This window comes from Heloderma suspectum, chromosome 1, assembly GCF_057233095.1.
Source record: "Heloderma suspectum isolate Gila_16-S chromosome 1, 16-S_ref, whole genome shotgun sequence".
NCBI lineage: Eukaryota > Metazoa > Chordata > Lepidosauria > Squamata > Helodermatidae > Heloderma > Heloderma suspectum.
Genome location: NC_139458.1, coordinates 321,477,530 through 321,534,138, shown reverse-complemented (window position 1 = coordinate 321,534,138; position 56,609 = coordinate 321,477,530). Strand labels below are relative to the sequence as shown.

At 42.3% G+C, this 56,609-nt stretch overlaps 2 protein-coding genes across 3 annotated transcripts; both read left to right on the top strand.

Moving 5' to 3' along the window:
• The first annotated feature begins 380 nt into the window (after positions 1–380).
• ZBTB24 (zinc finger and BTB domain containing 24) lies at positions 381–15,609 on the top strand. Of its 2 annotated transcripts, none has more exons than XM_084827277.1 (7): positions 381–475; positions 4,625–5,599; positions 8,258–8,425; positions 9,241–9,324; positions 11,144–11,227; positions 11,990–12,071; positions 12,818–15,609. In XM_084827277.1, the coding sequence occupies exons 2-7, from the start codon at positions 4,630–4,632 to the stop codon at positions 13,623–13,625; spliced, it is 2,196 nt and encodes a 731-aa protein (XP_084683403.1). In that variant the 5' UTR covers positions 381–475; positions 4,625–4,629; the 3' UTR covers positions 13,626–15,609. The 2 variants fall into 2 exon arrangements, with proteins under 2 accessions (XP_084683403.1, XP_084683402.1); XM_084827276.1 differs by lacking the exon at positions 381–475 and adding an exon at positions 3,202–3,359 and having other exon boundaries at positions 12,818–15,602.
• Positions 15,610–18,907: 3,298 nt separating this feature from the next.
• PPIL6 (peptidylprolyl isomerase like 6) lies at positions 18,908–44,639 on the top strand. The gene is made up of 8 exons (XM_084831357.1): positions 18,908–19,009; positions 24,674–24,769; positions 27,309–27,497; positions 39,323–39,385; positions 41,523–41,670; positions 42,375–42,431; positions 43,830–43,965; positions 44,408–44,639. The coding sequence occupies exons 1-8, from the start codon at positions 18,908–18,910 to the stop codon at positions 44,517–44,519; spliced, it is 903 nt and encodes a 300-aa protein (XP_084687483.1). The 3' UTR covers positions 44,520–44,639.
• The last annotated feature ends 11,970 nt before the right edge of the window (positions 44,640–56,609 follow it).

Genomic DNA, 56,609 nt, shown 5'->3' with positions numbered 1-56,609 from the left:
TAAGGCAGCTCCCTGTGATCCTCTGATGATGTCTGCTGAGCAGGTGGCAGCTGCCCTGTGCCATCTCTGAGTGGTCTCCAATGTCAGTCCTACTTAGAGCAGCCCCACTTAAATGAATGGGACTTAAATTAGAGTAGCACTGGCTAAAGCCCTACGTCCGGGGGAGGGTGTGACAGAACAGGGAGCCCACCTACCAGAGGCGGGTGGGGCACATCTCGCAAGGGACGCTGCCGCTGCGGCGACCGGCCGGTCGGGGGTCTGCGCCGGACTCGCTGTCTGACAACAACGTCGAGCGCGCGACGCCGCCTGGACGCGCCAGCTTCTTCCCGCCCGCCACCGCGCTCCGGCTTTCTGACCCACTTCCTCGCCCACCTGACGTCACCTCCGGAGTGAGCAGAGGCTGCGGCCGGCCTGCGCGCTTGCCTCGCTCGGCGCTTCTCACGGGGCTCCGCGTCTGGCGCTCCCCTGTCGCGGGGTGAGCCCCTCTTCCTTGCCTCCCTCCTTGGAATGACAGATAACTGACATCGCGGAGCGCGACCCTTCCTTTCGCCTTTACGCGTCTCGCGACGGCCAAGGGAAGGACAGAAGCTTTGGTTTCTTCTCTCGGCTCTTCCTCTGGTTCTCCTCTTTTCCAGCTACCACCATTTCTGGTTTAGTGGCTGGGTAGCCAGCATTCTTTTCTCCCCCCCCCTTTTTTTTTTTATCTGGCAACACCCCTGTGCTGTTCATGACTGCGTAGGAAGCAGAAATGCAGCAGGTGAAACCGTCTCTAAATGAGATGCAATGAAGGAAAAAGCATCACCTGTTGAATTTCTGCTTCTCATGCAGTACTTAAAGGCACAAGAGCCCTGACAGGGGAGAAAAATGGTAATCCTACTCTGTTTTCCATATCACCTCCCTTCCCTTTCCCTGCTCCTGTTTTTTATATATGCTTTTTATTCTTTATAGCTCTGTATTCTTCTGTTTTTTATTTTTCTCCTTTGATAGCAAATGGTTGGAATCACTTCAGCTGGGTGGGTTTTAAAGACTATCCCCAAAGTATATTCCACTTAGTTATGCTTCCCTCTTACCATTATTTCTCCAGTCCTCTTATTTAAGCTTCTACTAAGAGCAAGCTCCAAAAATAGCTACAGGAAACACCCCATTATTGAGAAGAAAATTAGTTTAAACTATTTCATTATTAATGAGATGATTGCAACAGTTCTTAGTCTTAAGATATGGAATCTAATTCAGAAAAAATGATGATACAGAGCTTCAGGTTAGAGAATGTATACACTTCTCCCAGCTGGAAGGAGTTACAGTATGATCTAGGCTTCTTCATGGAACTGCAATATCAGAGGGCTCTTTTGGGATGCATGCAACTTGATAAATATTTTTGATGTTTAGCGAGTGAATTTTTTTACCCTAAACCTGTAAAAATATTGGAAAAGAAACCCAGCTGACAAATAATAGGGGACTGCTATCACTTGTGGGTTTCTGGCTTGTTGTCGATAAGGACAGAGTACTGGTCTAGATGAACATTTGTTTGATCTAGAAAGGCATTTCTTATAATAATGATTTATCATGTTTCTTATATTATTTATTTCATAGTCCTGTATTGAGAATTAGAAGGCAAAGGTCTAAGCAGAAAAACACTTGGCCAGTCTGAATAATTTCCTAAGGGAATAATCCTATCTGGATAGGCAGCCGCCTCTGAACTCGGAGGCGACCGCCTATCCAAAGCAGGGCAGGAGAAGCACGGAGGGAATTGTCCTGCCCTGCTTTTTCTGCTAGACAGCCGATTGCGGCTGTCTAGCCACAGGAGCACAGAGCAGGGAAGGAGGCTGCTGTACAACCCATTGGATGTGTTGTACAGGCAGCTACCCCAGAACACCCCCAGCCACGCCCCTTTCCAGCCCCTCGGTGCTGTCTTGCGAGCACGAAGGGCAGGGCTGTTCTGCACGGAAGCGGGGGGAGGTCGGTTCCCAGAAAACAGCATATCCTGTGGACATAGGATATGCTCCCTTAGTCTAGCAGCCATAGGATTGTTCCCTTAGTAATTGTTAGATTTTTTTTTAAGATGTGGCTACCCAAGGAAAATCTCTTTGCATTTTTGGAATTTTCCAATATGTCAGAGTTGGCCAAGGAAGAAACAAGCTAATCTGTGTGCCTTAAATATCTTGACCATTGCTTTATTTTTGTTTCATAAGAAGTTGCCATAAATGATCATCCATAAGCTTGCAAATGGGAAACTTACTCTAATTTACTTCTCTTTCCATTTGGAATGTTGGGGAACTTTAAAAAGTATGAAATATTTGTCTTTCTAGAGTGATCACAAAAATTATGTTACTTATAAGAGATTTTAATTTCTGAGCAGTTTTTCCAGAAATGTTTCTTCTGTTTGTGCTGAGGGCTAGCTACTTGCCCGGATCCAGTTACTGCATGGTGCCTAAGCACATGGAAACAGCATTTTGCACACCTATCCCTTGCTGGATGTGGAATATTGTCATCATAACATAAAAAGGGCCATGCTGGATCAGACTAAGGGTCCATCTAGTCCACATTCTGTTCGCACAGTGGCCAACCAGCTGTCAATGGGAGATCCACAAGAAAGACATAACTGCAACAGCACCCTCCCACCCATGTTCCCCAGGAACTTGTGTACATAGGCATCCTATTAGTGCCACATACACGAATCATAGTCCAATTCAGGGCTGTATGTACAGATAACCAACATTTGGACTGCACAGCTGAGAGCAGGGGTCTAGATTTATCTCTGTCTCTCACACACACACAATCACTGTTATTGCCAGTTATCTGACAAGACACGTGTAACTAGATTGGGTCCAGAAAAAGATAGCAGAACCTTTTTTGTGCACCACAACTGATGGTTTCTGTTTTGTTTTGTTTTCCTTTCCCCAAAGCTTTGGTTCAATAGGATGGGGCAGTTTGCAATTCCTTCAGTAATTCTGGAAGCATTTGTATTAATTGTAGAAAAAGTAGATACTTACTGCATGAGTATCTCAAAAAGTATTATTTCATGCACTAACTGCTAGCTAAGTTAAACAAAGTTGCTCCACGCCAGCTAGGAGTTTATGAACTTGGAAGCAGGCTGCTGCATACATGCATGCATCTAGCTGGACATGCAAATGGTTGCGGCACGTGGTGTTCCTTGATCCAGCAGCTGGGATCACATGCATGTAATCTCACTGAGATCATCACTGTGACTGCTGATCATCTTTTGGGGAGGCATGAGAATGGGTAGAATTCAGCACCACCCTAAACATAGCATCAGATCTCTGATATGTCCAGGCTTATGTGCCCTGCTACATGTACATTACTTTTGGAACATGGTCAAGATATTGCATGTTCTCAGTGTGGTAAGTAACATTTAGGCTTGATAAGTCAGCATTTTAAAAAACGTTTGGAGTTTCCTTCCGAAAAGCATTTCTCACTTTTCACAAAAAAAGAATAATTGTCATTCTAGAGAATTCAATTAGCAATATTTTAAAAGCTGCATAAAAGGAAAACATATATATAATATATTTTTTAAAAAATTAACAAGTAATACAAAAACATCTGTCTATAGCTGAAGCGTTGCTATTAGCAGTGAGTTTTGTTGTACCTTTATAGAAATCAGTGGCAGAATCCTCAGTTGATTTGAATAGAGCTAGGTTGTAGCCAATGGGCAGAATCCAACGGGGCGCTTGTGCCCCCACCAATTCTCTTCTGCCCCACTGATTGCATTGCACTCATTTCTGGAAGGAGGCAGGTTGGTGGAGCTTGCATAAGAGAGCTCCTCTGACCTGCCTCCTTCCAGAGTGAGCGTTTGGGGGCTTCCTGGAGGAAGTGCTGAACTTCTCTTGTGTAAGCGGTGGCTCCTGCTAGCACAACGCAGTTGGTGGGACCCACTGCTTGCGACAAGGAATCAGTGGGATGGAAGAGAATCGGCGGGGGACATAAATGCCCATTGGATTCTGCCCATTGGGTTGGATCCAGACCCGCTATTCCGAAAATAGAAGGGCTCCTTCAGTGAATGGAAATAAACCAGACCCAGTGGCGCCGCCTGCTCTGTTAAGTAGATGTTCCAATAGACAAAAGGGAAGGAGGCAATTTAGCTGTTTTCCCCTTTCCCCTGCAGCTCCCAACACCAGCTGGTTCTCCTACCTGCCAGAACAGATTTTTGTGGGCAGGGGAAACTGGTGAATACTGACTCCTCATACTTCTGCCTATGGGAGCATCCAGTCATTGAGTTCTGCTCCAGGCAACTCTGGATCCATCCCAATCTTTGTATTTAGATTCTATCATGACTAATTCAGCTATGCACAATTATTGTTCCAATAGTCCAAATGATGCCCCTACTTAGGACCCATGATTCCAAATCCTATTGGTGGGGATCCAGAGGTCTGTGTGCCTTATTCTACATGCATACTGTGGATATTCTAGGACCTCCTTCCCATTGCAGCCTTATGTGCCCCTCAAAAAAATACTTCTGAAGGTTGGAGGACCCTGCAGAGTAACATTTAATGCTGTGTGGGAGGATGTGCAGACCTCCCCTACACGTGCAGAAAAGCACTTTCCATTCACTCAGGAGCAATTGAAATCCCAGCCAATACATTTCTCCCTCTTTTTCCTCTGTTTCCAGTCACAATGGATGAAGCAGTACTTGATGCTTCCGAGAAGCTTATAGTCATCCACTCAAAGGTTCACAGAGATACTATTCTGGCTAACTTTGAAGAGCAGAGGAGAAAAGATTTTTTGTGTGATATCACTTTAATTGTAGAAGATGTTCACTTTAGAGCACACAAAGCTTTACTTGCCGCCAGCAGTGAATATTTCTCAACGATGTTTGTTGACGAGGGTGAAATAGGCCAGTCGATCTATATGCTGGAAGGAATGGTGGCAGATGCCTTTGGTGCACTGCTGGGATTTATCTACACAGGCTATCTGCAAGCTAGTGAAAAAAGTACAGAGCAAATTTTAGCCACTGCTCATCTTCTTAAAGTGAATGACTTAGTAAAGGCATGCACAGAACAACAGCCGAATTGTAGTTTGAATAACAAGCTTTCTGCCACCCCTAATGGTGAAACCACAATATCTGTCTTGACGAACAAGAAAAGTGAAGATCCACCAAAACGAAAACGTGGAAGGCCAAGAAAAGTGAAGAACAACCCAGAGGAAAAGCTGGGGACATCTTCGACTGAAGATGTGCAATTAAAAGAGAACAACTCGGTTCATAATAAGCAAAATTTTATGAAGGAAGATGCTGTGGTGGGAAACAGAGATTCCGATGAGCTCATTCCTGTAAGTGGAGAAGCAGGAGAAACTGAACATGCTTGTAGTTCAGATGCTGTGGTGAGTATCTCCACTGAAAAAGATGAAAACTATGACCCTAAATGCCAAAGTACACAGCCCAGTCAGAGTCGTTACAGCAAACGTAGGATACGGCGGTCTATCAAGCTAAGAGATTATAAACTTACTGGTGATGAAGAAGACAGTGGTCTGAAAAAGAGGACTAATGGGAGAAGAAAGCGTAACGGTTCTGAGGTTGAGTGTAAAGACTGTGGGAAACTTTTTAAATATAATCATTTTTTAGCTATCCATCGAAGAAGCCATACAGGTAGGTACTGAACAGTAGTTCATTTCATTTAGTTTATTTTCATAGTAAAAAAAGTAAACGCAGCCTGCTTTCTGATTATTAAACTGTGGTTTTGAATGAAATAGTTTAGCTATTTATTGTGTGAAGTGGATAAAATTATTAAGCATTTCATTATTTAAACAATATCCATTAGTTTAAACAGAAATTGCCATTTTAAATTTATAATTGAAAATAAAATTACAGCGCAATCCCATCCATGTCTAGCCAGAAGTAAGTCCCATGGGGTTTAATGGCATGTACTCTCAGGTAAGTGAGATGGTAGCCTTAATTATGTTTACTCTGATGAGAACGTTGATGAGCCCGAGTTTTGCTGAAACAAATATCCCTAGCCACTGTGTATGTTTTTCATAAAAGAGATTTGTTTAGTGTAATTAAATAAGTTTCACAACCATGTCAATACTTTAATTTGGCATACCAAGTCATTACTTAACATTCAGCTGCCATTTCAGATTCTCTCAAAACGCAAACATTTCAATACAGTTTTTGCATAGATGTTTGGGTAGTTCTGAAGTTCCAGGTGATGAACACCGATGATAACAGTTTCTCCAGGATTTTTTTCTCAATATTTTTTCTATGTAATGGCCAACTTCTACAGCTGGGGGTGGGGCAGTCCCACTGTCACCACTGTCTCTGTGCACACTGGGTAAGTCCGGCCTTGTCAGCTGAAAAATACAGTGGGCACCCTTCCAATACAAAAAAGGCCTAATGCTTCTACATCACTTGCAATATAATTAACTGGTATATTTCCCATAGTATTTAGGTATTGCTACTGAATTTATAGACTGATCTATGTAGAATGACTATTGGTAGGGATTCATATCTTTATATCAGTCCTTACAAGAACTTGTATAGCTGTGCACTATAAACCAGGAAGTCCTCAACCATAGATCCAGTTGGTGGCCTTAGACAAGGAACTATTTATTTTATTTATTTATTTTAATTACAAAACAGAATATACACAAAAGAAACAAAGATAAACTGAGACAAATATTACAAACTAAAGATAAGAATGAAAAAACAAATACTTGTAACAACCTCATTCGATAGTTCCATATTGAACATATAAATTTAATCTTAAACCATTCCTTATGCTATTATGAAATTATTCAATATAATTGGATTAATTTTACTATGCTTTTTCAATGAATGACAGAAAGAATAAGGGTGAACACCATCTTGAAATGTATCATTCCAAAAGGTCACAAAGACAGTCAAGTTGAATTCTCTGTGGAGCTAGACCATTCTGTACCAGCTGCATGGGTTGCCAGTGCATTTCTGGGCCCAATTCAAAGTGTCGATGTCAAGGTTCCACTTATGACCTGGACCCCCTGAGCAACCCCTTAAGGATCTCTTGCTTCCTTAAAGAGTCCCCCCTTCCTTCTTGTAAACTTTCCCTTCCCAGTAACATGGGGAGATGTGGGGTGACTGACATTCTAGGCATAGGGTTTAACCTCAGCAGTTTGCTAGCAGATTTAAAGCAAACAAATTACAACGAAAGGTATTTACACAATAGAGCTGAGTGATACAAAAGGCATTAAAAGAAAATAAAATTTGCAGAACACAAGTTCCTTTACCCTAGTTGTCTTTAGACTTTTCTAGGCTGCTTCTTCCTGCTCACTCTTCAGACTCTGCTCTCACTTCAGGCTCTGGCTGTCTTTCCTCTTACTGGCTCTCTCGCCCTCTTTATATACCCTCCTCCCTCAAAACCGAAAGTACTTCTTCACACCTGAAGAAGTGAAACTTTAAGTGGAGAAATTAGACACTTAACCGGAGAAATTTAACTACTACTCTCAAGATTACCCTCTCCCAATAGAAAACTCAAGGCCTCTAAGCGTGACCTTTTTTCCCTCTGTCTCTATAGGCCTCAAACCTTCACCATCAGTTTTTACCATTAAAGCCTTAAATGGTTTGGGTCCAGGTTATCTGAAGCGCATAAAACACCTACACTCATATGAACCTGACTATGTGTTAAAATCATCATCAGAGTCCCTAGTTGCTGATCCACCATTAAATCTGTAAGGTTGGTGGGAAGTAGAGACAGGGCTTTCTCAGTAGTGCCCCCTGCTCTCTGGAACTCCCAAGAGATATATGGCTGGCTCCATCTATTTCTAAGGGGGTTTTAAAAATCTTCTTTTCTCTGGCTTTTACTTGAAAGGTTTTCCTTATATATGCTACTTTTGTTTTTGATTCATTTTTAATTTTATGCACTTGTTATACTGATATAGAACAGTACCTTTTATTTTTTAAGCTGCCTTAGGAAGACTGCAGAGAAATGTATTAAATGAAATAAATGCATTCTATAAACTTATTTTCAAACAACAGTTTTTCCCTAGCTCAAATATAGCGAGGAACTATTTCTCAGCCTGCTCCCCCATTAGCAATCTAGAGATGATAATACTGAGCTACTATACAAGGTGGCTATTAGGTATTATCGAGACTCTATGTGAAGCACTTTACAGCAAATAATAATATCATTGTTGTCTTTGTTTTCGTTATTCTTCCAGCAGTATTAAAAAAAGTTTGGTGTTTCTGTTTTAAATTATGTGGTTTGAAGCATCTTTCTGTCAACTTGAAATGTCTAACTATTTGCCATTCACAGACCTGGTACCTTGTTTTTAGGAGAGCGCCCATTTAAGTGCAGTGAATGTGGTAAAGGCTTTTCCCAGAAACACTCTCTACAAGTTCATGAGCGGATGCATACTGGAGAACGGCCGTACACCTGTACTGTTTGCAACAAGGCTTTAACAACAAAACATTCACTCCTGGAACACATGAGCCTTCATACAGGTACAGTCATAAGCAAATAGCTGTACTAAGAGTGTAAACATAAGATTATAAGAATTGTCTCATTGAATGAAGCCAAGATCCGTTAAGGCCAACATTGTCTCCAACAACAGGAAGCCAGATGCATCTGGGCCCTTACAAGCAGGACTTGAAGGTGATGGCTGTCCCCAATGTTTTCTCCTTAATATCTTGTATCAGGCTAGTAGCCATTCATAGACGTTATCTTCAGTGAATCCTTTTTTAAAGCCATCAAAGCTGGGGCTCATCACCACATCTTGTAGAGTAAATTTCATGTAGAGGGTAAATTCCATGTTAATTACACTTTTAAGACTAAATCCTATGCGCACAATCCTAGGGGTAAGTCTCATTGAACACATCTGAGTAAACGTGCATAGTATTATGCTCTTAAGTTTCCTTGATCAAAACCCACTTTTGCTTCATTATATTTCTAAGTATGACCCAAACTAAACATGCTTTAAGCCAGGAGTGGGAAGACTTTTTTTGTTGGTTTTTTTCCAGAACCTCAGAGTCAAGCAACTGGAATTTGGGCCAAAATAGTGGCTCAGGGCAGACATACACCTAGTAGAACTAAGGAACAGAGTGTCTCTGAGCACATGGCATAGACCAAGAATTTGTTGTCAGTACCAGAACTGTGCTCACAGTCCTGTCATGTAACAGCCCACTCCTGGTTTCCCACCCAAGCTTTCAGTAGACTGCAATTTACCCAGCCCTACTTTAAGTTATACACTGTATAGTATACAGTATTACCTGTTATGATTGTTTTGAAAGGTCTTAGAGAATCCTCTGTTTCCTTTCAGGTCAGAAGGCTTTTACGTGTGATCAGTGTGGAAAATATTTCAGCCAGAAGAGACAACTTAAGAGTCATTACAGAGTTCACACAGGTATACACAATTATATTCTATTGGAATGTTTGAACTTTGGGCACACTCCTAATTATCACTGATTCATCTGTATTTTTTCACTACTTGTTTACTATGCATTCCAGAAAAAGTATTTCAACCAAAACTTCAAAAATAATTTAAAGATGTTTCTTTCCTTAGAATTATTCAAGAAGAGACATATATGAAAAGTGTAACAAGATATCAGAATATTCATATGTTCTGTATTAAAGAGAAATGTTGCAGTCCTTTGAACTCTTACTTTGGCCTGGCTGACACATAACACTAACCCATAAGAACATAAGAAGAGCCATGTTGGATCAGACCAAGGGTTCATCTAGTTCAGCATTCTGTTCACACAGTGGCCAACCAGCTGTTGACCAAGAACCCACAAGCAGGACATGAGCCCAACAGCACCCTTCCACCCATGTTCCCCAGCAACTGGTGTACCATAGGCTCACTGCCTCTGGTACGGGCTGTTGAATTCTGGATTGTTGGGATGTGTGAACACAGCCACATTAACAAAGCATGGATTGTTAATCACGAACAACCTAGAAGGAGAACCCAAGGTTTGTTGTTGGGTTGTGAACTCTGGCTTGTTTAAACCATGAGTTGTCATTATGTGCGAATCCAGAACCATGGGTTGTTCAGGGGTTGTTTTACCAGGCTACAGTGGCAGCAGGCAAAAGCAATCCAAAAAACCAACCTCTCTACATGTCAGTACCACAGTACTGCAAAGGCATTTGTGATACAGGGAGGGAGAGGGCGAAGGGGGAGGGTAACAAACAACCCAGGGATTCAGAAAATAAATCATGGTTTGCGCGATCATCTGCCAGACATACCCTGGGTAGGGCAACAAACGATGGGTTAAATCAACTGTGAGTTAGTCTTATGTAGAAACAGGGCCCTTGAAGATTGAAGTCAGTGAGGCTAGTCCAAAGTTGAGGTAAAAAACCTCAGGCTGGCTTAGCACACAATGTGGAAGCACACAAACAAGCATGAGTGAGAAACACTTCCAGCAAAACATATGTACAATGTACATTTCCCTAGTAAAGAAAGCAGACGCTAAGCCCAAAGTGGGTGCTCATGGATTTCCCTTTGGGAGAGAGAGACCATTCGTGCCTCCAAGCATTCGCCCGCCCCAGCTTGGCATTGAAAGAAGAGCTTGACGTTGTGTTTTCTGTTTTTGAATTTCCACATAATGTACAAAGCTGTTGTCACATCTTTAGCTTTGCATTGGCAAGGCTTTTGTTTTACATCTGGGCTTGAACTAAGGAAAGAAGATGAGAATGACAAAAATTATCCTTCTGAGCCATGGAGGGGTGCATGAACTGTGGTGTTCTGCTGTCCCTTCAATCGGTGGGCATCTTGTGGCCCTCCAGATGTTTTGGCCCACAACTCCCTAGCTAGCATAGCCAATGATGGGAGTTGTAGGCCAAGACATCTGGGGGGGCTCAGCTTGGCCACTCCTACTTGAAACGCTTGCTGTCAGTAGCATTTACAATAACAAATGTTCTGTTGAAAAGATGTTTTATCAACTCAAATTTCTATGAAGGCCAGAAGAAAGATGTCAAATGTGTTGATGAGCTCCAGCTCAGCCCCTGGAAGAACACATTAACCACTGTCCCATATTAGACAAGGAGATCATTGCCTGTTTTATTATAACTGTCTTATGTTGCTTCTGTTCCTTGTAGCATTGATTTAGTTTTAGATGTGTTAAATTTGTGAGTTTATGCTTCTATTGTGAACTGTGAGACAGATATTTTAAATAAAATAAATACATTCAGAAAAGATAACACTTTTTTTAACTTTTTGTAATAAGGCCTTTCACTGCCAGAATGTAACCTGTGTCATCGCAAATTCATGGATGCAGCTCAGTTAAAGAAACATTTAAGAACACATACAGGTAATGGCCCTCTCATTTGTTTGACCAAAGAATTGTCCTTTGAGTGATGCCACAAACTCCCTTCCTGCTGGAAGAGTTTAGAACACACCGTTCTCCACAAGGGGAAAGTTATGCACAAATGAATGCAAAGAACCAGCCATAAGCTGTAGAGAATAAATGAGACTGTAATGGGTTCATATCTTGTTATGGTCTTTATGCTGCTCAATCCATAATATGCGAGACTTTACTGATAAGAAGAACTTGTGTTTTATTTACTGAAAACAGATCATCTGTGATGCTATGTGACTGAAGACCATGAGCAGACTGGCAAAACGAAATATTTATTTCCCATACTGCTAAGTGAACATTAGAAAAGGCCTTGAGGTAGAAGAGCAGGGTGGCTGCTGTTTCTCTTCCTTCTATATATCAGATACCAGGCTTGTTGCATATTACAGACCTGAATAAGGGTCCATTTTCACTACTCTTTAAATCTAAACAGGGTTTTAAAGCAATCCTAAATGTGGTGTCAGTATAATATGCCTACAGTGAGAACAACAATTCTACAACACTGCCATTATTCCTTTTGATGCTGTGTTCTCATAGCTTTTGATGTGTCCTATGATAAGCAATTATGTGTCCATAAAATAAGAGAAAGAGTTGAGCTGGTGGTTAGTAAGTTAATATTCAGATGTCCAACTCTTGCACATTGTAAGTGAAGCTATTTTATTTCTTTTAATTAAGCAGTGATAGTTCGCTATTATCCTAACCAATGACTTTTTGTAGGTGAAAAGCCATTTACATGTGAAATCTGTGGCAAGTCTTTCACAGCAAAGAGCTCTCTTCAGACTCACATCAGAATCCACCGGTATGCCATCCTTTCTTTTCTTCTGTGTGAGTGTTTATGGGAAACTGGTTTATGGGAAACATTTTGAGTCAGCATTGTTACAGACTTTGTCACACTAGCTAAGAATATGGCTGCAGTGTAAATACATAACAAGGGAATGTTGTGTGCTGGCACCTTGTAAAATGAATACCTGTGTTCATACTATATTTAAATGTATGTGCGAACCTATAGGTTTTAGGCCTAAGGTACATGAATTCCATCATATTTTTTAAGTGCTAGTACAAATAGCAGCCAAATTCTCTCAAGACAAACTGAGTTATGGCCTTTCTCACAAACTCTTTCTACCAACACTGACACACTGCTCCATATTATAGTCAGGGAGTTTAATTATACATGTCAAATCTCTTAAATGACTCTGTTCTGTAGGCCTGGCTATGGCCTGCTGCCTGCTTACCCATCAGCTCAGTAAACTAGAGGTAAAACCATAACAAGGAATGGTGGGCAACATTAGTACTGCCATGTGCACTGGAGTGGCACTATTTCATATTGTCATGAATATGAACACTTGGCAAAAACAATTAGTCACCACTGAGTTAGAACTAAGTTGCAAGTTAGTTGCAGCAAAAATGCAATATAAAAAAACACCCACATGGCAACTAGCTCCAATGCAGTTGCGCTTTGTCCACACAATATATGTCTCTTGTGAAATATCTGCGTCTTACAAAGTAGTCACATATCTGATGAATCCAAAATGTCTTCCCTTTCAGAGGAGAAAAGCCATACTCATGTAGCATTTGTGGAAAATCCTTTTCTGATTCCAGTGCCAAGAGAAGACACTGTATCTTACACACTGGCAAAAAGCCTTTCTCTTGTTCTGAGTGCAATGTGCAGTTTGCACGCTTAGACAACTTGAAATCTCATTTAAAAATTCACATAAAAGAAAAACAGCTACAGGAAGCAAATACTGTTCCCAACAGCAGCAGTACGGAGGAAGTCAGGAACATTCTTCAGCTGCAGCAGTATCAACCTTCTGCCTCTGGAGCCCAAGAGATCCAGCTCCTGGTTACCGATTCGGTGCACAATATAAACTTTGTACCCAGCCATAACCAAGCTATTAGTGTTGTCACTGCTGATGGTTCCCAAAATGTGATGACAGACCATGCAGGCAGTCTTACCCTTCTCACTCAGCCACCCCAGCAGTTGCAGAACTTGCTTCTTTCAGCCCAGCCAGAACCAACAGACCAGATTCAGAATATCAATATTGTGAGCAGCCAAATGGAGCCAGCACAGGCTGAGCAAATGCATGTCATCACGCTCTCAAAAGAAGCCTTGGAACACCTCCACGCCAATCAGAGTCAAGCAGAAGTGCTTCAAATAGCAACAGGAACACCACATCCAACCCTGCAGGTGGCCCAAGAACCGAGCCAGCAGTTTGGCATCAGCCAAGATACAGCCCTACCTCCTCAAATCAGCAAAGGACAGACCCAGACTGTACATGTCTCTGAATCTCCTCAGCAGTCTCTGTCTGTAGAGCAGTCATCTGGTGACCGTCATATGGAGAGGCAGACTTTTTAAAATATAGGCTGGTTTGCTCTTTAGATATTTATTTATCAAGCTCTTTTTTTGCAAACTAGATCAAGTTTCACCTATTATCTATTTACGTTTCCATTTTGATAACACTGATGGTTGACTTTATTGTAGCTGGGCATTTTTTTTCCAATTTTTATTAATTTAAATATACGTTGATCTGTAGTTGCTTAGCCGAAGTCCATATTCATTTTTCCTGAACTGCAATAAATATTAAGATATTATAGGCATGATCCAGCTAAAGTACTTTGTCACTTGGGAAAGAGCTAAGCATTAGCTTAATTCTCCCATTAAAATGGATGGGATGCATAAATTAACTTTGGCTGAATCATTCTGTATATTTTTAGCAAACCTAACAGCAGATAAATGATTCAATTATTGTTCTTTTATGACAGTGTGGGCCTGTTTAGACACAGATTTATTTTGGATTCCAAAAACTAGGTATGGGTTGCCCCGTGTCTGTGTTTACTAGGGTTGTGTGAACCTTATCTCTTTATGTCCACAAGGGACATTTACAAATACGTGTGCAATATTAGAGGTTAAGCCACAATTTCCATTCTATTAATGCATAAGCACATCTGTAATTTCAGAAGGGGAGCAAGAATAAAGCTGGATCTCAGAGCACATGCACACAGGCCATCCTGGAACATGCGTGCTACAGGCTAAAAAGAGTGTTTTGTTTTGCTTGTTTTATATTTCACATTTGGTTTTGTCCATACCCATCACAATTCATTTCTAATTGTACATAGGACTGGTTCAGACATAACAATGTTGGTCTGGTAAGCTATGGTTTATCAGACCAAGAACGAGCACTGTAACTAAGCATTCCCTCCTCCTTTCTTTCATGTGCATTTATGGAATACTTCCAGGATTTCTTAAACTACAGTTTCTCATTATGTCCAAACTGAGGAAATGCGGTTTAAGCTCTGACTACAGTTCTGCTGTGCAAACCAGGATCAAACTGGGGAAGGGAGCATGAAGCTACAACATTCATTATCAAGTTGAAAAAATATGGTTTGTTGAACCAAGGTTGTTATGCCTGAAATAGGCTACACTCTAGTTGCAGAGGGGAATGTACACCAGAATGTGTATCCTGCTTAAAGTAATCCAGTGCTGATAGACATCCATACTCAGATAGGCATTTCGATGTACATTCAGCCTCACTTTTCCCTCTTTGCCTAACTTTAAAATGGTTTGCACATTCAGTCACTTTCCCCACCCCAGGTTGAAAGTAGAAGTAGATCGGATTCGATTGAACATAAAGAAGGGTCAAGATACTTGTCTGCACCAGTGACACATATTGGAAATGGAACAGTGCAGATTACAGCAGCATCATTGTGTTAACAATGCTTAATGGTTGGATGCAATACTGAGCTGTGTGAAGAGAATGCACATGTAATTAGAGGGGAGGAGGCACAGAGCATCCAGTCTTGCAACCTGCACCTGACACCTTTGGCAAAGTTAAGGACCAGGATTGTGACATATGCCTGCACTGATTTAACTATAGAGCTTAACCACTCCCTGCAGTTCTGTGGAAACCAATCTGCATCTATTGCTACTTTTGTCTGGTCTGTTCCTCACTGCTTCCCAGAGATCCTGGTGTACTGTATATCATGTACTACTGCATAAGCAAATTCCCCTGTTCGCTTCAGTGAAAGACATGTTCTGCACTCATCTCTTTCTGGGCACACAGCTGTCCCTTCTAGTGAAGTAAATGGAGAAGCCCTTGTGGGTAAGGGGATCACTATATGTGTGGGTATTGGAGCCCCAGAGCAACCTGCTGGCTCTGGACAACTTGCGTGAACCCTCAAACGAATGCATTTAATGCAATGGTGGTGATTAGAATCAATTAGTACGCCTCTTTGGTTCAGTTATTGACTCTGCCATCAGTGTAGTTATACCCAAATCATGTACATTTTCTGTGCCTTAGCTTTTACACTTGGAAGACAGGAATAAATATTCATCACCCCTGATTATCTAGATCCATTTCAATCGGGCTTCAGGCATGGGCATGGGACAGAAAAGGCCTTGGTCACGCTGGTGGATGATATGAGGAGGGCTCTGGATAGGGGCGAATGCTCCTTCCTTGTTCTCGACCTCTCAGCAGCTTTTGGTACCGTTGACCACAGTATCCTCCTGGACTGCCTGGAGGGGTTGGGCATTGGAGACACCGTATTGTGGTGGTTCCGGTCCTTCTTCTGCAGCAGGTACCAGAGGGTAGCACTGGGAGAGGAGGTCTCGGACCTGTGGCCGCTCACTTGTGGGGTGCCACAGGGTGCCATCCTCTCCCCGATGCTATTTAACATCTATGTGAAGCCGCTGGGGGCTATCATCAAGAGGTTTGGGGTGTGGTGTCATCAATATGCGGATGACACGCAGCTCTACCTCTCATTCAAATCTTCACCAAGGTTGGCCATAGAATCCCTGTCCAAATGTCTGGAGATGGTGAGTGGCTGGATGGGGAGGAATAAGCTGAAGCTGAACCCTGACAAGACAGTGCTACTTTTGGTGGGAGACAAGAGGAGGTTGGGGGATGTTGACCTGGTGTTGAATGGGGTACGGCTACCCTTGAAAGAGCAGGTCCGCAGCCTGGGGGTCATTTTGGACTCCCAGCTGCCCATGGAGGCTCAAGTGTCAGCTGTGAGCCAGACAGCGCTGTACCAACTCCATCTGATATGGCAGCTGCACCCCTACCTTCCTGACCATCTGCTCCCATCAGTAGTAGATGCCCTGGTCTCCTCTCTAGACTAGTGTAATGCGCTCTATGTGGGGTTACCCTTGAAGACGGTTCAGAAGCTGCAGCTGGTACAGAATGTGGCAGCTCACCTGATTAAAGGCAGCCGCCGGCGTGGTCACATCTGGTTACCAGTTGTTTTCTGGGCCAAATTCAAGGTGTTGGTTTTGACCTTTAAAACCCTATATGGTTCCGGCCCAGCCTATCTTAAGGAGCGCCTCCAGCAACACCAGACAGGCCGCTCAACAAGATCAGCCTCGGATGGCCTCTCTGCCCCATCAGCCAGGACAGCTAGGCTGGTGAAGACAAAGGAGAGGGCTTTCTCTGTGGTGGCCCCCACTCTGTGGAACTCCCTCCCTAGGGAACACCACCATGCCTCCTCTTTAATGAGCTTCCACCACGCATGAAAAACGTGGTTGTTCAGGCAGGCATTTGGGTTGGGTTAGGGTATTTTTAGAAATACAATATTTTAATGTAGAATTTTATTGTTTTAAAACTTGTATTGCTGTACATCGTCCAGAGTGGCTGGGTGACCAGCCAGATGGGCGATTAAGAAAATAAATAAATAAATAAATAAATAAATAAATAAATAAATAAATGCGATTTAGTTATCCTTGAATGCTTAAGTGCTAGAAATAAGTGCAAAATACTTTTAAACCACAAAATACAAGTGTTATTTTTAATCACTATCATGTTTTTCCTTCAGAATGTGACACTGTTTTTATTCTAGGTTAAAATTGGCTGAGGTGCTAATGAAGATCCTTTCAAAAAATAACAAAAGATTTAAGATATGTATCTCAATCCATGGCTTAGAAACTGTTTACTTGGTGAGGTTCCCCATCCCTGGAATGGAGTATTCTAGAAGAGGATTTAACTGGCTGGCTGCTGGAGTCCTGAACAGGAGCCTCCACATTGTAACATTTTGTTTCAGGTCCCATTTGTTCTATGTCCAATAATCTATATTGTAATCTACTGTAGAAGTGGCAGTGGCAGTGGTTTGACCATCAATGGATGATCTGCTCTATCTGACAGAAGGATGGGACAGAGAAAAGCACTCTGCCATTGGCTTAGTTACCCAGATTCTGAAGAAGGCCAGGCCAGGCAGAAGGACATAGAAAGAAGCAGGCAGAGGAAGCAGAAGGCAACATGCTCCAGGAAGCTGAGGAACGTATGAAAAAAAGGCTGGAATAGATAGTGATGTAAAAAAGGAAAGTGGACAAGAGCAGGGGAGGAGGAGGAGCCTGAAAAAGCTGACGCGCACACCTAGATTTGAAATCCCCAGCTAAATCCTTGGCAACATGCTTCTAATAATAATTTATGACAATACTGCGCATCTTAACTGCACTTAAGGTCCATTCCAAACTGAAGGAAATTAGTTCTTTTTTCATGCATCAGTTTTATACAGCTGCCACAAACTTTTATAAGTGCCAGTGTAGTTACACTTTCATTTCTTTCTAGATACAAACTCACTATTTTAATATAAAAGTAGTTAACTGAAACTTGGAAAGAGGACTAAGTAAGATTATAGTTTTCAACCCACTTTTCCCATAGTACTCTATCCCTTAAAGTCAATAAGCCTACACTATTTGATGTGTTTTGAGGGCTAAAACCTTAACAGCGCAATTCTATATATATTTACTCAGAAGTACAACCCACTGAGTTCACTGGGGCTTACTCCCAGGTAAGGGTGTACCGGATTATAACCTAAGAGTTGTACTTTCCAGATATTGTTGTAGGATAAACTAATACAGCAACACCTTTTGTTACTGCATGGCAAAAACATGCAACAAAGTTGCAAAAACAATCTATAGTTTAACTAAAAGTGCACATAAACATTTTATTTACTTATTTTAAATGTTTGTCCCCATCCTCTTTACACTCTGATCCTGTGTACATGATTTGGAAGCATGTGCCATTTTTACTAGTATGGCTAGGATTAGAATGTAAGTGCAACACAGCAAGCTACAATACATCAGAGTAGAAGCAAAGTACAAGTTCCCATCTGCTCTTCTAAAATCACTTTTTGTTATCTGTAGTACTTCTGTGTATGAGAGTTCAGGATGACCATTTATATAGATCTAATTCTATTGGGCACAGCTTTGTCAATATATAATAATACAATCCACCCACCCACCCACCCACCCCCATGTGAATGCTGTTTAAATAAAATGTTTTGGCTTTACAATGTCATCACCTCAATCATAGTTTTTCTGAAGATATTTAATATCAATTTCTCTTTACCACTACCGTAATAAAAAATTAAACATGGAAAACCTGGATACTGTACTTATAACATCTCTTAGTATCAGACATATGATCACACACAGGGTGATCGCTTTGACATCATCCAGTGTTGTATAAATACAACAGAAACCAAGAACCAATCACAGGCTAGCAGAACTCACTGCTGGACAGAATGGCAGCATCCGATTGGTGTTGCTATAGTGAATGCAATTGTTTATATTCCTCCTACGGTTTGTGGGGAAGGGACAAGTGAAGCAACAGCAAAGCAAGGGAACAGAAAACTTTATGTACCATGTGGCCTAAGAATGCTATGGGGCCCGTGGGGCAGCAAGTGGTGGAGGTTGTGGGGCTTCTTACAGAACCTTCCTTTCACATGGCTGTGTATGCAGCAGAGGTAACTCACAGAGCCCTCTTCTTCCTGCAGCAACAACAGCAGCAGTGACTTGCTAATATCTCTCTTCTGTTCTCTTCTTGTGTGCTCTTTTATATAGACTGTATGTCCAGTGAGCTGTTGCATTACCTATAGATTGTTGCAAATGTTGAATGCATAGCAGATCCTGTCAGAGCATGGTTGTGGTTTGAGCTAATTATAATTTTTAAGGGTTTATTAAGAACCTCACTACTTTTATTACTGTATTTGCAAGTTCTACTTACAAGAACACTTCTGTAATATTTCTTTAACCTGCCTTTTGTAAAATGTATTATCTATAATCTTGTAGCAGTTTCAGCATTTCATCCACTGAATTGTAAGTACATTCTGTGGCAGTCTGTCCGGTTCTTACTGTTGCTTCTTGTCCCTCGTACAGGTTTCTCAGGAGACAGGTAAGGTGGTCTGGTACTCCCATCTCTATAAGAATTTGCCACAGTTTGTTGTGATCCACACAATCAAAGGCTTTAGTGTAGTAAATGAAGCAGAAATAGACGTTTTTCAGGAATTCTCTTGCTTTCTCCATGATCCAGCGAATGTTGGCAATTTGATCTCTAGTTCCTCTGCCTCTTCGAAACCCCGCTTGTACTTCCGGTAGTTCTCGGTTCACATGCTGCTGAAGCCTAGCTTGTAGGATTTTGAGCATCACCTTGCTGGCATGTGAAATGAGCGCAATTGTACAGTAGTTTGAACACTCTTTGGCATTGCCCTTCTTTGGAATTGGAATGTAAACTGACCTTTTCCAGTCTTGTGGCCACTGTTGAGTGTTCCAAATTTGTTGGCATATTGAATGCAGCACTTTAACAGCATCATCTTTTAGGATTTTAAATAGCTCAGCTGGAATACTGTCATCTCTGCTAGCTTTGTTGTTAGTAATGCTTCCTAAGACCCATTTGATTTCACTCTCGAGGATGTCCGGCTCAAGTTCAGTGAGCGCACTATCATGGCTATCAGGGACATTCAGATCTTTCCTGTATAGTTCTTCTGTGTATTCTTGCCACCTCTTCTTAATCTCATCTGCTTCTGTTAGGTCCCTGCCTTCTTTGTCCTTTATCATGCCCGTCTTTGCACAAAACGTTCCCTTGATATCTCCGATTTTCTTGAAAAGATCTCTAGTCTTTCCCATTCTATTGTTTTCCTCGATTTCTTTGCATTGTTCATTTAAGAAGGCCTTCTCGTCTCTCCTTGCTATTCTCTGGAACTCTGCATTCAGTTGGATATATCTTCCCCTTTCTCCCTTGCTTTTTGCTTCCCTTCTTTCCTCAGCGACTTGTAAAGCTTCATCAGACAGCCACTTTGCTTTCTTGCATTTCTTTTTCTTTGGAATGGATTTCGTTGCTGACTCCTGAACAATGTTACGGATCTCCGTCCATAGTTCCTCAGGCACTCTGTCTATCAGTTCTAATCCCTTAAATCTATTCCTCACCTCCACTGTATATTCATAAGGGATTTAGGTCATACCTGAATGGTTTAGTGGTTTTCCCTACGTTCTTCACTTTAAGCCGAAATGTTGCAAGAAGCAGCTCATGATCTGAGGCACAGTCAGCTCCAGGTCTTGTTTTTACTGACTGTATGGAGCTTCTCTATCTTTGGCTGCAAAGTAAATAATCATTCTGATGTCGATATTGACCATCTGGTGATGTCCATGTGTAGAGTCGCCTCTTGTGCTGTTGGAAAAGAGTGTTTGCTATGATCAGCGTGTTCTCTTGGCAAAACTCTATTAGCCATTGTCCTGCTTCATTTTGCACACCAAGGCCATGCTTGCCTGTTATCCCGGTTATTTCTTGACTTCCTACTTTAGCATTCCAATCCCCTATGATGAAGAGGACATCTTTTTTTGGTGTTAGTTCTAGAAGGTGTTGTAGGTCTTCATAGAACCGATCAACCTCAGCTTCTTCGGCCTCAGTGGTTGGGGCATAGACTTGAATTACTGTGATGTTGAATGGTTTTCCTTGGATTCGTACTGAGATCATTCTGTCGTTTTTGAGATTGTACCCCAGTACTGCTTTTCCCACCCTTTTATTGACTATGAGTGCTACTCCATTTCTTCTAAGGGATTCTTGCCCACAGTAGTAGATATGATGGTCACCTGAATTAAATTCACCCATGCTTGTCCATTTTAGTTCACTGATTCCCAAGATGTCGATGTTCAGTCTTGCCATCTCATGTTTGACCACCTCCAGCTTATCTTGATTCATTGATCTTACATTCCAGGTTCCTAAACAATATTGTTCTTTACAACATCGGATTTTCTTTTCACCACCAGACACATCCACAGCTGAGTGTTCTTTCGGCTTTGGCCCAGCCACTTCACTCTTTCTTGGCAAGAATACTGGAGTGGGTTGCCATTTCCTTCTCCAGCGGACCACATTTCGTCAGAACTCTCCGCCATGACCTGTCAGTCTTGGGTGGCCCTGCACGGCATAGCTTATGGCTTCACTGAGTTATGCAAGCCCCTTCGCCACAACAAGGCAGTGATCCATGAAGGGGTTTAAATGGATTGGAGGCAAAAGGAGAAGGGGACGGCAGAGGATGAGATGGCTAGATAGCATCACCGATGCAATGAATATGAATTTGAGCACACTCCGGGAAAAAGCGGAGGACAGGAAGGCCTGGTGTGCTATGGTCCATGGGGTCACAAAGAGTCGGACACGACTTAACAACAACAACTACTACATTTAAAATGGAATTATGTTTACATCTCCCCGGTTCAAAACAGATGTTTATCTAGTTAATGCCAGAGCAAAAAACTATTTCCTCAACCTGCAGTTTTTTGACTTGAAATGTTGGGTCACTTCAGATTTTGCCATTTTTGTGGATGTGGCCACATAAAAGAAGTAACAGCCAAACTAGCACATCCATGGATTCAGCCAGTGATTGCCAGCGGTGGTTCATGTGAACATGACACATTTTTCAGCTACTACATTCATGGATATGTGGCTGCTATTCTATGTATGTGGAGGCTCAATTTCTTCAATGTCCCTGCATCCCTAAGGCAGATCAGGCCCTGCCTGGTTTCAACTTTCCTTTGGCATTTGAAAATGCAAATATGTATATATCTTAAGCACAGAATGAAAGAGACAATGGAAGAGCTCCAGGCAACTACAAGGAACAGAAGGGCTGAGATAGATGAAAGGGGAAGGATTGAGAATGGATATCTGTTTGTTTGTTTAAAAAGATCAATGTTTATGCACTGGGCCATGAACGGTATGAGTGCTCAGACACGCTAGAAATGAGAGTCCTTGCAGCATCAGCATCAGTTTGGGACATTAGGAGTAGTCTCTTAGCATGGCCGGCATCAAGGATAGGCCTGGTTGGGTGCCAACAGGGGTCCACTGAGAGAAGGCCCCTGGACTTGCTTCACCATTGCAACCAGCTTGTTCACCTCCTCTCACTCTGGCCCAGAGAACGGTGGTGGTGAGAAGGAGAAGCAGCAGTAGATACCACTGCCTACTGGTTCATTGGCTCTTTGCCTGTCAAGCAAGCAAGTGGTAGAAATGATGAGAAAAAGGATGATGAACAAGAGCAGCTGGTTATTGTGTGTTTAGACCTTTGCATTTTATTCTATTTTACAATTGTACAACTCCTAAAGAATTTTTAAGGTGTCTTATAAATAAAATAAATATGGGGGAGTAAGATGCAGGGAACAAGGGAACCAAAAGGCAAAGCTAGAATCTAGTCACTGCTCAAAGACATAGAGCTTAAGTATTTATACTTAGGTGGGTCATTGAGGACCAGTGGAATGAAGAGGGTGTGATGCTAGAGCAGGTGAAGAAAAATACAGAGGTTTTCAACAACCATCTTGTGATTTGAGGTTGTAAGCCGGACATCAAGTTTGTAAAACAGATCAGTAATATATTCTCCATATTGCAAATGGTGCTGTGATGAGAGAGTGTGCTTTGACTGACCAGTGAGTTCATGGCTTAGGGAAGAGGGATTTCCTGAATCATAAATGATGCTCTTCACCACTACCATTCTGTTGCTCTTTCTGCTTTCAGCAGTTTTGCTATCACACAATAAATGGATCAGGCATTGACCTTATTTTATTTTTATCATGATTCACTCATACAACCCCTTCATTCCAAGTACATCTCAGTCCAGATCGGTCACAATGGAAACATGGTTGTATCAATCTGTCCTGAAATAAGTGATACAAAGTCACAGTTGTAACTGGAATGCTTTCATTTCCACCAATTATGTGTGTTTTGAGAGCACCATTATTAAATATAAGTGGATATGTGAAGAACTGAATCAGCCTTGGTCACCCTGACCTTTATCAAGAGAGGGACAGGGGGAGTGCAACCTGTTAATTCTGCTCCATCTCTCATCAGCTTTTGATACCATCGACCATGGTATCCTCCTGGATCGACTCCATGGGATGGATATCGGAGGCACTGTGCTACAGTGGTTCCGGTCCTACCTACAGGGCCGATTTCAGAGATTAACATTGGGTGACTATTCCTTGGCCCCTTGGCAATTGAGCTATGGGGTTCCACAGGGTACCATCTTGTCCCCAATGTTGTTTAACATCTATATGAGGCCGCTGGGAGTGGTCATTAGGGGATTTGGAGCTAAATGCCATCAGTATGCTGATGACACGCAGCTCTATCTCCCTGTGACATCTGAATCAGGAGAGGCTGTGCAAGTCCTGAATCAGTGCCTAGACTCAGTAATGGGCTGGATGAGGGCCAATAAACTGAAGCTGAACCCTGGCAAGACGGAAGCCCTGTGGGTGAGTAGTTCTTGAGTGTGGCAGGTAGGCTCATTGCCTATTCTGGGTGGGGTTGCACTCCCTCTGAAAGATCAGGTCCGTAGTCTGGGGGTACTCCTAGATCCATCATTGTCACTGGAGACCCAAGTGGCCATGGAGGCTCAGAGTGCCTTTTACCAGCTTTGGCTGGTTCACCAGCTACGGCCTCTCCTGGACAGGGGTAGCTTGAACACAGTGGTACAGGCATTAGTAATAGAAAGACTGGATTACTGTAATGCGCTCTATGCGGGGCTGCCCTTAAGGCTCGTTTGGAAGCTGGAGCTAGTACAGAATGCAGCAGCTCGGCTGTTGTCGGGAGCTGCCCCTTTTCAGCATGCAACTCCTTTGCTGAGGGAACTGCACTGGCTGCCTATTCACTACTGGGACAGGTTTAAGGTATTAGTACCAGTGTATAAAGCCTTAAATAACTTGGGACCAGGATACCTGAGAGAGCGCCTCTTTCCTTACCAGCCTGCCCCATCACTGAGGTCATCAGAGGGCAGGTTCCTGGTGGTTCCAATGCACCCAGCAAAGCTGGAGTCCACCAGGAAAGAGCCTTCACTGTGGTGGCCCCCTTCCTGTGGAATTCCCTGCCTTTAGAGGTCAGGCAGGCGCCAACATTGTGTTCCTTTCGGCGCCTCCTGGAGACATAGTTATTTTGAGAGGCCTTCCTTGAGTAAGCAGCCGTGGGTTATTAAATTTGGCCTTATTGGAATTTGTCTTTTTGAAATGTTTTAACTGTTTTAACCTAGTGTTTTACTCTTTTATCTTGCTGTTCACCACTCCGAAATCTTGTGATGTGGAGTGGTATATAAATATTGTAAATAAAATAAATATGTACTTTCTTTTTTTAATAGTTTCACTTTATTTTGAATATCTAGGCTCTGAGGAGGAATTTTCCAGCTAAGATAGCAGAGCCAAAAGTGCTTCCTTTGCTACAATTTGCATGGGATGAATATCTACAGGAGAAAAAAAGGGTATGTGTTACTTCCAAAGCAGAGTGGATTGACTTGATTTAGTGAGATGTTGGTCTTTCCTGGTTTTACAACAGACACTCTCCAATGCAAGTTTCAGACTGAATGTTCTATTCCTTTTCCAGGTTCTGTTCATAAAAGCTCTTCAGGAAATGAGGCCTTATCTCAGGGTGACCTTGTTGATTCTCCTTGATCTCTCGGCGGCTTTCTATACCATTGACCATGGTATCCTTCTGGGACGGCTCTCTGAATTGGGAGTGGGAGGCACTGTATTGCAATGGTTATGCTCCTACTGGGAGGGTCGGCTCCAGAAGGCAGTGTTTGGGGAACACTGCTTGGCCCCATGGATTCTCCAATATGGGGTTCCACAGGGGACAGTTTTGTCCCCCATGCTGCTCAACATCTACATGAAACCGTTGGGTGTGGTCATCCGGAGTTTTGGAGTGCGCTGTCATCAGTATACTGATGACACGCAGCTCTATTTCTCCTTTTCATCTTCTTCAGGTGAGGCTGTGGATGTGCTGAATCAATGCCTGGCTGCGACAATGGACTGGATGTGGGCTAACAAACTGAAGCTCAATCCAGACAAGACTGAGATGCTGTTGGCAGGTGGTTCTGCTGACCGGATGGAGGGCGTTCAACCTGTTCTGGATGGGACTGCACTCCCCCTGTAGGAGCAGGCCTATATTTTGGAGGTCCTCCTGGAACCATCTTTGTCATTTGAGGCTCAGGTGGCCTCAGTGTCATGGAGTACCATCTACAAACTTCAGTTGGTGGCCCAGCTATGCCCCTATCTGGACAGGGATAACCTGGCTTCAGTTGTCTATGCTCTGGTAACCTCCAAGTAAGATTACTGCAATGTGCTGTACGTGGGACTGTCTTTGAAGACAGTTCAGAAGCTGCAGCTCGTGTAAAATGCAGCAGCTAGACTGACAACTAGGACTAGAAGGTCCGCACATATAAGTCCGACTCTGGCCCACTTGCACTGGCTGCCTATATGCTTCCGAGCTCAATTCAAGGTGCTGGTTTTAACCTATAGAGCCCTTCACGGCTTTGGACCGCGATACCTGATAGCACGCCTAGCACAAAATGAACCTACCTGTACTTACATTCAGCATCTAAGGTCTCCTGCAAGTGCCTCCTCCAAGGGAAGCTCGGAAGGCAGCAATGAAGGAGAGGGCCTTCTCAGTGGTGGTGCCCCATCTGTGGAATAAGCTCCCTGATGAGGTTCGCCTGGTGCCAACATTGTTATCTTTTCGGCGCCAGGTTAAGACTTCTCTCTTTTCCCAGGCGTTTGGCAGCACTTGATGAGTTTTAATCAGTCCTGGATGTGTCTTTAGTTATGACTGTCTGTTCAAGGTTGCTTTTAGTTATATGTTGTTTTTGTATATTGTCTGTATGCTTTTATGTTTTTTATATTGTATTTTAATGTTTTAACTTCTGTAAACTGCCCAGAGAGCTTCAGCTATGGGAGTGGTATAGAAATGTAAGAAATTATTATTGTTGTTGTTGTTGTTGTTGTTGTTATCTTCATTATACTGAGTATACAAGTAGTTTTTAATGTCACTCTCAATAGTTCTTGCTTGCTTTAATTTCAAACATATACTTAAGTTATCTATCAGTGTTTCTACTGCATCTTAAAACTCTGAATCCATCCCCCATTGCCTATCCTTGTCCCTCTTTCTCCCTCTGCTCCTTTTTGTGCATTTGCAGCACAGACACACACACACAAAACTAGCACAAGTTTAATGAGGACTAAGAGACACATGGGACAAACATGCTTCCTGATATAGTAACTTGGGGCACCTACTACCAAGCATTTATAGAGTGTGGCCCCAACCTATGCATGTTTGCTTAGAAGTGAGGCCCATTAATTTCAGTAGGCATTAATCTCTAGTAAGGTGTATATCACTGCAGCCTTACTCACTGATAATCACTGTAGCCTCAAGCTTGAGACAGCAAGCCCTTATTCCCAGGAACATTTGCTTGCTGGCTGAAGCTCTACATCAGGGGTGGGCAGAAGACAGATTCCGGATGTTTTGGTCTTTAACTCTCAGAAAACTCTGCCAGCATGGCCAGTGGTCAGGAATGCAGGGAGTTGAAGTCAAAACATCTATCTCTTGCCCACCCCTGCTCTACCTTGCTGGTTCAAGGCACAAGCCTGCAGCAGCCCATTTTCCTTGCAACATCTGTCCAAATTGTCCAGGTATTGTGAGGAACATTACAGTCCAAAATTTCAGAAGTGGAACTTTTATTAGGGGCACCACCCAGGACCAGGTGCAGAATGCACCAGCTGTTCCTAGCAGGTAGATTGGCATCCTGCTTCCCAGCCAATCCACACACTTCGAGTGCTCATAGCCTGGAAGTGGCTGCACTTCTCAGTGGAAACACACCTTGCCTTTTCAGGTCTATTCTTCTGTGCATTTTATTGTTCTCACCAATGTAAAATCTGTGTGTTTAATTCACTGTTTGACTATTTAATGCGTTTACTGTTTAATGCATACTGATCTGTAAACGTTGCCATTTTGCCTTCCAATCACAGGAGTTGAGAGGGGAAACATGGGAATATCCTTCCAGTGTCATGTGTTTTGTTGATGGCCAGCTCCTTGGAGATGAAAAAATGCTGCTAAAGTGGGCTTATGATGTTTGGGATTATAAAGACTTTAAGACCACAGCACTTTATGAAGCTATTACTGAGGATTTCCTTACCAAATACATGAGACGCAAAAAGGTAGGTTCTTTGTTTTCAAAAGGAAAGACTCGTCTTTGAAGATCTGGGGTCTGACAGAACAATATTTAGAGTATCACTGATCCCTATATTCGGGATTATTTATGTATTTATTATATTTATATCCTACCTTTTTTCCTCTTTCAAGGAACCCAGGGCAGCTCACATGATCCTCCTCCTCCTTTCCATTTCATCATCACAACAACCCTGTGAGGTAGCTTAGGCTGAGAGTCAGTGCCTGGCCCAAAGTCACCCAGTGAGCTTCATGGCTGAGTGGGGACTAGAATTCAGAGTCCCAGTCCAACAGTCTAACCACTACACCACACTGGTTCTCCCTCTGATTGGGTTCAGATTGGCTGTGAGCCTGTGTGATTCATTTACTTTAACCTTAATAGGCTTAATTCAGACAAGAGGGTTGGGAAGGTGCTGCTGACTTACACACAGACACACTCCACCAACCTTTTTTCCATTTCCAGGTTACTCTAACCATAGGTTTTTGTGATCTCCAAATCAGGTGAACTTTGCCCTAAGCCCTAACCTCTAAATCATGGTTTCCAATCCCACTTGAAATCATGGTGTTGAAGTTAACACTAATCATAGTTTGCTGCTGTGTAGATCTGCAAAGATGAGATATAGAAGACAGACAGACAGACATAAATTGAAGTCCGATAATGCAGACAAGGTGCTTGGCGAAGTCTGGTCGACCACATGTGTGCTCGACCCTTACCTCCATGGCTTGTCACATCGAACAAGGAAGGGATATCCGGCTGGGTCCAGGAGGTTGTAAATTCTTCCTTGAGAGAGGAAGTGGTGCTGGCCTCTTTAAAACAGGTGGTAATCAGGCTGCTCCTGAAAAAGCCTAACCTGGACTGGAGGACGTTAACAACTATAGGACAGTGGCTAACATCCCCTCCCTGGGCAAGGTACTTCAGCGGGTGGTTGGAGAACAATTCCAGGCACTCTTGAAGGAGACGGATTATCTAGACCCATTTCATTAGGGCTTAAGGCCTGGTTTTGGAATGGAAACTGCCTTGGTCACCCTGTGGGATGACTTTGCCAAGAAAGGAACAGAGGAAGTGTTAATTGTCTTGGACATTCAGCGGCTTTCAATACCAGCAACCATGGTATCCTTCTGGATAGGTTGTCTGGGATGGGAGTTGGAGACACTGCACTGCAGTGGTTCCGCTCCTACCTGGATGGCCGATTCCAGAAGATGGTGCTGGGGGATTATTGCTCTGTGCCTTGGGAACTATGCCACTGGGTTCCACAGGGCTCTGTTTTATCCCCTGTGCTGTTTAACGTCTACATGAAACCACTGGGGGAGGTCATTCAGAGGTGTGGGCTGCGGTGTCATCAATATGTGGATGACACCCAACTCTACCTCTCTTTTCATCAAACCCAGGTGAGGCAGTGGCTGTTCTGAATCCATGCCTGGGCACAGTAATGGACTGGATGAGGGCCAATACACTGAGACTCAATCCAGACAAGATGGAGGTACTGTTAGTGGGTGGTTCATCTGCCTGGCTAGGTGATGTTCAAACTGTTCTGGAGGGGGTTGCACTCCCCCTAAAGGATCAGGTTCATAGTTTGGGGGTGCTCTTGGACCCAGAACTGTCACCTGAGGCACAGTTGAACTCAGTGGCATGGAGCACTTTTTATCAGCTTAAGCTGATATGCCAACTACGCCCTTATCTGGGCAGAGATAGCCTAGCTACAGTTATCCATGAACCTCTTGTCTGGATTACTGCAATGCATTGTATGTGGGGCTGCCTTTGGAAATGGTCCAGAAACTTTAACTGGCCCAAAACAAGGCGGCGAGATTGTTAACGGGGACTGGCCAACAAGTTCATATTATGCCAGTATTTTTCCAGCTGCACTGCCTGCCAGTCTCTTTCCGGGCCCAATTCAAAGTGCTGGTATTAACATTCAAAGCCCTAAATGGCTCGGGGCCAGGTTACCTGAAGGATCACCTCCTCCCATATGTGCCTGCCTGGACCCTAAGATCATCTTCAGGGGTCCTTCTCCAGGAGCCCTTGCCAAAAGAGGTAAGGCAGGTGGCTACCAGGAAAAGGGCATTTTCTGCTGTGGCACCCTGGTTGTGGAATGAGCTCCCTAGAGTGGTTCGCCTGGTGTCTACATCATACTCTTTCCGGTGCCAGGTGGAGACCTTTTTATTTTCCCAGGCATTTTTAGCATTCAAGCATTACAGTTTTTTAGCTCTGCTGTCTTAAGTCTGCTACTGCATTTTAAATATCTGCACTGCTGCTAATTTTGCTCTGGTTATATTTTTATTCTTTAGTTTTAATCTATTATATTTTATACTGTATTTTCTGTTGTATTTTTGTGCTTTTAATTTTGCAAACCACCCAGACAGCTTCAGCTATTGGGCAGTATAAAAATGAGACAGACAGACAGACAGATAGACAGATGAAGGTACACAGGTCTACAATGGAATACTTACACGAACTCTAATATGATCCCTATTCGCCCAAGGCAACGGCAAGCTCAAGAGTCAGAATCAAATATGGGGATGGGAGAGATCATAGAAACTGGGGAAATAGACATGAGCTTGGAAGTGGGCCCTGGCTACAGAATGGCAGCTGAAACGTATTGAGCCCACCAGATCTAGGGTACAAGAAGGACCAGCCCTAGGATAAATAGCGCCATCCAGAGGATTTATGGGGTCTGGTGCAGGTGTGATGTCAATCGAGAACAACATTGCTCAAAACCTTAATTTCTCAGCCACTGTTACAGTTTGCACAAGCCAAAGTTCAAAACGCCACGTCTGAGCAGTGGCAGTACAATATGCAACAGAGCAGAACTATCACAGATTTTAGTTATGATATTTTTGTTTCGTAGCAGTTCCTATCTTTTGGTAGGCATTCTTTATTTTAGAATATCCATTTTAATCTTTAAAAATAATAAATAAAAGTTATAAATAAAAAAGTATCCAGCTGACCTCTTACAGCTTATGGCTTTATTTTATTATTATTTAGATATAGTGCTTACAGTATTTGAAATGCTTGGTAATGTCGCCTCAAAGTAAAGCTGTAATCCACTGATTTTTACCTAGTGCAAATGAGATCAAAGTGGAAACTGAAAAAGAAACATAGTTTAAAACTAATTGAAGGAAGATCATTTTTGTAGATAGTACCCAAACAACCTGTAGAACCTTGAATGAAAGAGTACAGGCACTTGCTTTTTTTTCCTAGCTCACTGCAAACAGTACATTAAAAAAACACAGCTGCTGAGCTCAGCTCTGCACCCTGGGCGATTGCCCAGCTTGCCCACCCTTAAGGCTTGCCCTGGCTACAAGCCTATCAGTTTTATTTCTTGGAATATTGCGGGCTGGCTCAATAAAATGATGGATAGGAGTTTATTGAGTATCTTCAACAGTTCCATATAATTTATCTCCAAGAAACATGGATAAAAGAAATTTCATACAAAGATTTGCTTCTTATTCCGAACCAGCTATTAGAGTTAATAGCAAAGGAAAGAGTAAAGGAGGACTGGCATTTTGTGTTTCAACAAGTTTAAATGTGAAAGTAGAAGAAATTGAATCCTTTCCCCCTTATTTCCAGGTAATTCACCTGTTTAGTGATGTTGCATTTAACTGACTCTGTGTCAATGTTGATACGTAACCTAAAGGCTCTGTGAACTCTGGAGTAATATCTGGGCCTTGCTAGAGATGCAGCTAGAGAAAATAACAGATGAATATCTGCTGATACGTATCATTGTGATGGGCGATTTTAATGCTAGATTAGGTAGAAATAACATAGTTATCGCAGAAAGAATTGGTTTATCGAATGAGGACTCGGAGGATCTATCTCCTAGAATATCAAAGGATAGGTCTATTAATGAAGCAGGCATTATGTTGTTTAATATTATGTATAAATACCAGCTAGCCATCTTTAATGGCACAGAGGTGAGTGACTCAGAAGGCCAGTTTACCTTCTCCTCTGGTAGAGGTGAAGTGTGATTGATTATATTCTTCTTACATCTAGGGTAGTCCCTGTTTTTTAAGAATGTTTGTGTTGGAGAAAAACCAGAAAGTGACCATCAACCTTTGCTGATAGAATTGGATAATGCCATGACATTTAGTGCCTTAGAGGAAAGGCAAACCCCCTATTTTCAGTGTGGCCACTATAGGCATAGATAGGACCTGAATGTTCAGAGTAAGGTAGAAAATATACTCTTGAGTTCTGATTTGATTGTATGGACGATGGAGTTTTTGAAGGAGGAGACTAAAGAACTGGATAAGTATGATGATCTCATCCAGAAGTTAAAACCTGTGCTGAGTAAACCTAGTTATATTGGAGGTAAATACAAGCTTGATGCAGAATGGTTTGATTAAGAATGTAGGAAAAGGAAGCAAGAACTAAGTAAGTTAGCAAGGGTTGTAAAACAAGGGGGTAATGACGTTATGATGCATGAAATGGTGCAACAATGAAGAAAAAATAAACAACTGTTGAAGAAGAAAAAGATGCTTCACATCAACAACCTTGGTATGAGTTAGAACTGGCTGCTTTTGGGAATGACTCTGTTAAATGTTGGTCTCTAGCAGCACAAAAATTTAAGCAGTTGAAAGTTGGGGTAGATGCTCATATCTTAGTTGATAAATGGGAAGCTTTTTTCTCTCAAGCCTTCAACTCGAAACTCCCTATATTACATTTCCAGAATTGAACGGCCCTGAGCAGTGGCCAGTGGTAACACCCTCTCTGGTTAAAACACTTATTAACGGATTGAAGCATAACAAAGCTCCAGGGGAAGACATTCTACCACCAGAATTGTACCTCAAGAACATTAACTGGTGGCTCCTGGTGCTTGCTAAACTGTTTTTGTTGTTGTTGTTGTTCAGTCGTTCAGTCGTGTCCGACTCTTCGTGACCCCATGGACCATAGCACGCCAGGCCTTCCTGTCCTGCGCTCTCTCCCAGAGCATGCTCAAGTTCATATTCATTGCATCCGTGCCATCTCATCCTCTGCCGTCCCCTTCTCCTTTTGCCTTCAGTCTTTCCCAGCATCAGGGTCTTTTCCAGGGAGTTTTCTCTTCGCATTAGGTGGCCAAAATATTGGAGCTTCAGCTTCATTATCTGTCCTTCCAATGAGCAGTCAGGGTTGATTTCCTTTAGGATGGACCGATTTGACCTCCTTGCAGTCCAGGGGACTCGTAAGAGTCTTCTCCAGCACCACAGTTCGAAAGCATCAATTCTTCGGCGCTCAGCCTTCCTTATAGTCCAGCTCTCACAGCCATACATTACTACTGGGAAAACCATAGCTTTGATTAGACGGACCTTTGTCGGCAAGGTGATGTCTCTGCTTCTTACTATGCTGTCTAGGTTGGCCATAGCTTTCCTCCCAAGGAGCAAGCGTCTTTTAATTTCATGGCTACAGTCACCGTCTGCGGTGATCTTGGAGCCCAAGAAAGTAAAATCTGTCACTGCTTCCATTTCTTCCCCTTCTATATGCCAGGAAGTGATAGGGCCAGATGCCATGATCTTAGTTTTTTTAATGTTGAGTTTCAAACCAGCTTTTGCACTCTCCTCTTTCACCCTCAACAAGAGGCTCTTGAGATCCTCTTCGCTTTCTGCCATTAGGGTGGTATCGTCTGCATATCGGAGGTTGTTGATAATTCTCCCGGCAATTTTAATTCCGATCTCTGATTCATCCAACCCGGCATTTCTCATGATGTACTCTGCATATAAGTTAAATAAGCAGGGTGACAATATGCAGCCTTGTCGTACTCCTTTCCCAATTTTGAACCAATCGGTTGTTCCATCTCTGGTTCTTACTGTTGCTTCTTGACCCTCGTACAGGTTTCTCAGGAGACAGGTAAGGTGGTCTGGTACTCCCATCACTTTAAGAATTTGCCACAGTTTGTTGTGATCCACACAATCAAAGGCTTTAGCGTAGTCAATGAAGCAGAAATAGACGTTTTTCTGGAATTCTCTTGCTTTCTCCATGATGCAGCGAATGTTGGCGATTTGATCTCTAGTTCCTCTGCCTCTTCTAAACCCAGCTTGTACTTCCGGTAGTTCTCGGTTCGCATACTGCTGAAGCCTAGCTTGTAGGATTTTGAGCATCACCTTGCTGGCATGTGAAATGAGCGCAATTGTGCGGTAGTTTGAACACTCTTTGGCGTTGCCCTTCTTTGGAATTGGAATGTAAACTGACCTTTTCCAGTCTTGTGGCCACTGTTGAGTGTTCCAGATTTGTTGGCATATTGAATGCAGCACTTTAACAGCATCATCTTTTAGGATTTTAAATAGCTCGGCTGGAATACTGTCATCTCCGCTAGCTTTGTTGTTACTAATGCTTCCTAAGGCCCACTTGACTTCACTCTCTAGGATGTCCGGCTCAAGTTCAGTGACCGCACTATCATGGCTATCAGGGACATTCAAATCTTTCCTGTATAGTTCTTCTGTGTATTCTTGCCACCTCTTCTTAATCTCATCTGCTTCTGTTAGGTCCCTGCCTTCTTTGTCCTTTATCATGCCCGTCTTTGCACAAAACGTTCCCTTGAGATCTCCAATTTTCTTGAAGAGATCTCTACTCTTTCCCATTCTATTGTTTTCCTCGATTTCTTTGCATTGTTCATTGAAGAAGGCCTTCTTGTCTCTCCTTGCTATTCTCTGGAACTCTGCATTCAGTTGGGTATATCTTCCCCTTTCTCCCTTGCTTTTCGCTTCCCTTCTTTCGTGAGCTACTTGTAAAGCCTCATCAGACAGCCACTTGGCTTTCTTGCATTTCTTTTTCTTTGGGATGGATTGAGTTGCTGACTCCTGAACAATGTTACGGACCTCCGTCCATAGTTCCTCAGGCACTCTGTCTATCAGGTCTAATCCCGGAAATCTATTCCTCACCTCCACTGTATATTCATAAGGGATATGATTTAGGTCATACCTGAATGGTTTAGTGGTTTTCCCGACGTTCTTCAATTTCAGCCGAAATTTTGCAAGAAGCAGCTCATGATCTGAGCCACAGTCAGCTCCAGGTCTTGTTTTTACTGACTGTATGGAGCTTCTCCATCTTTGGCTGCAAAGGACATAATCAATCTGATTTCGATATTGACCATCTGGTGACGTCCATGTGTAGAGTCGCCTCTTGTGTTGTTGGAAAAGAGTGTTTGCTATGATCAGCATGTTCTCTTGGCGAAACTCTATTAGCTTTTGTCCTGCTTCATTTTGTACACCAAGGCCATGCCTGCCTGTTATCCCGGTGATTTCTTGACTTCCTACTTTAGCATTCCAATCCCCTATGATGAAGAGGACATCTTTTTTTGGTGTTAGTTCTAGAAGGTGTTGTAGGTCTTCATAGAACCGATCAACCTCAGCTGCTTCGGCCTCAGTGGTTGGGGCATAGACTTGAATTACTGTGATGTTGAATGGTTTGCCTTGGATTCGTACTGAGATCATTCTATCATTTTTAAGATTGTACCCCAGTACTGCTTTTCCCACCCTTTTGTTGACTATGAGTGCTACTCCATTTCTTCTAAGGGATTCTTGCCCACAATAGTAGATATGATGGTCACCTGAATTAAATTCGCCCATGCCTGTCCATTTTAGTTCGCTGATTCCCAAGATGTCGATGTTCAATCTTGCCATCTCACGTTTGACCACCTCCAGCTTACCTTGATTCATTGATCTGACATTCCAGGTTCCTAAACAATATTGTTCTTTACAGCATCGGATTTTCTTTTCACCGCCAGACACATCCACAGCTGAGTGTCCTTTCGGGTTTGGCCCAGCCACTTCACTCTTTCTGGTGCTACTTGGAAATACCCTCTGCTCTTCCCCAGTAGCATATTGGACACCTTCCGACCTGAGGGGCTCATCTTCCGGCGTCATATCTTTTAGCCTTGTGATACGTTCCATGGGGTTTTCTTGGCAAGAATACTGGAGTGGGTTGCCATTTCCTTCTCCAGTGGACCACATTTTGTCAGAACTCTCTGCCATGACCTGTCCGTCTTGGGTGGCCCTGCACGGCATAGCTTATGGCTTCACTGAGTTACGCAAGCCCCTTCGCCACAACAAGGCAGTGATCCATGAAGGGGATTATTTCCCCTTTTGTATATAAACCTTTGTATATAAACCTAAACAGAAAGCTCCCTAAAGGGTGGGAGACAAGTATAATAGTACCAATTGATAAGAAGGGGGGGGGAAGTGATCCAAGGAATTATAGATTCACATGCCAGCAAGGTTATGCTCAAAATCCTACAAGCTAGGCTTCAGCAGTATGTGAACCGAGAACTACCGGAAGTACAAGCTGGGTTTCGAAGAGGCAGAGGAACTAGAGATCAAATCGCCAACGTTCGCTGGATCATGGAGATAGCAAGAGAATTCCAGAAAAACATCTATTTCTGCTTCATTGACTACGCTAAAGCCTTTGATTGTGTGGATCACAACAAACTCTGGCAAATTCTTAAAGAGATGGGAGTACCAGACCACGTTACTTGTCTCCTGAGAAACCTGTACGAGGGTCAAGAAGCAACAGTAAGAACCAGACATGGAACAACCGATTGGTTCAAAATTGGGAAAGGAGTACGACAAGGCTGCATATAGTCGCCCTGCTTATTTAACTTATATGCAGAGTACATCTTGAGAAATGCCGGGTTGGATGAATCACAGGTCGGAATTAAGATTTCCGGGAGAATTATCAACAACCTCAGATACGCAGACGATTCCAGCCTAATGGCAGAAAGCAAAGAGGATCTAAAGAGCCTCTTGTTGAGGGTGAAAGTGGAGAGGGCAAAAGCTGGTTTGAAACTCAACATTAAAAAAACGAAAATCATGGCATCTGGCCCCATCACTTCCTGGCATATAGAAGGGGAAGAAATGGAAGCAGTGACAGATTTTATTTTCTTGGGCTCCAAGATCACTGCAGACGGTGACTGTAGCCATGAAATTAAAAGACGCTTGCTCCTTGGGAGGAAAGCTATGGCAAACCTAGACAGCATAGTCAGAAGCAGAGACATCACCTTGCCGACAAAGGTCTGCATAATCAAAGCTATGGTTTTCCCAGTAGTAACGAATGGCTGTGGGAGCTGGACTATAAGGAAGGCTGAGCGCCGAAGAATTGATGCTTTCAAACTGTGGTGCTGGAGAAGACTCTTACGAGTCCCATGGACTGCAAGGAGGTCAAATCAGTCAATCTTAAAGGAAATCAACCCTGACTGCTCATTGGAAGGACAGATACTGAAGGTGAAGCTCAAATATTTTGGCCACCAAATGCAAAGAGAAAAGTCACTGGAAAAGACCCTGATGTTGGGAAGGATTGAAGGCAAAAGGAGAAGGGGACGGCAGAGGATGAGATGGCTAAGTAGCATCACCGATGCAATGAATATGAACTTGAGCACACTCCGGGAGAGAGAGGAGGACAGGAAGGCCTGGCATGCTATGGTCCATGAGGTCATGAAGAGTCGGACATGACTTAATGACTGAACAACAACAACATATATTGGATGTGACATCCAAACTGTATCCATGGTACTAATTGCTCAAGTTGGAAGATTGGGTTGAGTCCAACAATATCATTGCAGAAGAGCAGGCATGCTTTAGGTGAGGAAGGATTACGACTGACCAGTGTTACATCTTAGATCATCTTATTAATAAATATGTAAAGGGGTCTAAGAAATATCTATATGCAGCATTTGTAGATCTTACAGCTGCCTTCGACAGAATACATTGTGAAAGGCTGTGGATGAAACTCTGGAACTCAAATATTGATTGATGATTCAGAATATTACATATGAGATTATACATATATGTTAGGGGACATATCTGATGGTGATGATCAAACCATATATTTGCTCTCTGATGTCTACAGATTTGTGACAGAGTTGCAAGATTTGCAGTGGCAGCCCAAAAGTTGAGAAGATTTGTTGAGGTGCAAATGGTGAACTGCAACGATGTAATTTAACTCAATGGTTTTAACGTATTCGTTGTTATTAAGTTTTATATATTTATGGGTATCTTTTAAAGTAAAGTTTTGTTAGCATCTTGCTTACTGTTTTAATCCCTTATTATCATAGAGTTGGAGTATGTATATTTGTATCAATGTATTTTTGGTTTATGTATTTGTGATTGATATGACTGACCATGACAGCTGAAACAACCAATAAACTAGTCATAGTTTGCCTGATTCAGACACCACATCAGACTATAGTAAGATGAAAACAGAAGGGGAAATCAGCATGGGAGAGAGAAAAGGGGGAGTGTAAATCCATGGCACATGCCCAGTTCTCTAAGCCATGGCTTGGTGTGCCATAATGTGATGTCCCAACCAGGCCAGAGTGTATAGTTGATCTTGCTTGCAGAAACAGCCAGCTAATGTACAGGATCTTTTCTCATCATGTCTGCCACTGGAAACATGGAAATGCAGCATACAGTTCAGAGTCCTGAGCATGGTCTGAATGCACATGATACAGTGACCTTGCTGAAGCTAATCAGGTCTAGGATGGAGGACCACCTAGGCTGGGCACCCTCTCTGTGCCACCTTGAGGTCCCTGGAGGAAAGGCAGAATATATAACAAATCCCCTCCCAAGTCATAATTGGCCAAATGGCAAGGAAAATAAATGCTGTGTCCATCACAATGAGAGACTCTTTGGCAGAAGGCCAACTAAGTCTTCATCTCAACTTTTGGGACAAAATGACATTATGTAATGTCATTTGAGTGCTCAGGGAGAAGGCTCCCAAGGCGCCTCATGCCCTGGCAAGGACGAGTTGTGTGGCACAGGGAACCCCATGTGGACACATATCCAGTATGCGAAGACTGTTTTGACACTGGCTTTCATTTTTATTAGAACAGAAATGTTATAAATATGTAACTGCAACAGGAAGAGTAAGGTTATTCTAATAATTCAGCAAGGGAGGCATTTTTAAAACACTGTATTATCATCATTGCTTTCTCTAACCTGAATTAGGCTAACTAATGTCTTCAGCTCTGCCATTGGACAGCGCCAACAATCTGCTCCAGAGCGGTGTGCGCAGAGCTCCTCTTGTGCAGATGGATGTGCTTTCAACACTGCCATATGTGTGGCCTGATGACTCAGGGCTCTCAAATCCCTGTACTGGGGTAGGCAAGTTCAGGAGGTCCAGGGGCCAAATTCACAATTTGATCATTGTAGCAGGTCTGCTGATTTTCAGCAGCAAATGGCTATTTTATTTTTTATTTTGCTGCTGCCGCTGTAAACTTCAGCAGCGACCGGGGGGGGGGGGGATGGGCTGTACATGGCCCATTGCCCTACCCCTGCCCTACATCCTGTTCCATTTTATGTTGACTTCACATATAACCCTTTACAGAAACCTTTATGTGGTTTATTTCTTTTCTCCCCTCAAAATGTGTAACATTTGGAGCAGTGGTTTTGAAACTGTGTTCCAAGAACCTTGAGATTATCAGAAATTAACAGCAGACTAGGTCCTTGAAAGACCGCTCACTCACCCAGTATGGATCGTCCCTTCTTTCTCCCTCCCTCGGTCAAATTGCACTATCACAGGAGAGCACTGGATGTATCCCAGGTGCCCTCTCAGTTGATGCAGGATGACACTGAGGCCCTTTGCAATGAATGTGCATCCTAGAACGTGCCCTAGCATCTTCTGCGTCATGCAGGCATAATTTGACAGATTCAGTGATAAGAAAGTTCCCTGAAAATAGAAAAGTGGAAAGCACAGCTTCAGAGAAATGCAGAACAAATTAGCTGGTTTCTTATTTACTGGAATTCAACCTTTTGCCTACTGAGGCGTGACTAATGGCCATAAGGAAGAAGTTGTCATCCGATGAATCAGTGGCCTTGACACTGACCTCTGGGTTTGCTTCCTTTATCTTGGCAGCACGTGTTTGTATTCTTTGAGATAGCCATTCAGGAGGCGCCCATCGGAAAATTGCTATTTGAGGTAAGTTAAGCTGCATGACAAAAATCAGACGTTGACACTGGAGGTGGTGCTTAGCATTCAAATGAAGCAAGTATGCATATTTACAACTGAACTTTAAAATGCTTAAGGGCACGATCCTCGCATTCTTCCAGATGAGGCTTTTATCATGCAGTTGTCCTACCTCATTCATGGAATTTTATGGGGTCAATTCCAAACGTTGTGATCTTTCACTTGTATTCTTCTGTATTTTCCCAGTGCTGGTTCCATCTCTTTTCTTACCACAAAATAATCTATTAAACAGGGAAAGTCAGAACATTTGTACAATGCCTTTTGAAGGCAGTGCTAGGAGCCCTCTGTCTGGTATAGGGCACTTTAAAAATTCAGGGCACAAGTCCACAGGGCATAAATCTGCATAAAATTTGCATATGCTAATTTATACATATATATGTAAATTTAGAAATAATTACTAGGATTTATTTAAATTTCACAGAAGGCAAAACCAACCAATTAATTTACATCCAAATCACACCAAATAAAATAAATAAATTTAATTAATTTGCACCCCACCCCGATCATCCCAAATCTGTAGTTCCTGTTCAATTACAATTAATTCAAAATTGCTATGAACAGGTGGGAAAAATACACAAGAAGAGTGGCTGGTAGTCCTTCATTAATGAGCCCATTCACACACAACCCTAAAAATGGCAAACTTTTACACCAAAATGGAGTTTCAAATATGTAACAGGGCACTAATGAATTTCCAATTCCCACCCACTTTCTGCTCCAGAATTTAATCTAATAGATAGAACCAGTGACAAGTGTCATCTTAGAAGACGCATTCCCACAAGTGCGAAGGAATGTCACTTCTAAGATGGTGCTGTCTGACATGTGCATCCTCTAAAACAAAAGTATGTCTTTTTATTTTGAATTATTGTTTTTCCTCCTATGTAAATGCATGCAGATTTGATTGATTAAATGTCTAAAAGCCATATTTATTAATAAATCATAGAATCATAGGGCTGGAAGCGGCCTACAAGACCATCAAGTCCAACCCCCTGCTCAATGTAGGAAGCCTGATTTCCAGGCGGTCTCTCATCCAAGTACTAACCAGGGCTGACCTGACCCTGCTTAGCTTCCAAGATCAGATGAGATCAGGCACATCCAGCCCTAATAAAAGTTATATGATTGACTAAAGGCAGTATCCAATGTTGCCCGACCACAAGCGGTGCCCACTATTTGTGGAACAGAGATTTTGTGCTTCTGGGGGCAAGCCCCAAAACAAGGATGACACTTGTTTCTGGAGGAGGGCAGGTCATCAGAGCTTCCTTATGCTCCATTGGATAGTGCCCTAAGGCTGCAATTCTATGCACTCTTACCTGGAAATCTCAGAAGAACTTACTTCTGAGTAGACATGTCTAGGATTTTGTTGTAAGATTTCTTTAATGACAGACCTGTGTGTTTGTGAAAGTTCAATACCCTTTCCTAGTGAGGCTCCCTGGATAAAATAAGATATAAAATTTAAACCCCACAAACAGTAAAATCAGTAAAATCCACAATATAATAATATAAAGAATAAACGATAGAGATTAAAACAGCAAATTCTCCACCTAAAAACCTAACTCACATTAAAGCTCTTTGAAACAACAAAACACATCTACTTGTCTTCTAAAAGACAGCAGGGATTGTGCCAGGAGAACTTCCATGGGTAGAGAGTTTCACAATGGGGGCGCTATCACTGAGACGACCTTGGAAAATGGAGTCTTCCCTCCATTGGTTGTTGCTAAGCAGATGGCTGGGAATGTTGGTGAGCAGTTGTGCTGAAGCAAGAAAGTAATAAGTTACAGGGGCGGGGTGTGTGTGTGTATGTGTGTGACAAGAATGCTTATCCTTTTGACAGCAAGAGGGCATGCCCAAAGAAGGCACCTCCATTTTTTGACTTTCACTGATTCTTTCTCCACATTTTAAAACTATTGACTATAACCACATGGGCCAGAATCTTGCTTTTAAAAGATGTTACAATCTTAAGATTCTAAGTGCATGCAACTAGTCTATTTAGTTTGTGCAAAGCTTGCCTCCCCACTGACAAGACAAGGGAAAGAAGGACTTTCTCTGGGACTGAGCTTGTGGAAACTTAACACATTCTTTCTCTGTTGTGCAGCTCTATTCTGATATCTGTCCCAAAACGTGTCGGAACTTTCAATGTTTGTGTACAGGGGAGAAAAAGAAGCCTGAGTCAGGGCTGGCACTCACTTACCGAGAGTCTGTCTTTCACCGACTTGTAAAAAATGGCTGGATACAAGGAGGAGGTGGGTGTTGAAATGTTCTTACAATAAAAGCATGCTGCAGCTTGATGTACGATCATGTTCTTCACATTGATCATCAGAGTAAAACCAGACTTTGAGATAATACTAAAATAAGCCATACTTTTGCTTAAGCTTCTCAATCAAAGCCTTGCAAACAGATCAATCCAGTGATCTGTTGCGAGCATGAATGTAGCTCTCCCACCAGCGTGGGCTTCCCCATTCAACTTCCACTGAGCTAGATGATTTGCACACATACTCGTTTGTGCACAGAGATCTGATTCTTCCATTGAACAGAACTGAGCCAGTGTGCAGAAGGGATCTGGATGAGTGTGAAAGACGCAAGTCAACAGTGATTGCCTGTAATGCTGCTATTTCACAGCCATAAAATGACAATTTGACAAGTCTATTTTAAAAGAAAGAGAAGAGAATAATATTGAAGGTTCTATACAGAATTTATTGTATGGAAGCTTTTTGGTCCCTTAGAACCAAACTTAAAAATAGAACAGACACTGGCTTTTCAACATGAACCATCAATTACAGGGTAGAGAACTCTGCTGAAAGGAGCCATTAGTCATGCTATTTGGCACTCATTAGTTAATATGCAGTTATGTTTAATAGTGTGTCATTTTAAGCTTCCATTCTCTTCTTTTCAAATACAAAAAAAGATGATTATATAGCCTTAATTTTCCTCCCCAATTAATATACAGACATACATGAAGGAAGAGGGGATGGAGGCGAGTCGATATATGGCCCTATCTTTGAAGGTAGGAGTATGTTCTTAAAATGTACTGGTGACACCAGGTGAGCAGGCATGAATGATAGTAGACTAAGATACTGCTGGACTACAAAATGTACTATAGTAAAAGAAAGGAGATTAAACAGCACAGACTCATGTACATTGCAACTACTGGCTGGAAACTCATCTACTGGAATGGCAGAGACAGGAGACTTTGGGTCCTGTCTCCTCCATGAGACTTGAAGTGGTTCTTGATTCAAACAGGATTATAGTACAAATTTGAAATCTACACATTGGCCAGAATGTTCATTTGCATTACAAGTGCCTCTCCTCACTTTTTCTTCCACACAAACAATGATCAGATGTTTGTGTGTGGAAGAGATTTAAAGGCAACTTAAGATTCATTTGTGAAAAGGCCCTTTGAGGTTCTTGGCTGCTTAAAAGGTGTGTCTAGTTTTGACCACTCCATACCAGGAAAATTCCAACTAGTACAGATAAGGAAATGAAGTGAAGAAAGTGAGGCTGCAGTCATAAGCAAACTTGCCAGTATCCTATTGAACACAGTGAAACTTAATCCTGGGTAAATGTGTTTATAAAATGCTGTACAGAAATTTTTTTATGGACACTGAAATGCTGCTAAAAATGGCACCTGTAGCAACATACGCCCTGTGTCTGATGTCGAGCTTCTTCACATGGAGCTTTTATCCTGCTGTTGAGATTGGTTACTCACAGATGTTTGCGGGTCCTTTAGATGACGTTGTCAACCTCCAGGGTGTCTCCCGCACTAAATGACCTTTATTCCGTTTTTTAAAAGTTCGGTGATAATGAGCTATCAAATTACTGCACTTGAGTTCCGCTTGAGTTCTCTCATGAAAAAGGAAAAGCCGCAATAGGAGGAGCTAGACCACAGCATCACCTAGCAGCTGAATAATGAAACATATGGAAGACTCAGATAAGGGGGAAGGAAGTGATAAAGGGAGTCTGTCGTGATCTTGCATTTAAAACGGAAGCAGAAAGCCATGCTTTAAATGTGGGATTTTAGGCCCGTGTAGAGATGCTTGTCGTGTTGTAATTTCCCTTCCCCGCTACACAGCGTTGGCTGTCACTGGTGGGTGTGGGGAAACTCAATGTAATGAAGTAGGGTTTGCTACACATTATGAGGAAGCAGGGAGAACTTCACATGGGGTACCATTTGGGGCAGGATCACATGGAGTTCCATTTTGGGCAGGATCCCTAGATCATGCATAACGGTGTAGTTCTCACCTTTCCATTGAAAATCAAAAATTAACAGTATTATTTCTGGTTGTACTATTGGTACTATACTGAACACTAGTACAAGTGAAAGAGGGAGATGTGGAATTAGAAAAAGTGGACCAATGGAAAGAAAAAACCCACAGCCATGCTACATTTATGATCTGTTTTTTAGATGAAAATTTTGCAGTTCCCCATGACCGTAGAGGTGTTCTTGGAATGGCCAACAAAGGACGCCACAGCAATGGGTCCCAGTTCTACATCACATTACAGCCAGCACCTTACTTGAATGACAAATATGTGGCTTTTGGGTATGTGTAAGAGCTCTGTGGTAGACCCCAGGTACAACTGTTGCAACTGAAACATGGAGGAGGCAGCACTGCTTTAATGGCAGAATGAAGCATTTAGATCTGTACATAATTATCTTTATTTACTTAGGACACAATCCTATGCATGTTTAGACAGAAAAAAGTCCTACAGCTCCCAGCATGCCCCAGCCCACATAGCGGGACTGCATAGGATTGTAGCCTTTATAACATTTATATCCTGCCTTTTCTTCATCATGGAACTCAAGGTGGTATACATGGGGTTCCCAAGTAGTCTCCCATCCAGGCACGGACCAGACCCAGACTTGCTTAGTTACATCATGTGCCCTCAGACCGTGCCCTCAGACCATGCCCTAGAATTAGCTGGACTTTAAAAAAAATAATTGATGTGACTTCGTAATATATACTTAGTTTCTTCTTTCTTTAGACAGGTGATTGAGGGCTCAGAAGTTCTCCGGGAACTGGAAGCAACAAATACATTAAATGAGAGACCAGTTGTAGAATGTAAAATTATTAACTGTGGAGTTTTTCAGCCATGACTATGGAAGTTAGATTTGTATAATTTTACTGTAATGCATAACAATGTTGTTTTCTGATCACAGGATTTATGGTTGTTGAAAAATGTTTGGCAAATAAAAATAATTCTTTCCACTTTTAGGAAAGAAAATATAAAGTGTTTTGTGTTCTTTTCCTTTCCAAATAGTTTTGTAGCAAAAGCAGGCTTACACGTGAGAATACACGATCTTGAGAGCCTAACGTAATGATTCAATGCGACCACTATCGAGAGAGCTCTCTTAGGTGTGCTCAAGGAACCGCATATGCTTAGAAGGGCTCTGGTTCTTTTTTTCTTTGAACAGCAGCCTGCCCATTCACATTGCTTACGAAGTTCTCCTGAATCTCAAAAATGAGTAGCTATGACACTGTAAGTCTACAGTCAGGCTGTTTGTGTTTGGTTTTGATTTTCTATACAGCCCATAGAAAATCGTAGGCATTTTATAAATAACTGTTGATGATAACAATGCAGCACATGGGAGTGTTGCTGGGAAAATAAAGAAAACCTGCTAAGTGTGAAGAATTAGTTGCAGCTCTCTGGATTGTTCCTATAGTTGGGCTACATTAATGTGTTCTGACAACAGATTGTATGTATTAGAGATGTATAACAGGAATTAAAAACTTACACAAATGAATTCTCTATCTTTGCCATGCCCCACCCCCACCAGCGAACTGCCTTTTCCATTTAAGCTATGCTTCTAAGGATTCCAGCACCAAGACTCCCTTCATAACTATATTGTTCAGTTTGGGCACCTGTAGAATTTCCAGTGAACTATTTTCCGACCTGCCCCCTTTAGACTGCAATCCTAGCCAATTACCTGAGAGCAAGCTCCACTGAACTCAATGGGATTTCTGTGTAGACATGTACAGGATTGCACTGTTAATATACTTCTATTTCCTCAGTTTAAAATTTTATTTTTAGACTTCTAGCCCAGTCCTAAATACCTTTATTCTGAAGTCACATTGATCCTCGGGGACTATCCATCACAGCATGGCAGGTGGAGGGAGGGGGACGGATTAGAAAGGTGCAAGCAAACAAAACCATCTCCCATTAAGCAATGGAATGGAGATAGGAACTAATGGGGAATTTCATGTGGGAAGCCATTTTTAAATCCCTCCATGGAGAAATGAGAGCTGTCCCTAGAAATAAATGCAGAAATCCAGGATTTTGCTGTAGCTATGATAAGCTCCAGCACATCTACCCCCAATGTGATTTCTTTTAGTTTGTAAACTTTTAAAATATTTAAATGTTGAGTTTGTAAAAATTTTAAGAATAGCCCTGCCAATTCAAATTTCAATATAAATGCTTCCATATTGGGCAAGGGTGGGGGGGGGCCAGGAGAGGCTTGCTATAGGTGAGAGAGAATGTGTAACAGCTTTGCAATGTAGTCCACTATTAATATTGGAGACTGGATTCTGGCTGAACATGGGGCAGTTATTTAGAACAACACTGCAATGTAATCCAGTGTTGTTATACTCCATCTGTAGACTGATGAGCGGGAAGCATAACCATCCTGTATCATACTCTCCAAATTATCAGGTGGGGGTGAGATTGATACATGACCACAGCATAAAAGACCCAGCCTTTGGGGATCATTATTGCCCCCCAACTTCAATTTGGTCCCAGTAGCCCTGGATGCATTCTGCAGCCCGTTTTTCACCAGTTAGACGAATCCAGTTGTGTCTGCATGATTCCACCAACGCTCCATTTTAACAACTACAGATATAGAGGGGAAGGCTAAAAACACCACTCCCTTCTTTTTTGCTCTCCCCTTTCCTTTTGTTTTCTACAACATCTTGCCCAGTGAAGAGGTCTCTACCAAAAATCTATATTACGCTAATATGTTTATTAGGCCACAACCTAAATGTCACAAACTGGTGTGCAGGCTTTTGAGTTCTCCAGAACTCTTCATGATATGTCTGCTACCTCCTTCCACACTTAACACTGCGAATAAATGAAAACTCCATAGCTACAATGCCATCCTGCCTTTCCACCTCTTCTCTCCTGCTCCTTGCTTTGTTCTAAGTGGACGCTTGCTCATTATTTTGTGGCATTTTGGCTGGCCTTATAAAGGTATTGCCCTAATATAGATTTTGGCATTTTTCTCCAGGCCACCAGTACTACTAGACACTCCTTTTCACAGAGATCTACATGCGACCCCCTTTTCACTCCCATTCACACTAACAGCGGCAACCTTTGACAGTGGTCAAATGTAGCCATGGTTGCTGCAATCGGGTGTGAAAAAGGAGGGGGCTTGTAGATGTCTATGAAAAAGACATGCTGAGGACTGGGGCAAGTGGGGATTCGAAGCAGGGCACCCCCAAGGGTCGGGGCAATACTTAAAACCCTGGGGATCATTCTGCTAAGGGGTGATCTGCACCCCTTTTCCCCCATCTGTCAAAAAGGCTGTGAAATCAGCTTGCATAGTGTCCTCTTGTCAGTTACCTTGTGTGTTTGACAGTTGAAACATATGTGGTACCAAACAAGGCACGCCTATCTATTTTGGACAGCCAGAATTGTGCAACTCTGAAAATCTGACCCAAAAAATAAATAATAATTATAGGTTATGCATAGCTTTGGTGTCATTTGTATTTGTTTAAATAAAGAACTAATCATAGGCTAACAGAGCTCACAGTTGGACAGAATGGCTATGTCTGACTAAAGTTGGTATGGCGAATGCAGCTGTTTCTGTTCCTCCTTCAGCTTGTTGAAGAAACAAAAGAAGTAGCAGCAAGACACGGAGAAAAGGCAGAAACTAAATATACCACAGAATCAGTGGGACTGCAAGAGGTGGAGGTCTGGGGGCTTCTCCCGGAACCCTCTTTTCACAAGGCAGCAGGTACAGCAGAGGTAACTCACAGAGCCCTCTTCTTCCTACAGCAGTAGCATTGGCTTGCAGTCACCTCCAGGGTTTGTTTTTCTTGTGTGCTCTTTATATAGACTGTATGTCTGGCGAGCTGTTGTATAAGGAAGGATCTGCAGTGAAAGTTAACCTATAACTATTAGCCCTCGATCTGTTCCATTTGAGAAAAGAAAAGGCCACCATATGTTTGCTAAAGGCTATCTGCCTGATTTATAGTCTGTTAAGATGCAGTACTGGGATTATGTTGCAGTCCCATTGACTTTAGAGGGACTAAGCTGTCTAGTACTTTTCCTTAACTGGATCATGGATTAGGATGTTAATGACATGCACGGAAGATTAAGAGGATTCCATGACAAAGTACTTGACCAGTTGGACTTATGATACACATTTTGTAAAACAGAGCTCAAGATACCTGAAAGGCTCAGAAACATCCCAAGTAGGTAGTAAGGGAGAGTAAAATAGTGAAAGAACTATTTGAGATTCTGAAATAGACTAGACTGCCCAAAGAGAATAATCTGCTCATGCTCTCTAGACTCTCTCTCTTGTTTTTACTTCAGCACCGCTGGGTGTAATTTAACTAGACGCAAAATGTATTATGTTCAGTACTTTCATGGAGGCAGCACGTACTTCATACCCAAAGGAATAACACTGCTGCTGCTTTATCACATATTTAACTCCAAGTAGATAAAGATATCTGTCAATCAGGACATATAAAACTGCCTTATACTCAGTCAGACCATTGTCGATTTTGCCCAGTATTGTCTACTTTCGGGGGGCTGTGGCTGGGGGAGACTTCAAGCTTCCAGGATCTACTTTGTTTTTTACTAGAACCCTGAGGTCTGCTGACTACAGCCAGGTGCAAAATAGTAGTGCGGGAGGTGGGGAAGAGATTTCTAGAATTAAGAAATAAAGGTGACAGATGTACCAGTCAATCCTGATCTACCCCCTGCCCTCCCCTGGCTTAGTCCAACTTGCAGGGCCTCTACAAGGCCTTAGGTAGGGCTTTTTCACAGCCCAGCTACCACTAGGATCCATTAAGTGGAGATTCCAAGAACTGAACCTGCAACCTTCTGCATACAGAGTATGTGCTCTACCACTGAGCTATACCCATTTTTCTGCTCCAAGTAATCCCCTCCCAAGTTGCTTTTCCCACTGTACATTTTCCCCCATTTGATGGAAAGAAGCTGGCCAGGGGTGCTTCTCAGCAGAAAAATGGCTTGATGGGTAAGGATTGCACACACCCAACCTGCTAGTCTTCTACCCAAGACTGTAGTCTCCTGTACCTGCTTTTCATTTAAAAAAAATACCAGGGCAAAGTGACATGCTACTGTGCATCCTGTATAATCAGGGGTGGGTAGCTTGTGGCCCTCCAAATGTTTTGGCCTTTAACTCCCATTAGCCCTAGCCAGCATAGCCAATAGTAAGAGATGATGGGACTTGTAGGTAGGGATGTGAAGGCCCAGAAAAAAACCAGAAAAATTTTGGAAAAAAAACAGTTTTTTTTCCAGAGACTGTTTTTGTTTTTTTCTGAAAAACTGGAAAAAAAATTGGATTTGGATTATGAAATATTTTCTTTTAGAATTTAAGACAAAGTGTGTGTGTGTGTGTGTGTGTAGTTACCCAGCCTTTACTCCCTCCCCCCGAAAATGATTTCTAAAAACTATGTAATAAGAACACTTTTGTAGAAACAATAGAGATGTAAAATATCTGGAAATAAATCTGGAAATGAAGCCATGGGGAAAATTTTTTTTAATGCTCTCTGTAAGATTCCCAGTTCTTTGAGTCCTTAGTAAATTTTTTGATCTAAAGTATATTTCATATCATATTTTACTGATAGACATTTATGCTCAGTTTCCCAACATGTGAGTCACCACTGTGCATTCTTGACAGCTTGGGTTTTGTGCTATACAGTCCTGTGTTTCTGATGCTGTAGCAGTCATTTAATGTAGTTCTAATCTATTCAGACAATAATTACAAATTTATTGTGTTTACTTTTAAAAGGTTTAAAATATAATAATTCTATGAGCAAACTAAGGGAGCCTATGGCTGCTAGACAGCGGCTAGACGGACATAGGATATGTTGTTTTCTGGGAACCGACCTCTCCCCACTTCCGCACTGCCTTGGAGGCAGCGTAGAACAGCCCCGTCCTCCGCGCTCGCAAGAGGAGCGCAGAGCGGCCAAAAAGGGGCGTGGCTGGGGGCATTCTGGGGCGGGGAGAGTGTAAATGCTTGTACAACACATCCTACGTGTCCTACAGCAGCCTCCTTCCCCGTGCTCCCATGGCTAGACAGTTGCAATCGGCTGTCTAGCTGAAAAACCAGGGCAGGAGAAGCACGAAGGGAATGATCCCCTCCGTGCTTCTCCTGCCCTGCTTTGGATAGGCAGTTGCCTCTGAGTTCAGAGGCGGCTGCCTATCTAGATAAGATTACTCCCTCAGTCATACATAAAATAACTTTAGGAATGAAAAGGCTGCTTTATGTTGCTAAAGCAGCCCTCCCCAACCTGGTGCCCTCCAGATGTTTTGGACTACAGTGCCCAGCATTCCTGACCATTGAACATGCTGCCTGAGGCTGATGGGAGCCAAAGTCCAAAATATCTGGAGGGCATCGCGTTGGGGAAGACTGTCCTAAAGCAACAAAGTGACTTTAGATCTGTAAAGAGTGCTAAAAAAAAAAGTACTGTTTTTCTATTTTCCCAAAATTTCCAATTTTTTTTAAAAAAAACAACCAACAACCCAGAAAAAGGGTTTTTTTTAATGGCCTCAAAATTTCCATAAATTTTACATCTCTAGTTGTAGGCCAAAACATTTGGAGAGCCACAAATTGCCTACCCCTGTTCATAAGTGATAAGGAATGTGCAAAAAGCACTAGAGATGCTGCAGTCATAATCCCATCAAATTCCATATTTTGTAATTTGCCTTGATGATCGGAAGATAATTGGAAGAATATTTTTTAATGAAAATGTGCATATTCCATCTTTTCCCAGAAATACCCATTCTTTTTTATTTAAAAAGATTTCACTGAAATTGTCCATCATTTAATGGAAGATCCTGAAAAGAGCAGATTTCCTCCTCAACTATGGTATTCTATTTCATCATTAACTTTCCCTAGCTTTTCTTTATGCCATGGCCTAGGATTTATGGTATGTAAATAAGTAAATAAGTCTGAACTACTTTAAATTTAAATATAATTGTCCCAGTTATCCTTACATCAAACCAAATAGAACCTGTAGCTATCTTTAGTGCTTAAGCAGGTTTTACAAACAAACCTGAATAAGCATAATAGCCTATAATATAAAACCTTCTCTGTACTGAGAAATAGATTGAATGTTCTTCCCACAATGTACAGTAACTTGACAGTAAACTACTGTGCCATTAAAATGAAACAGATGGTTGGTTAGCCATATCCAAGTACACATCAATGCAACATGACCACAATCTTCAATCACTCACTTTGGAATAACAGTAGTGCTATTGGCTATGAGTGCATTCTGAAGAAAGTGAGGGCAGCGACCCAAGAAGTGAAATATTGAATAACCAACTGACTAATTCTCATCCATGGAAATTAAGTGTGCAGCTAAACAATTCATTCACACTGGATCCAATAGGACGAAGACAAGTATGACTTCCTCAAAACTGGACCTATCATGCTAGACTAGATAGGCCCTTTCGTCAGAATAGCAAAGAATGTCTTGATTCTCTTTTGACAGCCCTTATACATGATTATATATGCTGACAATGATATTAAGAGTTGACAGACAAATTATGAAGAGACACACATTTTCTGTTCTATAATTCTTGGCAAAACATTAACTGTGAAACATACATTAGCTCTAAAACGCCAACAAGTGGAGTTATCAAAAACAACACCTTGTGGCGCCTTAGAAGAGCATCTCTACACCAGCCTAAAATCCTGTATTTAAACTGGGCTTTCTGCTCCTGTTTTAAATGCAGGATCACAACGGACTCCCTTTACATGTGCTTCCTTCCCCCCACTTTCCCCCCCTCCTTTCCCCCCTTATCTGAGTCTTCAATATGTTTCATTATACAGCTGCTAGGTGGTGCTGTGGTCTAGCTCCTCTTATTGTGGCTTTTCCTTTTTCATGAGGGACTTCAAGAGGAACTCAAGTGCTGTAATTTGATAGCTCATTATCTCCAATCTTTTAAAAAATGAAATAAAAGTCATTTAGTGCGGTTGACATCCTGGAGGTTAACGATGTCATCTAAAGGTCCTGCAAACATCTGTGAGTAACCAATATCAATAGCAGGATAAAAGCTCCGAGCGAAGAAGCCATAAGGGTGCAATCCTATGGATGTTTAGATACATAAAAGTTCTACAACTCCCTTTTTCTACAACTCCCAGTATCCCCCAGCCAGCATAGCTGGCTGGGGCATCCTAAGAGTTGTAGGACTTTTTTCTGACTAAACATGCATAGGATTGTATCCTAAAAAATTAAGGTGCCACAAGACTCTGTTGTTTTTGCTGCAGCAGACTAACATGGATACCCATCTGGAAAAAGTAGCTATCAAAGAGACTAGTAAAATCCTTTCCTAGAAATGCCCTTCTTTTGAGTAAAATGGCTGTGGCATGAACCCTCTTTCTAATCTTGTATTGTTTATCACTTCTATGCTAGTCCTCAGGGTGCAAAGAGCTACACAATTTTCATTTGCCTCTGTGACAACCATATAAGACAAAGTAGCCTTGGATTGTGGCAACAGGAAGCGGAAATGCAGCATGTCCGCAGCTCCATCTTGCCTGAAATATTTATTTGGAAATTTAAATCCTACTGTTCTATGATAAGACCAAGGCACCTTAAAAAGAAAGAACTTACAATTTTAGAAACAATCCCAACTATACAACCAAACAAATGAACAACTGTAAAAACAGTATCCTAAAACATCATCATAAAAACCATAATCAGCAACAGCAGACTAAAAATATAATCGGAAGCTCTGATGCTGGCTGGAACAGAATGGCCTTAAAAGCCCAATAAAAAGTGGTCAGTGTTGAACGTTTGCTTTCCATGTCACCCAGTCAGGAAATCCTAAATCTCCCAATGCAGGGAGAGAAGTGTTACGCTCACCCCAGTTCTCTGAGTGGTGAGTTTTCAGGGGTGTAGGGCTTCCTGGTTTTAGTCTCCTTTGGAATGAGGTCACTGGGGGCTTACTGGTGTTTTGTAATATTTGTGTTTATTTACAAATACACACGTTCAAAAAGGGTAGAGTTTCACAGCCTAACTCTTCAACAGTTGCCCTAAATTTCACCACTGTTCCTCTACCAGATTTTTGGGGTAGGGCACCCAGCACATTGAAGAGTTTTGGAGAGCCACTCAGTGACCTGGTTTGCACATAACAACAACCGAGAATATGGGTCATTCCCTTATTTGTCTGCCAGTTGATTCAGCAAAGCACAGGTAGCTTTTTCAATTCCTGGAATGTTTGATTCCATCCTTCTTCACTCACTTGCTCCCTGTATCCCAAATACCTTTGCGGCACTGTAGTATTGACATGTAGAGCGGGTGTTTGTTTTTTTACCACTCTTGCTTGCAGCCTCTGTAGCCTGGTGAAACAACCCATGAAAAACCTACAGTTCTGTGTTCACACATAATGACAATCCATGGTTTAAACAACCCAGAGTTCACAACCCCCCCTCCCCAAACCCATGGGTTCTCTTCCTGGGTTGTTAGTGATTAAGAGCCCATTGTTAACCCATAGTTCCGGGTTCACATGTAACGACCACCCAGGATTCAACAACCAATACTCTGGATTGTTGTTACATGCAAACTAGGTTAGTCTGATCTAGAGGCTGCTTTTTTACACATGCAGCTTGAATAATATCATCTCAAGCAGGGAGGAAGGCGGTGGAAGACATGCCCCTTCCAGAAGCATTCCTCTTGGTCATGCAAAGACCAGACATTCAGGGCCACCAGTGCCAATATCCCTAACAAACAGGGACTCTGCCAAGCTAAACTTTCAATTTTTGTGAACCACTCAGAAAGCTTTGGCTGTTGGGCAGTATAGAAATGAAATAAATGAAATAAATAAATAATAAACTTGTCTGTTCCATTCCAGCACCAATCCCCAATCCTAACAGAATGTTCAATCTCCCATAATTTGGAGGTGTAGAGGAAAAGCATATATACCACTTGTTCTTTCTACATTAATGTCATGTCCAAAGGCACTCATAGTTTAGATCAGGGGTGGGCAGAAGGTAGATCTCAACCCCCAGAAGCCCCTGCCAGCAGGGCCAATGGTCAGAAGTGCTGGCAGTTGCAGTCTAAAACATCTGTAGATCTATTTTCTGAGGACTCCTGGTTTAGGCTAAGAGACAGTACACATTTCTTATCTGGAAAGCATTTCTGACATACATGCAGGGTATATTTCTATAGTGATCTATACCAAGCAGCATGCTTTTTCCTCCACACAAGTGTTAGATAATGTCTGAAGTGAGAAATGAAAAATTAGGAAGTGAAACTGTTCTAGATACAAGAAAGATGATGGAAGTGTCATTACATTGTACCCACAGGCTGCCAAATTAAGAAAAATAAATCAAGTCTGGTCACTGTGGTCAGGCAATTCAGAAGAATATTGTTTCAATGTGGTTGATGGAGGGGGAAGAATTAAAATCCAATCTGTAGATGCCAAAGAGAGCCCAAAGCTCCATCGATTCCTCTCATCCTTCCTCCAAGAAACTTGGAGAGCAGGATTTTATCTTCACAACAACCATGATAGAGTTAGGTTAACAGACAGTCCACCTATTGAGCTTCATAGATGCAGAGGTTATTTGTAAGATCTCAGAACAATTTTCCTGCAGGTAAAAGAGCTTCCAAATAAATTCCTTGAGTAATTGCTGTTTTTAAACCCTAGTCTTAAACCCTGTATAATCCCAGCAACAGCTGTCAACGAAGCCTGTGCAGTGAGTATTCTATCACAAGTTAAAAAAAATAGTTTCTGCGTTCAAGGGACTCTTTTGTATATCAACCTGTTTACCAAGGAACTCCTCCACAGTAGAGTGAATTCTGGAGAATGTTCTAGTAGTTCACGTGGGCCTCTTGCTAGGGCTCTCCAACACTCCATGTGAGCTGTGGGTGGGTGGGTCCTAGAACGCACCCAACATTTCACACTCAGAGCGTGTATAGGAGGATTCGTAGTGGTGTTTTCCAGGGACCCTTATCTGCTATTACCAGTCTTCTCATTGAGGAATCCCTGACAGGCTTCCAAGGAACTCCAGGATCCCTGGAACAGTTTGAAACCTTCCGCTCTTTATGTCTTTGATCATTCAGCTTCCGTCCAACAGGGATAATCTGCTTAGTGAGTGGTGTTATAACTGGAAGTGGGATGATACATTCCTCCTCTCACATTCTACAATAGTAAGTGCATACATAATCTTTCTGCAGCTTGTGTACACCACGTGGAGCCGCGCTGTCTGGATGGAAATTTTACTTCTACCACGCAGAGTTGATATTTTTTGCTCCAAGCAGGTAGGCTGCATTGGTCCAAGAGATATAACTCAGGTTCCGTGGTACCTTGGTGTAGAACTTTAGGGGTGGAGGAACACCCTGTATCTGAATATAAACCAACAGAGCATCTGGGATTCTGGTTCCCTCATGAAACTCCTTGGTCAGCCTCTTTGGTTTGATTTTCAATCCATTCTCCCAGTTTAATCCTTCCTTTTCTTTTTTTACAATAGCCAACTGGTCTGAAATGGCCAGCCGTTCTGTCATGGAAGTCAAAACCTATATTAGAAAGGTGGAATCATTCTTATAAGTAATTCCGATTGGCTACCTTGACCACTTTTATCAGAGATGCAGCTTATCTCCCCTTTGGCCCAAACTACACACTGAGGAAGGTCGGCTTCAACTGTTCTGAAATTTCCATAAATATGTGGAGCATCATCCCTGTCCAGGTTTTTTTTCAGAACCACGCAAATCAGGTGATTAAAAATGCTCTGCCAGATTAACATTCTCTCTCAGACCATCTTTTCTGGAAGGAACTCTGCACGTGTTCTAAAACCCATAACTCTTGCCATTTAATGGAAGGGCAATACTGCAGCATTCTTACTTTTTTGGAGGAATTACTGAAGCCTGCTGCTGCCACTACTGGACCATCGTACTGCAATGCTCTCAGTATTTTGGAGAATGACTGAAGCCTGCTGCCGCCACCTACTAGTCTAGTATATTGCAATACTCTCATTTTCTTGCAAGCGAGGGACACGAACAGTTTGTATCCTTGGGGTGACCATGGGTAAAGCCAAAGACATTGACTTTCATTAGCACATCTAGACCTTGGGACAAAGTGGGACATTTGGAAATATCCTTGTGGTTTTGTCTATGCCACTATTGTGTGCTATTGCTGCTTGTTAATTTGAATAAATACTGTTGTTTGGTCATCTTAGATGTGTGTGGAGGGGGGACACACTTACCCAACATCTAAATTGGGGTCCTAGATTTTTTTGGATGATGGCTTGGATCGTTTTAACCAATGATAAAATAGAGGAAATAACCCCTAGACACTGAAACTGACCTTGGGCTTCTGACCCAAGGTTCACACTTGAACATCAGTCTTGGACGATGTGCAGCCTGGTTCATGCCAGGACTTGTACCCTGACATCCTGTGCAACAGCATAAGGGGTAAGCATTTCAATACAGCAAGTAGTGCCCCTACAATATTGGAAAGCCGACTACTGTGTTTCTTGATCTATTCAGCCAGTTGTGATGCTATAGACTCACCCTGGCAAGTCAGTATTCCTCAGCCTTGGTTAAATGGGTATAATATCTATCTCAGAGGGCCGTTGTGGAGCAAATGTGAAAGACTATACAAATAACTTGGCAAATAAGTTGACATGCCAATGATAAATGGTAGTAATTATTAAAGTTGCTTGGGCTCTTTTGAAAGCACAAATAAGGAACCTCAAAACAGACAAGCCAAAATGCGGGGGGGGGGGGACCAACAAAAACAGTGGGGCAAACAAGAAGCAGTCCAATCTGTTTTGGACCCTAACGGTCCTTCATCAAGGAATTTCAGAAAGGCGAAAATTTCAAATTTGGATATGTTGACTCTTCAACTGCCCGTGCTGCAATGGAAGAACTGTAAGTTACTAATCTCTCCATGAGACTTAAATAATAATAATAAAAAAAGACTTTGGGGCAGGGGAAGAGAACTTGCGCGTGCATCCAGCCCCAAAGATCAATATCAACAACACCTGCGCACCTTC

Bases quoted from the DNA above. Each gene is read 5' to 3' on its own strand.
- ZBTB24 (XM_084827276.1), top strand. From the start codon at position 3,284: ATGTCCAGGCTTATGTGCCCTGCTACATGTACATTACTTTTGGAACAT. The intron at 5,600-8,257 runs GTAGGTACTGAA...CCTTGTTTTTAG, and splicing joins CCATCGAAGAAGCCATACAG to GAGAGCGCCCATTTAAGTGC. The intron at 9,325-11,143 runs GTATACACAATT...TTTTGTAATAAG, and splicing joins TCATTACAGAGTTCACACAG to GCCTTTCACTGCCAGAATGT.
- PPIL6 (XM_084831357.1), top strand. From the start codon at position 18,908: ATGTGGCCTAAGAATGCTATGGGGCCCGTGGGGCAGCAAGTGGTGGAG. The intron at 24,770-27,308 runs GTATGTGTTACT...TTCCAATCACAG, and splicing joins ATCTACAGGAGAAAAAAAGG to GAGTTGAGAGGGGAAACATG. The intron at 39,386-41,522 runs GTAAGTTAAGCT...TCTGTTGTGCAG, and splicing joins TCGGAAAATTGCTATTTGAG to CTCTATTCTGATATCTGTCC.